Source organism: Mirounga angustirostris, unplaced genomic scaffold, assembly GCF_029215605.1.
Source record: "Mirounga angustirostris isolate CCGP_5_RB_7025 unplaced genomic scaffold, mMirAng1.0.hap1 SCAF_6, whole genome shotgun sequence".
Taxonomy (NCBI): Eukaryota; Metazoa; Chordata; class Mammalia; order Carnivora; family Phocidae; genus Mirounga; species Mirounga angustirostris.
Window position 1 is genome coordinate 2,707,937 of NW_026991714.1, and position 51,471 is coordinate 2,759,407.

General features: G+C 52.3%; 1 protein-coding gene and 2 long non-coding RNA genes across 3 annotated transcripts; all 3 read right to left on the minus strand.

Moving 5' to 3' along the window:
- Positions 1-1,154: 1,154 nt before the first annotated feature.
- Positions 1,155-11,577, minus strand: LOC135364692 (uncharacterized). Its single transcript, XR_010412141.1, has 4 exons — positions 10,999-11,577; positions 10,196-10,334; positions 9,244-9,453; positions 1,155-6,458 (listed from the first exon to the last, which is right to left on the minus strand). It is a non-coding gene; the product is annotated as an uncharacterized LOC135364692 (long non-coding RNA).
- A 321-nt stretch (positions 11,578-11,898) lies between these two features.
- Positions 11,899-15,415, minus strand: LOC135364693 (uncharacterized). Its single transcript, XR_010412142.1, has 2 exons — positions 15,324-15,415; positions 11,899-15,064 (listed from the first exon to the last, which is right to left on the minus strand). It is a non-coding gene; the product is annotated as an uncharacterized LOC135364693 (long non-coding RNA).
- A 96-nt stretch (positions 15,416-15,511) lies between these two features.
- LOC135364676 (carcinoembryonic antigen-related cell adhesion molecule 21-like) lies at positions 15,512-25,950 on the minus strand. Its single transcript, XM_064593563.1, has 5 exons — positions 25,753-25,950; positions 19,275-19,667; positions 17,387-17,683; positions 15,592-15,714; positions 15,512-15,531 (listed from the first exon to the last, which is right to left on the minus strand). The coding sequence occupies exons 1-5, from the start codon at positions 25,823-25,825 to the stop codon at positions 15,512-15,514; spliced, it is 906 nt and encodes a 301-aa protein (XP_064449633.1). The 5' UTR covers positions 25,826-25,950.
- Positions 25,951-51,471: the final 25,521 nt, after the last annotated feature.

The following is a 51,471-nucleotide window of genomic DNA, read 5'->3' on the forward strand; positions in this document are numbered from 1 at the left end:
AAGCAGAACGAGACACCCAGTGGGTCTGACTGCAGAGTTCAGCCCCTCTCCGCACCATGAGGAGCTCTGGGGACAAGGGCGGGTCCAGGCCACCAAGTGGGAGCCTGGTTCACATGGGGCCACCTGCAGGGGACCCCCTTCCCCCACCAGAGCCTGGAAACAGCAGGAACCACACGGAAAGGTCACAGGCAGATAAGAAGGGAAGGTCCCCTTCCCCAGCCCCACCCCCTCCGCCGATGGTGCCACGGCTCAGCTGTCCCTCCTGCGGGGGCCACGGGAGGCTGTCCTGGCCCCTCACTCACTCACGCCCTCCTCAGCCTGGGAGCTGGGGACACAAGCAGCCTGGGGGGTGTGGAGGGGGTGCACACAGGGTCTGAGATTGTAGACACAGCTCCGGGGACAGAGCAGGACTCTGGAAAGTGAGACTCTGAGCTACTGATGATCTCAGCCTCGGCCCCCAGAGCAGGGCAAAGAACTGCCTTTCCTAAGAGAGGGTTGAGGGTGGTTTCCCCGTCCTGGGGAATTTGAGGGCATCCCCAACAGGGCCTAGTACCCTTTCTCTCCCTCAACCCTTCACAACTCTGGAGACATCAGGATGTTGGTACCAGCAAGCCCCTTGCTGCCCACCTGCCTCCTTCACACCTGCCTCCAGGGCCCCCAGCCACACCCACACCGGAGTGCCCCCCACCCAGGAGGAGGCGGACCTGGTGCATCAGGGTCTGGGAGGGGAACCAGCTACACCACAGGGAGTCCATAACTGTGGGACCCAGAACACAATGTCCCTCATGCTCCGCCCCTCCCCAGCCCTGTGCCAGAGTCTCTCCCTCTGTCCTCACCTCCTCACCCCTCCAGCCCTCTCCCCCCACCCGCCACCCCTGCCACAGGCCCTCCCTCAGCCCCACTGCACCCCTTTTCCCCCTTGGGTCCTCCATCCACTTTGCATCCCCCACCCCGCCCCTCCTCCCATTGAATCCTGGCCACGTGTACCGGTCTCTCCCAGCCTGAGCAGCTACAGGCATGCAGAATTGAAAAAGAAGGTTTTTTTCTGATAAGAATAATCCATGTTGATTATATAAAATTCATTAAACGTAGAAAATGAAAAGTCACTGTTATGACGCATCACAAAGCTAATCACCACCAGCTTTACTGAGGTCTCATTGACATGGGGCATAGGTAATTTAAGGGGTACAGCAGGTTGGTTTGATGTACGTGTCCCTGCTTGCATGATCCCCGCAGGAGCCCAGATAACAGCCCCAGCCCTCCGTGCTGGTCCTCACTTCTGGTGCGAGGACATCTGGCATCCACCCACAGATTCCGTCTAGAACACGGTCACGTGAGCTGTAGTCGGCAAGCCGAGCCTCTGCCCCGGACTTACCCCCTCGGAGCCCTGCAAGCGTGTGTCTTTGGCAGGCTCTCCCCACTCCCCGTCACCCCCAGCGCTGACAACCCCGCTCTACGCTGTTTCTAGGAGTCCAGCTTTTTTCGTTATTTGAATTCCAGTGAGTTAACATGCAGGGTGACACTGTTTCAGGCGTTCGATGCCGTGATTCCGCATGGCCAGGCAGCACCCGGTGCCCATCACGAGTGGCTCCAGCTTTTCTAGATTGCTCACCTAAGTGAGAACATGGAGGATTCGTTTTTCTCTGTCTGACTTCGTTCACCCAGCGTATGGCCCTCAGAGTCCAGCCATGTTGTCCCAAGGGGGCAGTTTCCTTCCTTCTATGGCCGGATAGTGCTCCAGGGGATGCATACGCCACATCTAGGTCTGCTGGCCCCTCGTGGACACCGAGGCGTTCCCACGTCTTGGCTCTTGTCACTCCTGCGGCAGTGAGCACGGGGAGGGGCAGACTCGCCCACGTCGTGATTCCAGTGCCCGCATCAACGCCCAGGCGCCGAATGTGGGGTCATGCGGTGGTTGTGTTTTCAGTGCCCGGAGGAAGCGCCGCACTGTTTTCCACGCTGGCTGCACCAGTTTGCGTTCCCGCCAACACTCTGTCCCTTGCCCTTTGGTAGCAGCCAGCCCGACAGACGCTGGTTTGGACTTGCGTTTCCCTGGTGATCAGCCATGTTGACATCTTCCATGTACCTGCCCACCGTCGGGTGTCTTCTTTTAAAAACCGTCTACTCGGGTCCTCTGCCCAAGCTTTAGGCAGTCCTGAGCATCCACGTTTAGCTCCTCTGTGTAGGTCCTTCTGACCATTTTAAAATAACGACGAGAAAAGGTACCTTTTTAGATAAAGTACTGGTCTCCAGTGTGTCGGTATGAGATGGTCCACTGCGGTATACAAAGAAAATACAAGAGTGTCTATTCGTATTTTCATCTTGATCAGGAAAAAACCCCGCTTTGAACATGCAATAGAATGTCCCTGGCTCTCGGGCTTGGTGTGTTTGTCAGACGGCCACGTGTGGGCGAACTGAGCCTCGAGGGCCCTGCCCCTCACTGGGTCAAGTCCAGACTCTTGCTGTTTGGGAGCATGGATGTCACTGAGCTGAGCGGGCCGAGTTGTTGAAAAGATCTCCTCCCAGCGTTCACAGACCGCAGACGGCACACACAAGACAAAGAACAAGAAAACCCTGAGCTGGCCCCTGTCCCGCGCCTGGCAGACTTCTGCATCTGCACAGGATGAGGCCTCACAGATGACCCGATTAAATCAGACAAGAAGCTGACCCCAGATTCCCGCGTGTTTAGGTCACCAGGGTGAGATCTCTCTGACTAGCCCCCCTCTGTGTTTCTAACAGACATGGAGGTTTGTTGTAAACTTTAAAGTAGAGGAATAACGTAAACCGTCTTAATTTCCCTAGCTTCTAGATGTCCCCGCCCTGAATTTTTTAAGTCAAACGTGCAAAGTAGTCAAGAAGGCCGTATGCACTCTGGCTTGGCCATACTGCTGGGTTAGGGCTCTCACTCTAAATGCCTTTGCAGCCTTGAGGGATGAGCTAATGTATGAAGTCGTCTCCAGCTGCAAGGTGTTACAATAGGGTTTCTTTCATGGACGTGGATATCTCGTAATTGCATAGGTTTTTTTATTTTATTTTATTTTATTTTTAAAGATTTTATTTATTTATTTGACAGAGAGAGACACAGCGAGAGCAGGAACACAAGCAGGGGGAGTGGGAGAGGGAGAAGCAGGCTTCCCGCTGAGCAGGGAGCCCGATGCGGGACTTGATCCCGGGGCTCCAGGATCATGACCTGAGCCGAAGGCAGACGCTTAACGACTGAGCCACCCAGGCGCCCCTCGTAATTGCATAGGTTTTAATGTTTGGCATCTGCTTTAAAATGTATGGGTCACAAATTAATAAATACTCTGTTGTGAGATTGCCTGCTTAAGGTCTTTTAACTTATTTTTTGTATCCGGCCATACAACCGATGGACCACTAACATAGACTTTCTTTGCCTCTCTACCTCCCAATGATTCTGAAGGTAAACATCCTGTTTTCAATTTTACTAGCACTTTCCTGTAAATAATAAAGAAGACTTTAAACCTACTTTGTCCCTAGTCAAGCCAGGAGCAGACAGCTATTTCCATTCCTAGTTCAGTGAGAATGGAGCACATTTGCTCTCTCTCCTACTTCTCAGTTTTTGTTTATATAATTTGGGGTTTTAAACACAACTTAAAAGTCTTGACTCTCAGTGACTCCATGTCTCCTTTTCCAGGAATTTAGAAATATTTGAATTACGTGCTGCTCCTCTGGCAGCGTAGGAGGAATGTGCTCAAGCAGAGCCCAGCTCAAGTTCTGCTATGAGAAAGAGGTTGAGGGTCAGGGTCTTGCCGACGGAGATGGGGCTCGGATCAGGAAAACCTCAGGAAAGGGGAAGCTAGGGACCTTTAGACCGCCTACATTATTCCTCTATTTTAAGACAAGGTTCCCACCAATATCTGTGTCCGTGAGGAATACAGAAGTCCCCCTTTCTCCCCAGGAGACACGCTCCTAGACCCCCAGTGACGCCTGAAAGCACAGAGAGTACCGAACCCTATAGACACTATGTGTTTTCCTGTACACACAGACCTGTGATAACGATTAATTTACAGATTAGGCACAGTTCAAGATTAACAATAGTACTAATAAAAATAGAACAGTCCTAACAATGTGCTGTATAAAAGCTATGTGGATGTGGTCTCTCTCTCAAAATATCTTCCTGTTCTGCACCCACCCTCCTCCTTCATATGAGGATGTGAGGTGATAAAATGTCCGTGTGATGAGGGATGCGAGGGCAGGGCTGTCGGCACTGAGACGTAGCATTAGGCTACTCCTGACCCTCTGAGCGTGCGTCAGGAGGAGGATCATCTACTTCCTGACTGTGGTTGACCACGGAACATGAAACCACGAACAGCAGTGGCTCCTGTATACTGGCTGCCGGTGACAGATGCAATCATGGTGACCTAGACAAACCATGGGCTTGTTTTTCTCTTGTGTTCAGGACAAATCTGCAGGCAAACAGTTCAGGGTAGGAATGATAACTCTATGAGGCATTGAGGCCCCGGGCTTCTTGTATTTTTCTGTTCCTTAGTGTGTGGCGTCCATCCTCAAGGTCACAAAGTGGCTGCTGTGACTCTAGCCATCAGGTCCAGACGCCACAAAGGAGAAAAGAGGGGAAGGGTGAGAGGGCTTTCCTCAAGTTCCATCCGATGAATTCTTGCTTGTATTTCAGTAGCCCTCCTTGTCCTACAAAGGTCTGGGACATGTCACTTTCATAACTGACATAATTACCACCAAATACGTAGTTAGAAATGGAAAGACTAGACAGCAGAAAGGCCATTAGCAGTTCCAGCCATAGCATCCGCAAACATGTCTCTTAGAGCATCGATGAGGCTTTGCTCCTGCTGCAATATATTCCAGCAGGTAGAATTTCAAGCTCAAAGGGCACAGTACGTTTACGACATCATACACTGTCCCTCGTTCCGACACTGTCACACCCACCAACGGTGTAGGCGAGTCCCCATTTTCCACAGCCTCGCCGGGGCTGGACCTCATTCTCCTGATTGTCAGGTTGAGAGATGAAGATGGCATTGGTTTCACTTCTTATTTTCCCGATCACTGCTAAGGAAAATCTGTGTCCTGAGATGGCCGACCGAGCCAGCGAGCGAGTCCAGCCCCTGCCCCGGGGCTCTTCCGGGTTCTTCTCCCTGCCCCGCTTCGCGCACGTGCCTAAAGTGCCAAGTAGGCAGAAGTAGAAGTGTATAAATTGCCCCCTTTGTGCTCGGGGCTCAGACCTTTGGAGACCACTCTCCTCTGAGCCCGCCGGCGTTCAATACACCTCCTGTCCTCCAAGAGCTCCGGGTGCCGCTTCGTTCTTCCGTCGGGCGATCCAGCCCAGGTTCCATAACATCACTAGTGAACTCGAGCATCTTCTTACAGGTCAGCTTGTTGGCTTTGAGGAAAAGGAATTTGTCCAGGGAAAAGACTCTTCCATTCTCTCCGATCCCTGCCGTCCCTCACCCCCATCCGAACGGTCCACACTGGACTTGGCTTGCGGAGAGTATTCAGAACCGGAGACGAGTGAGACGCTGAGTGAGCCGAAGCAGACAGCTCCTGTGACATGGAGTCTGAGGGACAAATCGAGTTTTCTTCCGGACAGAGTACAATTCAAACCAAGAAAGTCCAAGGGGGTTGCTTGCTAGTCACGAGGGCTGCGGGAGGAGAGAGACAGAGAAGCGGTTGTTCAGAATGTTCTGGGAAGTCGCCACTTCAATTTCCGTACAGCGTTCTCGGTGAGGGGCCCTGTCTGGGCTCGTGTCGCAGGGGGAGGGGTGGCCATGGCTCAGAGGAGGAGGACCATCAGCGCAGTCCCCGCTGAAGGCGAGGCTGATTCCTGCTGCGGCTGACTCACCCAGCCTGAACGGGGAGACGCCTTCTGGGCGCCCACCCGACATAAAACCCCATGCACCACCGATGGATGACACACTTGTCACTGAAAACCCAGCGACCCGGAGTTCATCTGCTCCAGCAGCTCTTGGAATGCAATCCGTATGGAACCAGATGGGAACGTCATTAAACGCGGCCTGAATCTCACTTTCACAGCCCCGTGATGAACACGCCAACCTCAGGCTTCAGTAACACCTGAGGTCTGCGTCCTCCTAGTTCCCTCCTTGCCTTCTCCATTAGGAACCCCGACAGGGTTTCAGATCTGGCCCCTTGGCATCCCTCCAGAATGCTCCACTTGAGTGAATCGCCTGGCTAGCCGGTGACTCCATCCGGCATCTGGAGGCTTCCCTAAGGGGGCTGCCCGCGCAGCCTGACCACCTGTTCGGCACCCCTCACTGTGCACCTCCTAACCAAGACATTCTCTCCCAACGAGTGACCTCCCTCAAAGGGGAGTCCAGGCTCTCCGCTCCGAATGCTCGTCCCGTATCCTCCTCTGGCCGGTCTGCCTCCTCAACCTCTGGAATCTTGGTGAATAACATCTTCTGTGTCTCATCACATCTTCTTGGAGGAGTCCTTGTAGCTCCCTGCACAATCTGTCCCCCGAGGTGGGAAAGGAGAAGACAAACCACAACAGTCAGTTGTGATACAGGCTGCCCTGTCCTGTGGGATCTCACACTCTGTCCTTTTTCTAATAGTGGGGGTACAACTCTTCTCTGGGGCACTTGCAACCGTCCCGTCCCTGTAGCTTTGTGGTCCCTTAAGGCTCTGGCCCTCTCCTCACGGGCACCAGTTCACCAAACACGGGTTTACCTGTCCCGCCCAGCAGGCACGTGCAGTGACCCACTGGACCCTCTGGAAAGAGGCTCCTGCCTCCCTCTCATCCTCCTACCCGGCTCCTCCCTGCCTGGTCCCTCTCCCGCCTGCCCCAGGGGCTGCTGGCTGCTCCCAGGGCTGGAGAGTTGACCCAGACATCCTGTTCATGGCTCTCCTTCCTGGAATGCCGCACCCACCCCGAATATCGGGGAATCTCCTACTCCTCCCTCGAGACAAGGTTTCCCCATTAGTATGCCAATACTAAGAATATTCTTAGTAAATACTGCATTGCCTAGAAAGGGTTACAGAGGCATCGAAGCCAGAATGCGCAGCCGGAGGTGCTGGGGTTCGAGCGGGGACGTGTGTTGCTCTTGTTGGATCAAATCTGGCCACATTTGGGCTTTAGAGCTGGTCTGCTCACACGGCCTGCCTGCCGCAGGTCAGAGCCCACCCTGGTATCACTCCCTGCCCACTGGAAGAGAGCATCCTTTTCTAGGCGTCCTTCCTCTTTCAAGGGAGCAGAAAAGTTTATCTACTAAGGTCTTTTACCTCTCCGTCTAAAACTACTCATCACTCTGACACCCCCTCATGTCCTGGCTTTCATTCCTGGATTCCCTAGGGTGGGGTTTGCTGATGGAGCCGGTTCTAACAATACCCTTTCTTGCCTTACCTTGAAACAAGCCAGTAGGACTTTCTGCTTCCCAGGATCCAGGCAGCACTTTGGTTTGCCTGAATCTATACCACATATAGCAGGACGGCTAGGTACTAAGGGCAGGTGCTCATAACTGTGACAATTCCTTGTCCCATCCCACATGCATGAGGATTAATTAGTGGCCATTGCATGTGACAGTGCTCCCTACACATCTAGGCTGAGGCCCCTTCCATGGTGGAGGTGGACGCTCTTTGCCCCCAACCCGGAGGGCGGCTTTGCACAAATCTAGCTTTAGGGGCTCAACATCCCTGCTTTGCCTCCCAGTCCTTGATCCTGACTGATGTCCCCCACCCAACACAGTCGCTGGTGAATTGCCACCATCCCTGCTTCCTCCTCAAACGTGCTGCATGGAGAACAGTAATTTGGAGGCCCATCTGGTGAAGCCGAGGCCTCCCCTGTGAGACTTCCTTGAGGATTCTCCCACACTGCTATGCAACTTTCTGTCACTCTCTAGTAAATACATCTCTCCAATCCCAACACGTCTGCGGAGCCCTCTCCCTCCCTGTGGCTGATGTGTGCTCAGAAGCCTCACATGCAGGTCTCAGCGAACCAAACAGCTGTGGGAATCCCACCAGGCATGGACTTCACAGAGAAAGAGGCATCGGCAGCTTTAAACCCAGACCTGGTCTCTAATAGCGGACTTTGCAGACCTTCTCTACCTGTCCCTTGTCTGCCTCCAAACCACACTGTGGCCTGCTTTTGGGTGTTGGTCCTGCACTTCTGCAAAGTCTGCTGCTCCCGGGAGCCCGTGTCCTCCAGCAGGAAGCGGGGCCAGACCCGGCCTGGTGGCGGGTCCCCTGGCAGCAGCAGGCAGGCTTCAGGAGACTCTGTGCATCGAGTGGAGCAGGGAGGAGGCCACCCTCAGCCTGGGTTGGCCACAGGCCTCCTTTCTCTCCCAGGAAGGTTTCTGATTTCTCAAGGACCTGTGGCTCCATCGGATTAACACCAATGTCCAGCTCACAGCTTCATGAGTGGCTTTTTGGAATGTACTTGTTCAAGTATGCTCACAGGACAAGATTTCCAGGTAGGAGAGTTGAACCTGTTTTACTTAGCACTTAACCACATGTAGACATATGCTGTGTGGATCTCCGTTTGTCTTCTCCGCCTGTCTCCATCAGGGTTAGAGGTGGTCTTGGTAGCAGGACCAGGTGCATCGGGATGGTAAGGGGCCTGCTCATGCAACTTAGTTGTGTCCCCAGGTCCTGCTGGAGCCTATGTTTGTATATAACTTCCACCTGATAATGGAAGGTAACTAGACATGACTGATGGTATGATTTCATGGACCAGAAAATGCATGGCTGAAGACAGTCGGCAGGGGAACATGGTCATTCGGTATGTCCCATGCTCTGCTACTAAGTGTCTACTAGAGTCCAGTGTCAAGTCTATTCTATATGGGATAAGAGTTACTTTCCAAAGAAGATGTGCTTAGTATCAGAGGCTCTATCAGGCCCCTATGAGCAATTAAATACCACTTCAACACCTGTGGGGCTCCAGGACCATAAGAATCAAGAGCAGAGCTACTTACATTGTAACCTGCACCAGCTAGGAGTCTTCTTTGGCTCTTCCAAGCTGGTTGTTGAGTGGATTACTGGTAAATATAGTGATATAGCACACCCAGTGGTCATAAATCTGGCTCCAGAAACACAAACATGCTTAGGAAGCATGGTGTCTCTTTCCTCATGACCGAGCATACAGGAGAGACTAAATTGTTTTTAAATTTGAAGGAATATGTTGTTGTTTCCCCAAATGATTGGACTCCCTATGAACTAGACTATGATGTCAGGACCCTTGATTTTCTTGGGATTTATAATCCATTTCTGGTGCTTCTCTGTGTGCGGGGACATCTGGTGTACCTGCTACTTCCTTCTCACTTGGTCCCATTGACGTGATGGAATCCCTGATGGGAGATCAGCATGAGGGCAGACGGAGTGAGACATGATCCTAGCAGCTATGACCACAGCACAGCTGAGTTCCCATGGCTGGATGCACACTGAGCGAGTCTGACACAGGAGACCCTGGAGCTTCTCTTGGCAGAACCACGTGGGCAGCTCTGAGTAGGTCATCTGCAGGGACAAAGACATTACTTCACATGGTCTGATGTGGGGGCTTGGGTGGGTTCGGCTAGCAGCCTAGATGTGGGACAGATAATTTCTGAGCAAATGTTTCTCATCTCCCACCAACAATTACTGAACAGCTACCGAGAAGCAGCTCTGTCCGAGTCACAGGTGATGGGGCAGAGAACAAGGTGAAGCTTCTGCCCTCAGGCTGCCTGCAGACTAGTGAGGGAGAAAATACACTGAAACTAAGGACGCCCGTGAGCACGAACTGCATTTGTGAGCAGCACAGGGAGCAGCTGAGAACGGGAAGCAAGAAGAGGAGAGACCGTTCCTTTCACAAGCTCTATCTGCTCACTTTTGCCAAAGAAATCAGGAAAGCAGGAACTCTACAGTCTTGGAGAGTCTCCCCTGGAAGACAGTCGACCAGGACCCAGGGTCTGGTCTATCCCACTAATGGCCCCGAATGTGGAAATTTGGATGGCAGCGAGATGGCAGAGAGACTAGAGGGGCTAGACACACCTGGGTCCCTCTCCACTCCAGCTGGATGGGGATGCAGTAGAAGGAACGAGATCCACTCAGAGATTTATGGACATCTCCGGTCCCATCCACCTGGATTTTGTCTTCTGCATCATGGAGCCACTCAGTTTCCCTTCCCACAACCCTCTAACGTGGACAGTTGGGGCTGGATCACTCGGAGACCACGTGTCCAGTGCCTTCTCAGGGACTTGGCAACTCCAGTGTCCCCTACCTCTGGCTGTGCGGCAAATGAAGAGCCATGCTGCAGCTGGACCACGGCCACTGGGCACATGCGTGTCAGTGTCTATCAACCTTTCTCTCCTTTCCAGCCGGCCTTTTACTGTTGTAAACAGCATTTTCTTCAGAAACTTCTACAAGGAAAATCTGCTCTGATGAGCAGCACTGATTTCATGTGTTACCTTCTTGTCCCGAGAACCTCAGCAGGGGCTGGAAGGACAAGACCTGTCCAGGCATCACTGCTCAGTTCCTTCCCCACATTTGTCCACCCTCTTTATCCAGGTCTGGGTGTGATGTTCATGCACCTGCTGAGGTCCCCTTGGGACAGAAGGTCCCCTGTGAGTTCCCTCAGGCTGGTGGACCCCTGTGACAACAAGGGAAGTATGACACTCACTGGGACTGTCAGTGAGACTGGGAGAATATGTAGGAAGAAAAGAGGGTGAGTGAGAAGACCTCAGGAAAATTAGCTGATGGCAAAACCAAAGCCCAGTGTAGAGAGCAGAGTGATGGGATTTGTGTGGGGTCGTTCAGTGTGTGTGCTCGGATGGGGTAGGAACAGGAAGAGGCAGAGGAAGGTCAATGAGCACCTCAGATGGGAGAGCAGATAGGCAAGTGGACACAGGACTGAAGGGCCCAGGTCACTCTGGAACCACAGTTCCCAGTCTGGCCTGATAGAGCTGGGTTAGCAGGAAAAAGATAGGAAAAGATGTGCTGTGGATAGTACTCAGGATTCTCCAGGAAAGCAGAATTATAGGATGCTTATAAATCCAGAGAGATGTACTGTAAAGAATGGCTCACATTATTATAGAGCCTGGTGAGTCTAGAGCCTGCAGGGCGGGTGAGCCAGGCTGAGAAGCAGGGAAGATCTGCTGCTGGGTTTCAAGTCCAGGGTCGTCAGGAGGAGACACAAGGAAGAGTCAGTGCTATAGTTCTAGTCCAATGGCCATCTGCTGTAGAATTCTTTCTTGCTCAGGGGAGGTCAGTCGTTGCTCCTGCTCAGCCTTCAACTGATTGGAGGGGCCCACCCACATTGTGGAGGGCAGTCTGCTTTACTCAAAGTTCATCCATTTAAGTGTATCTCATCCAAAGTCTCCTCCTAGAAACATCCAGAATAATACTTGACCACAACTCTTGGCACTGCGGCCCAGCCAAATTGATTCATGAAATGAATGATGACACCACACAAACACTAATTCAAAGACAGCTCGAAGGTTCAGTTAACATGAGAGAGAGCAGACTTCAGAGCAAGGAGAATTTCCAGGGATGAAAAATAGTACAGAATAACGAAAGGTCAACTCAGCAGGAAACGAGAAGTATCTTAGGTTTGTGTGCACCTAACAGCAGAGCACCAAACACATGAAGCAGAAACTGACAGGATAGAAATATGAATAATAATAATGAATCCAGTGTCCCAGTCAGAGAGCAGAGCGGAGCTAGCGGATGGAAAATCAGCAAGAATACAGACAATAAACACCACCATGAGCCCATTCCACCTCATTGATATTTAGAGAACATTCAACCCCAACAGCAGACTACACATTCCTTTCAAGTGCACATGGGAACCTCCCCAAGATTACATCCTGTCCTGGGTCATAACACAAAGCTTGACAATGTTAAAGATTTAAAATAATGTATTTCTCTGACCATAGTAGAATTAGAGTAGCATTTTAAAAAATATTTTATTTATTTATTAGAGAGAGAGAGAGAGAGAGAGCATGAGCATTGGGGAGGGGGAAGCAGAGAACTGCTGAGCAGGGAGTCTGACCCAAAGCTCGATCCCAGGACCCTGGGATCACGACCTCAGCCGAAGGCCAATGTTGAACCCACTGAGCCACCCAGATGCCCCTGGAGTAGAATTTATAAACAGAAAAATAACAGGAAAATTTGCAAACATGCAGAAATTAAACATCCACTCCTTAATAACCCATGAGTTAAAGAGGAAATCTTGAGGGAAATTTTAAATATTTGAAGTGAATGGTAATGAAAAACACAAGATATCAAAATGTGTGACAAGAAGCTAACCCAGGGCTTATATGGTAATATATATAATGAGAAGCAGATATTACAAAAGAAGAAATGCTCAAATTAATAATTTAAGCATTTACCTCATGAATCTAGAAAAGTAAGAGCAAAATAAACCCAGAGCAAGTGGAAAAAGGATATAGGAAAGACAAGAGCAGAGATAATGAAACTGATAAATCTAATAAAGCATATTTAAAAAATTCCCTACCGTTAATAGCACACTTCGTGGTGAAAAACTAGCTTTTCCCTTAATATTGGGAAGGAGGCAAGGCTGTTTGTTCTCAGCACTGCTATTCCACATTCTCCTGGAAGTCTGGTCAGTGCAATAAGACAAGAAAAGGAAATAATATATAGATTGAAAAGGAGAAAGAAATCATCTGTGTTTGTTATAGACATTGTTTATATGTTTGTGTGCACAGAAAATCTCAAGGAATCCACACAAAATTCCTAGGACTAGTGAGTTCACCAAGACTGCAGGATATAAGGCCAACAGGGAGGGAAGGCCCCCGTCATTACACTCGTTAGGACTTGAACACAGATTTAGAAGTTTGTGCTGCGGGTCGTGGGGAGAACCCTGAGGCTCTTGAGTGGTCTGCAGACATGGAGAGGCATCTAGTCCAGCTCCACAGAAAGGGTGAGAGGGTGGGACAGGGCATGGGAGCCAGGGAGCCCCGTGAGGCTCTGTGGGGGGTACCGTGGGCTCGTGTTCTCACCTCCAGCCCTCACCCCCCACTGTCCGGTCTAGACTGAGAATAGGAATCATGTCAAACATCTGTCACCGACCGTGTGCAGTGTGACTAATGCCAACAACACCCACCACCTGCTGGAGTTACCGCATCCCAGTGTCCGGGAAATGGTTTTTCCCTGCTGCCCACCCACCAGCAAGGGTGAGCTGTAGGGACCCTGGAGGGAAAGGAGCTGAGCTCGGAAATGGACTGCACGATTCAGAGACACGGCCCTGCTCTGCCAGCTGTCCAGACGATGACAGTGTTCTCAGACACTTAGAGTCCTCCTTCATATTGTGATCTGCATGTTTGTGGGACAGACCTAGTTCTGACCCGCACATAGCTGCCTGGCTGGAGGCTGGTGCGTGTGTGTGTGTGTGCGTGTGCGTGTGTGTTACCGTGCAGACGCTGAGGTTTTAGGGATGATAAGCTTCTCTGCTTTCCTCTGATCTCAGGGGATCGACCCGTTTCCACTGGAGCTGGAGAGGAAGGGACAATTGAGACCCACTTTTGTCTTGCTTGAATTACTAATTAGGGCAAACCGCAGGCTGCTTCGTCACCTGGGGGAATGGCGGTAGAGCATGGAAGGAGAGAAAATGTGTCCCATACCGAGAGGTGACCCTATAGTATTTTTCTTGGGCTCAGGTGAACTGCTCCCACCTCTCCTACAAACAACATGTGCACATTTATTGTCTGATTACAGGAAATTGCTTCTGTTTTCCTTCCTGTGGGAGAGGAGTTCCTGCTCTTTCTCACCAGGTCCTGGTATTACAGAAAGGGAAGTAGGGTCTGTGACCGCAGGAGGAGAGGGTGGAGGAGGGCACAGGGGCAGGGATGTGGCCGATGGGGCTGGAGGGCAGGGGTGGGGCTGAGCAGAGGGCGTGGGGCGGGGAGGCAGCCCTGGGCATCAGCGGTGTGAGTGGTCACTGAATTCCTGGAGCAGGGGCCCCAGAGAGAGAAAGACACTAGGAGATGGGAAGGGTCCTGCCCAGACCCTCGGAAGTGCCACCGTGTGAATGAAGAGAAGCCCTGGAGGGACGGCTGAGGAGTCTGGGAGGGTGGCAGGTGGGCCAGGGGGTCCAGGAGAGTGGCCGTCAGGGACCCGAGGGCAGAGGGCGTTGGCGAAGGAAAGGGGCATCAATGGTGTCACGTGGGGGCCACCTCCTGGCTCTCTAGGGGTCCCCATAAGGTGAGGTCAAGGTGGGGGCTCAGGTATGGAGCAGGGGCAGCACGGAGACAAGCTGAGGGCTGCAGGGAAGGAGCCAGCAGGGTCACGGGGACGAGCCAGAGACAGGAATGCAGGAGAGGACAGGTCCCCAGGGAAGGGCCTTGAAGTGCAGGGAAAAGTCCTCACTGAGCCCAGAGGAGCTCAGCGTCCTCCATGGGGACAGGAGAGAGGGACACAGGTGTCTACCAATGCAGTCAGTTAACACTAACTGTCAGGAACTAGAACTTCTGCTTTTTCCTGAGCAACAGGAGGCTGGGCCATTGGCCAACAGGACAGGACAGAAGGAGGTTTGCCACTACAGGGGACAGCCGAGGGCTGGAGAGACGGGCCCTGGAGCACGTTCCCTGGGCTGAGTCCTGACTCCGGGGCTCCCGGCTGTGCAGCCTGGAGAGTCAGCCTTTCTGGCTCCTTCTACTGATCTGTAAAGTGGGCACAACGATCCCCACCTCACAGACAGTCCACGAGGACCCGGTGCGTTAGGAGCGGGCAGAATGGTCAGAGAGTGCGTGTCACCGGGCCAGCACTCAGCCAGCGCTGACGATTACGGATTCACGTCGTCTGTGAACAGCTCTCAGCACATGACTGATGCTGGCTGGTGTCCAAGATTGGTTGAGGCAGGATATTGGGTCTCACGGGGAACTTGTGCAGAACAATTTAGCATAGAAATAGCTGATAGTTGGATCCACGCAGTCCCTGCTCAGAGCAGTGAGAGGGGGAAAAGGCAGGACCAGAGCTTCGGGCATCAGGTTCACAAGACAGATGTCCCCGGAGGGCGGGATTCTCCTGCTTCCTCTGGTTAAATCATGCTCATGGCCTGGCCTTGCCTGCGGACCTCACTGTAGACGGTAGTGAGAGAGGTCTCCTCTTCTAGATGTGGTGCACCCCTACCCTGGAATGCAGACAGAGGGTTCCTGAGGGACACAGACAGCCCAGAGGGACCCACACAGACCCAGTGCTGCTGACAAGACCTGCCCCAGCGCCCAGCACTGCATGGATCCCAGGAGAATTTTCTTAGTTAATACTGCCTTGTCTGGAAAGGGTTACGGAGGCATCGAGGCCAGAACGTGTAGATGACTGGGATTGACAGGCACACACCCAGGCACAGAGGGACTTGGGAGAACCCAGGCTGCCTCATCTCCCAGCCTCACCTTGTCCCTGTTGTCTCCAGCCTCCTGCTGGCTCAGCTCTGCATAGTGGATGCCACCATCCGGGTCCCCGTGCTCCTTCTGCGATCCTGCACCTGAGTCATACACAGATGGAGCTTGAGTCTGAGCCTGGCCACCTGGACCCTCCCCGACTCTATGACCCCCACGGCCAAGGCCACACCAGCCGCCACCTACAGGGACATGCCCTGAGCTGCAAAATGCAGGAGAAAGGGTGTCCAGGGTCCAGTGGGGGAGGGAAAGTGCAACCTGCCTCTCCCAGGCTTCAAGTTCTTCTTCCCACGTCTCTTCCAAAGATATAGTCCAGCTCCGAGGATCAGCAGCACGGCCACAATGGCCCCCAGGATGCCTCCCAGGAGGGCAGTGCCAGCCTGTCCTGGTTGAAGAAGGACAGAGTGAAGAAGGTTAAGACACAGAGAACTGAAGTGGGGACAGGAGAGAGAGGGACACAGGTGTCTACCAATGCAGTCAGTTAATGCTGTCAGGAACTAGAACTTCTGCTTGAAGTGAAGAGTGAAGAAGGTTAAGACACAGAGAACTGAGGACGCCCATTGCCAGGCACATGGAGACGTCTGAAGGGACCTGGTCAGAAGCCGCAGAGGGAGGAGCATGGCAGGTGCTTTCACTCAGCCAGTTCCTGAGCTCCTGCCTGGGACCGAGGTGCTGAGAGGAACAGGACATGGTGCCCACCCTTGAGGAGCTCCTCAGCGGGGGAAGGGCTGAGAACATGCCAGAGGCAGCCAGCCAGAGCCATGCCAGGGCACGAGAGCTTTACAGCTTGTACCCAGGTCCTCAGGGAGGGCCTCCTGGAGGAGGTGATGGGGAAACCTTGTCTCGAGGGAGGAGTAGGAGTTCCCCGATATTCAGGGTGGGTGCGGCATTCCAGGAAGGAGAGCCATGAACAGGATGTCTGGGTCAACTCTCCAGCCCTGGGAGCAGCCAGCAGCCCCTGGGGCAGGTGGGAGAGGGACCAGGCAGGGAGGAGTCCGGTAGGAGGATGAGACGGAGGCAGGAGCCTCTTTCCAGAGGGTCCAGTGGGTCACTGAGCCATGAGCTTCCTCTGGCATCAGGGATGCTGAGGTAGCAGGTCCAGCTGCCTCCTCTCCCAGCCTCACCTTGTCCCCCAGCAGCTGGAGGAGGGGGTGGAGGGGTGAGGGGGCACAGGGGGAACCAGGTCATTCATTCATTCATACATTCAGGGACACAGTGACTGTGAGCAAACTGCCCGAGGCCGAGGGTGGGACAGACATTCAAAGTAGAAGCAGACATGACCCCTGCCCTCCAGAGGTTCAGGCTACAGAGGAGACTGATTCTGGGCCAGAGCATCAGCTCTCAGTGTGGGGTCACTGACTGCTCCTTAGAGGAGACGAGGTGTGAGGGCAGGACAGCAGCAGCTCCTGCAGGGCCCTGAGCCATCCAGGCTGAGGAGCCCCTGTGCAAACTCTCTTCATGCTGGAACTGCACCCAGCACGTGGCCCTGTGGGACTGCTTGGATCACAGGGTCCCCGAGCCAGCTACAGGGAAGGGGTCCCTGGACAGGAAGAAGTGGGGGAGTGGAGGACTCCTGATTTGGAAGGGCCGAGGGCAGAGGGAGGGGCCTGAGCCGAGGCTGGAAGCTGAGGACAGCAGGACCCAGCCAGGAATGCAGGCAAGCAGGTGGGTGTGAAGTGTGTCCGTGAGACCAGAAACGGGCAGAGGAACCCCGAGCCCTGAATCCTGATTCACTGGCTCAGACCCCTCAGATGGCACAGACCACTGACACCCCCAACTCGCTTCTCCTGAAAACCACCCTGGACACACAGGGAATGATGGATGAGGGTGGGGAAAGGTACCTGCTGGGTGCTGCCTGGACCAGCAGGGGTGAGAGGTAGGGAGGAAGGGGAGGGACACTGAGAAAGGCAGGAGCATGTTGGATGTGCCTGCCAGAGTCCTGGAGTGTGACCAGGTAGCAGGTGGTGACATAAACGTGGAAGACAGAGGCCGGGAACCCTCACCCAGGGCTGCCTGAGCTCCCGGAGAGCCCCTCCCCTCTGGCAGGATGCACTCACCGTGGACACAAATGTTCCCAAGGCCCCGGGTGGCAGTTTTCTGGTCCACCTGGTTGCTGACCACACAGGTGAGGCTGGAGCTGGGCTGGCTCAGGGACAGGTTCACAGCCAGGGTCCAGGGGTTGGGGGCTGGTCCTGGGGAAGGTCTCTGCTCCAGCTCCTTGGGGAGACCCTCGCTCTCCCAGGACACGATCAGGTCCTCCCTGGTTCCCGTGGTGTCACACTCCACAGTGACGTTGCACCAGCCTGGTGTGAGGGACAGAACCGTGGCCCGGATCTGGGGAAGAGGCGCGGGCTCTGGGGTGGGAGGGACAAGAGGACAGAGCTGCACGTGAGTGGAGAACATCCCAGCTCATGCTTTCTCCTGCGGTATCTCCCTGAAGCTCTGGCTTCCTCCCCCTAAGGATGGTGATTGCATTTTACAGATAACACAACACTGACCCAAAAACATAGCAAGTGCCAATAAGGAAGGGAGCCACTGAGTTCAGCTCTATGTGATTTCACTAGACTAAACAGGTCTTAAAAATCTCCCTTGATAAAATAAATGCTAGATCCACCTACCGAAACCCATTAATTCTAAGACAGTGCAGTGTCACCTAGAAGAAGGGAAAGTTGTAAAAGATTTTCCTGGTCCAGACCCTGGCCCTGCTTCTCCTGCTCGAATGGTGCCCAGGACTGCACAGTCCCTGGTGCATTAGGCCACTGGACAGCTCTGGGAGCCCAGAAACAGCCCCAGACTCCCACCAGGAGAGACCGTGGTGGGGGACACAGTGGTGGTTCCTAGAAATGGCCTCCTTGAGTGTGGTCACATCATGCCCTGAACTTGGGTCCACCCAGAAAGACAAGGGACAGGGTGACTTCAGTCTTGGGAATCTCCCGGACCTGAGGCTGCAAAGGCCACTCTCTCGCGAGCAGGACGTCTCCCTGTGCAGAGGAGGGGGTGGGTGCAGGGAGAGAGAGCTGCTCACTGAGTGTCTGAGGAAGGGTTGTGTGTGACCTTCTCCTACATCTGTGGAGGTTCAGAGCTGGACCTGTGGAGTCTGAGAGTGAGCTGGCCTCGGGCTGGAGCTGAGAAGGACAAGGGGACGGGGCGGTGAGAACCACACGCGGGATTCCAGATCCTGCTAGGATGTCCTAGCAGTGTCCCCCAACCATGGCCACGTGCCGACCCTCAGAACCTGCAGGTGTCTTAGGTTCCATGGCAAAGGGAAAATGAGGCTGCGAACCAGCTGACCCTAAACGAGAGCTGGTCTGGAATCCCGGACAGGCCCTATGTAATCACAGGGTCCTCTCAAGTGGAAGGAGGCAGGAGAGGAGGTGGGAGGATGCAGCATCAGAGGGGCTCATCCCACCAGTGCCGGCTGTGAAGGGGGAGGAAGGGGCCACGAGCCAGGGGATGCGGGCGCCACTAGAAGGGGGGACGGGAACAGAAATGGATTCTCCCCGGGCCTCCAGAGAGGAGCACAGCCCTGCCGACACCTGGACCTCATGGCAGAGGCTCTGGGGTCTGACTCCTGCTCCACAGCCCAGGAGGACGCGCAGGTGGTGGTGTGGTCAGCCATGAGGGTCAGTCACCAGCCACAGCAGCACTGGACAGCTAATAGTCACACTGAGTGCCCTGAGTCCCGTGGGCACAGTGAGTGTTATGGCAAAATCCCCATCTCCCCCCATTCCCTGTTCCACTCCTGAAGCACCAAAGTGACTTATCCCTCGTGTGAGTCTCCGCTCTGCCTGCATTTGTGATGGACACACGGCATCCAATTTGAGCGGAGAAGATCATGTCTGAAGGCTGGGGTTGGGAAGGAATCCTGCAAGCGGGGTGCGTGGACACTCCCAGGGACAGAGGAAGGAGGTCAGCTATGGGACTGGGGGAGGGGCCGCCACGTACCGTAGACCCTCAGGTGGAAATCCTGGTCATGCTGTCTTCCTCTCCTGTAGGACTCTCGAGCTCGGTACCGCCCACTGTCCTCAAGGGTCAGGTTATCAATCCTCAGGGTCGTTACGTTGAGCACATGGACCCTCTTCTCGAACTTGTCCTGCAAGTTGACCCATTCTGGAACATCTGTCCCAGGAAACACGTGCAGCATGGCTATGTAGTTTGACCCGGATACAATGCCCCATGAAATCTTCTCCAGCTCGACCTCTGGAAGTAATTCTGGACTTCTGATCACATGAAACCACACAGAAGCTCCTTGAGTCCCCTTCACAGAAACAGGGATTCCAGAATCCTCAACTCCAGAAACATGGGCTCCAGAACTCTGGGTCACAGCACTGCAGACGCCTAGGACATAAGACAGAAAATGTGAGTGGTTTTTGCCAAGAATAAAGGAGAAAACCCTAGAACCCATCTTCTTCATGAAATCCATCCTATGTGCTCTCCTTGAGTCTTGGAAGGCAGGACGGTGCCATGAACCTGAGGCGAGGCTGGAATCCCTCCTGGTCCCCGGGGAGCATCCCTTGAACAGGTCACGTGAACTTGCTCCCCTGCACTGTCCTGAGCCCTAACAGCGAGAGCATGAATGTCAGGAGATCTGGGATCCGAAGCACGAGCACATTTTCCGTCCACACCGAGTGCATCTCTGCAGGAGGCAGTTTCTCACAGGGCTACAGAGACCCCTCCTGCCCATAGGCCGTGCAAGCTCTGTCCCTGGACTGGGGGCCGCCCCCAGGGACTCGCCTCTAAGGAGCCGTGTGCCTCCAACATGATGGAATGCCCTCAGGGACAGCAGGTCCTACAAGGGTGTGACAGGGTCTTGCGCTCACTCTGTCTCCTGCTCGCTCTGATGAAGCCCGCCGCCGTGTTGTGGGCAGCCCCGTGGAAAGACCCCCATGAGGAGGGACGGAGGGCAGCCTCGGCCAACAGCCAGGGAGGGGTGAGGCCTCCGTCCAGCAGACACAGGAAGACTACCCGCGGGAGCCTGGACGCACATCTCCCGGGTGACCCTTGAGCTCCCTGCAGCCCCAGCCAGACCTTAGTGTCCGTCCCAGACACCCCGGGCCTGAGACCCAGCCAAGCCCCCCTGGGTCCTGACCCACTCGAGCTGGGAGCCCACACCTGGTGTGTGTCCAGGCGCCGAGGGGGCGGCTGGTTACCCCAGCAGGTGACAGCCAGGGAGAGGTGAGGCCCCAATCTGGCCCCCACAAGGTCCACTGAGTTGGGTCACTGACACGGCTAGGCTACCCCATCCCTCCTAGCATGTCGGGACACTAATGTCATGAGTCCCACAGCACAGCGTTCAGTCCCTCTCCGTATTGGCCCAAACCTTGATTTTGTACTCTCATCCTCCAGAACTGTGTGAATAAAAGATTCTGTTGTTTAAGCTGCCGGGTCTATGCTGTCTTCTTTTGACAGCCCCAGGTAACTGAGGCAGGAGCCCAGCTAGCATGGCCCCCACGCCATGTGGACCGGGTGAGGGCTCCTGGGGATCCAGGCCTGGGCTCTTGGCCAGCAGGTCCCTGAGGCGTGAGCTCTGGGGTGAGACAGACCTGTGTTCAGGTTCCAGATCTGCCCTTTACCAGCTGAGAGGCCTTGGGCGATTTCCTCAACTGTCTAAGCCTCGAGGTCCCGCATGGGAAGCACGGGGACGAGAGCTGAGCGTGTCCACGGGGCTCCTGCAAGGATTAAATGTGACGACACAGGAAAATCACCCACAGTAAGTGTTTCCTTGTCGCCGTCCTCACTGTATTAGGGCCTGGGGGGGAACTGACAGGTAGCGGGATCCACCTGCCGCTTGCTCACCCGAGACCAGGGTTCCCCATGAACGTGATTCCCATTCCCTACATTTCAGCGGCTCCGTCAGATGCTGAGCGTCTAAGGATCCCAGGACAACCCACTGAAGGTGGCGGGTTGCAGAGTGTTGTCCCCGTTCCAAGGATGGGAAGGTTGTATTTCAGCCACACTCAGCAGCTTTTAAATTGTGTTAAATGTTAAGCAGATTCTGCATTCCAGTAAAGGAGGGGCGCTGGAGATGGAAATGCATCCTCTCTCCGACCTCTGAGCCCCGCTGCCCAGTTGCCCTTCCCACAGGCCTGTGCTCTTCCAGGTTAGAGTGTGTCCCTCCGGAGGGGGTCTCTGCACTGACAGGCACCTACGTGTGTCTCCACGTGCCCGACCCCACGCCGCCCGCTGCTCTGCTCCCCCCTCTTCTCTGCACGGCTCGGGCAGGGCTGCACCTGCGTCTGCACGCGGGCAAGAGTCTTGTGATCAGCTGCCCACGGCCCCACGTGGGCTCTAGTTCCTTCCACGTGTGCCGGGCAGTCAGGGTGCTCTTGTCCCTGCAAACACGGTCCCACTGAGCAGCCTGGGATTGGAGGCTCTGCACACACGGATGTCCGCACGTCACACGCGGGGGCACATCCGTCACACTCGGTGCACAGAATTCGACAGGTGCACATGCCTCACCCATGGGGGTGTACCTGTTGTAGGCGGGGCATGCGTGTCACTCACAGGGCATGTCTATCTCGTGCTGATGGACACACAGCACGTGGGAGCGTATTCTGCCTCACACACGGGGGCACATCCATCACACTCGGGTGTTCATACGTCACACACACGGGCATATACATCACACGCTGGTTCATCCACACCACACTTAGTGTATATAGGTCACACACGGTGTGTAGACACTGGGATAACCCCTGGGTGGGTCTAATGGACCAAAGGCAGGTCCATCTCAGCCTCTGACAGACCTTGCTCATCGTCCTCCCGAGAGCGACCCCCACTGCTCTCCTCCCAGTAATGCTTAGGTTTCCCACCAACACACGGTGACCGAACTTTCTGCCCTTTGCAACATTGATAAGGGAAAATAATATCACTTCGTATTGGAATGAGCATTCCTCCTGTACATGAACCCGGTCACCATGTCCCATGACTATTGATCTCCTTTTCTGGCCGCTGTGAGCTGTCGGCTCATGTCCTCTGCCCGTGATTCTGTTTTTCTTATTAGCATGTAGAGCTAGACTTGTATTAGTAAGATTAGTAAGATTAGTAAGTTTTCCAACAAAATAATATAAACAGTTTCCGGCTTGCCTTTCATCATTATCTCTGGACTATTCGCCCTGCCATTGTCCTCATGAAGTTAAACAGATGGATCATTTAAGGCTTACTGGTTTACCTCTGGCATCAAAAGATCACCCCCCACCTCAAAGTATGCTCCTAATTCTCTCTTGTTTCCTTCCAGAGCCTTCTTATTTCAGTGTTCGTGTGTGAGTCTGACACACAGGGAGTGTGCTGGGGTCAGACCGGGAGGTCAGGTGCAGCAGGGCGGTCGGTAGCCTGGACGGGAGGGTCCGGGAGGCGTGAGACCAGGTCCTCCGACCCGTGAGCGTGTGGACAGGAGCAGTCCCGTGACCTCCCTGCCTTCAGCCTTCCCTCTGGGACAGGGACATAATAGCCGTGCTGCCCTCCCAGAATGAGTGCTAGGGTTTCAGGAGAGGGAGGCCTTCCCATCCCAGTGAGCAGCTCTCACGACCACGACGGTTATTCTTGACCAAGCACACCTGGGATCAGCCCGGCCTTCCCGGACCCAGGATGGAGCCCATGTCTCTGCCCGAGCTGCCCCTCTCGGGGGCTCCTCCTGGGGTCACGGATGGGCCCCCGGGACACAGACATCCATGGTGTGACCCTATCGGTGTCCACGGGGAGCCAAAGTCCGGCCAGGGCCTTCCTGACCGAGAGGACTCTCCTGACTCTGTCCACAGCAGCTGGCTTCCGTGGCCCCTGTCCCGTCCCCCGTCACCAGGTAGCCGAGACCCCCGAGCTGCTGGGCAGAGTGGTGGAGATGGAGGGAGGACCAGCTACGCGTTCTCCCACGCACGGCTGAGAACAATGTCTACTGTGCCCTCGACTTGGTGTGGGCACGTCCCCTCTGCTCAATGGGTCGTCTTGTGATTGGAAAGTATTCTGTGCTCATCCAAAGTGATCCTACGGATCCTGGGGTTGATTCAAGTAGAAGTTCCAGGGGTGCCTCCTCCCAAAAGTCAGCACCATCAAGGATGTGCGTCCTCTCTCTATGCGGCCACAAACACGATAAACCCGTGCACACACAGGACATCTGGGTAAATCGATCGGGGTTCCTGGTGGCCCGTAAAGGGCTGGACTTTGACTCTTCCTGTGACCGGGCTTCCTCATGAATTCATGCACAGAACAACAGTGTCCTGTCACACCCGGGTCCCCACCCCAGTCCAGGCGGCCAGGGCTCATCTCCTGTGGAAATGTGCAGAGTCTGGTGCACACAGGATCCTAACCCCGAGTCAGAGAAGCAGGCTTGTTCCAACAGGGGGGCTGTGCCTAGGGCTCCCCGAGGGATAGCGGTTCCGTCCACAGGGCGGCACCTGCCCGCCGGCTGCTCCCCAGGAATTCTGAGCCCACCCCGTCCCTCTCAGTGCCGCCCCCCGTGGGTCAGAGGGGTCCGCCCCAGGGGGACAGGGAGACAGAAGCTGGCGGTGCTGGTGACCACAGGCAGCACCTGCGCGGCTCCTGCCAGGCGGTTCGTGCCCAGCTTCTCAGCGGCTCCTGCTGCACCTCGCTGTCCTGAGCGGGCCGTGCCGACCGGGGTCCACACACTGGGGCGGGAGCCAGGGTCCTGCAGCCGGTGCTCTGCAGACCCCGCTCAGGGGCAGAGACAGAGACGGCAGAGGCCAGAGGATTGCCGGGGGCCTCGAAGAGAGCATCCCCTCCCTCCTTGGAGGGCTGAGGCTGGGACCACAGAAAGGCCTGGGCTCTGGGTTCTGAAGGGGCCCCAAGCAGGCTCCCAGCTGTCAGTCCCTGTCAGGACGCAGGACGAGCACAGGACGGGAGGAAGACACAGAGCAGAGGTCTTGGGGAAGCGACAGGCCAGTCCCGTCTGGGGGGAGACTCCCAGTCCCAGAATGTCACAGCTGGAGGGTCTTCGAGGGGACCTTTCACAGAGGATGGGCTCCCTCGGGGGGGAACTTGTCCCGGGTCACACTGGGCAGAGCCGGACCTGGAGCCGGCTTCCCTCTCCCCCAGCCCAGTGCCTCCCCTGCAGGGAGCTGCCCTACAGCCCTCCCCTGCCCTCCCCCTGCCCAGGGCTCCTCCCTCCCAGCACTGCTGTCTGGTCATTGGGGTCTGAGCAGTTCTGGGTCTCACCCCCCAGCTTTTGTGCCGGGAGAGGGGACTGCAGTACTCAGTGGGCTTTGGCAGGGCAGGGACGTGGGGTAGCTGCGGGTTAACCAGCACCTGCTGGAAAGGGGGGAACCCGGGAGAGAGGAGGCTCAGCCCTCAGGCTGCCGGGGAGGAACTGCCCAGAAGCTGGACGAGAGCATGAGCTTGAGGAAGCTGGACGCCCACGCAGGACGGGAGGAAGGCCCGAGAGCTCTCAGATCTGCAGAAGGTGCTGATCCCAAAGAGGGTCAGAGGGTCAGGGGCGGGGCGGCAGTGAGCAAGAGAATCAGAGAATATTTAAATAAGATGAAATTCAGGATTGAACCACCAACATAACATTTTTTCCATTTCTCTCTTTTCCTTCCTTCCTTCTGTACCTCCCTTCCTTCCTTGGTTGCTTTCTTTCTCAATCTTCCAACCTAGATGTTCATGGAGGAAACTCTGTAATATCTCATATGTTTCCAGTTCAATAAAATTGAAAAGTAGAGAAAGCCCACATCAGACAGGAAGTTACCTTGTTAAAGGGATCTCAACTCCATGCAAATCTCATTTTCTAATGAGGAAAGACCCTGTTTACAGATGTCCTGTGATTCCAGAAATGTCCTAGAATCCCTGCAGCTCAGGGAGGGGTGTTTCACTCAAACCAACGTTACAGACAATAAAAGCTTTCCACACTCTCCTCAGAATTCACAGTTGTGGAGATCTTAGTGTTTTCTCTTTTGTTCTTATTTAATTTGTTAAACAGAAGCAGATGGCCTCGGATGAAGGAATAACTGGAATTTTGGGCTTCCATTAGGACCAGCTTTCTTTGAGTTCCCTTTTTGTGTTCCTTCTGCTTCCCTCCCATTCCCCACTCCCCGTCAACCCCACCGGGAGCCCCATCATCAGTCTCCTGTTCCGGGCTCACCCTTACACACGCAGGTGGGCGCAGACGTTGAATTCTGGAGGCTCCTTTCCTTCTGTTGCAAACAGAATGTCACTGGATTCAGGCCCTCATCTTGCCCAAGGAGCCAGACTAGAGCAGCTTCCTCAGCTCAGATGGGGGGGCTCTGGGTCGGCCCTCCTGCACACAGCAGCTGCAGAGGCTGCCCAGTCCCCTGGGCATGGCAGGCGGGGGTGCCCATCCCCACCGCTGGGTCCCCCGCGGCCCCTCCTATCTCTCCTCCATTCCTCTCCCCAGGAGGCTCCTGCCTCCCTGCCCACCCAGCGGCCCCCCTCCCAGGGAGCCCGGGCCACTCACTGAGGAGGAGGCTGGTGAATCCCAGGAGCCAGGAGGCTCCGCAGAGGTGGGGGTCTTCTGAGCAGGTGCCCATGGCCGGCTGTCTCCCTGCTGGCTCGGCCTGGGCCAACAAGGGTATAGAGGAAACATCCAGAACTGAGAAGCAAGAAAGGAGGAAAACGTTCACTGAGAAGAGCCCTTAGCTCCTCCCCACCCCAAGGGCGGGGCTAACTGTTAGTTCGGGGACCTCACTGTCCAGTGTAGAGTAAGCCATTCCCATCTCTCTTGTTATCTCAGCACCTGCAGTGGGGCCTCAGGAGATAACTGCAGAATAAATGGAGGAACAGCTCCCCACCCAAGGAGGCCTGGTGCTGGAGAGGTCCCGTCCCTGTGCTCACAACCAGCTTGGTGGTCTCCCCTCCCCAGCCTGCACCCCTAGGGCCCCCGACCTGTGTCTCTGGGTTCCCACTCAGCCCAGGACACCCTGCTCACCAGGGTCAGCCAATGTCCAGGCACTGAGTCACAGCCTAGGGCCAAGGACGTGGGGTCTCTCCTGCTTTGGGCCTGTCCTCTGTCTTTACACCATTTCACGAGTCACATTTCCTTTCTGATTTTCTAGGAACTTCAGTGTCAGGTGTGTAAGTGAGAAGCTGGGAGCCCGAGAACAAAGCCCTCCCGGGAAGTGTGCACCCCCACACCCCAATGCCCACGTGGGCGTGTCCCTACTGCAGGTCCCCAGGGCTCTGTCTGCAGCCGAGGGCCGGCCCTGCCCCCCCCACAGGACGAGCCCCCCCCAGGAGCAGCACCTCAGCTCCCCTTCCCTGTGAGGCTCCGCCAGCCCTGGGCCCGCGCTCACACACAGGCAGGGGTGGAGAGGGACACGCGGCTCTGGCCACAGGCTCGGCGGCCTCAGACTCATGGCACCTACGGACGGCCAGGCTGGCCTCTTCTTCCAGATGGGTTCCCACAACCTCTGAGAACCGTGGCCTCCCGTGCACCCCAGGGGAGCAGCTCCATCACTAACCCTGGCTGGTGCCCCTTTCCCTGCCCCCTGGGCTCTCCCTCAGCTGCTCAGACCCTCAGATCCTGAGGCTGGATCCCAGGACTGGCCCGCGGCCCCGCACTCAAGGTGGTCAGCCTGTTGGCTGTTAAACCCACTTTATGGATGTGAGACCTGAGTCCTGAGGGTTTGGACCACCTGCCAGAGGTCACCCAGCAGAGCAGGAGTCAGGGTCTGGACCCCTAACAAGGAACTCTGAGAAATCCAGCATCGCCGCCACTGTCCCATCCCACTGTTGGCCTCCAGCAAGTCACCGCTTCCCGTCTGGGCTCCCCCAAACTGCTCAGTGTCCCTCAGACCAGAGAGCACTCAAGCTCCCCTTGTTCCCCTGCTCCCAGCCAGTGATGGGGGATCCCTTCCATGGGCCGTCCCTGAGCCTCTTGGGGAGAAACTCCTTGGACGGAGTTCTAATCTGGGCAGCCCATCCCCTGGTCCCTTCAGGGTGATGGGGACCAAGTCAGCTATGCCCCTGTCCCTGTCCCCACAGCCCTGGGCGAGCTCTCTGAGGGTGAGAATTGTTTGCTTGTGGAAACCACAGCTTGGGGTGGGGCGCAGGGCCCGGAAGGGAGCCCCCAGAAGCTGCAGGCCGGGGACCCTGGAGGGTCAGCCAGCCCACATGCCATGCTGGGGCAGCCCCTGGGACTTTTTACACCTGCAGATACTAATCTCTGTCCCTTCCCACCGTCCTGTGCAGCAAGAGAGCTAAGGTCACCAGTCCTCTGTGAGTCTAGGTCTCTGTGGTTCACAAGCTCGTTCCCCGTGAGGGGCAGCGGGGGCTCAGGATTACCATCCATTTTACAGATGAGGAAAGTCAGGACCATTTAGGTGATCTGGAGCCCACAGTCTGGACACCTGGATGGGACAGAGCCTGGCCCAGGTCTCAGGCCTCCTAGGCCACTGGTCTTTCTAGACCCAAGTCCCTGGCAGTCCTTGAGAAGCCACACTGAGGGGGAGGGAGGCCAGACCTGACCCAGGGTACCCTCTCTCCTGTCTCACACCCCCAGGCAGAGGAAACAAGCCTGTGTTGGCATCTCTGTAGCCTCTGGGGTCCACAGCGGCCGTTTGCCGACCACAGCCGCCCCCCTGCACCTCCCGCAAGGTGCTGACCTGAGAAGCCCAGGCTGGTCTCCCAGCAGGGATCGGGGACCCTCAGTGACTTGAGCCGGGAGAGGCTGGTGGAAACCACCCTCCTTCCCTGGGGCATGAATGCTGTCCTCCTGCGGGGCCTGAGGGTCTGGCGTCACGGGGACCTTCCCCTTGCTCTTAACCTCCCCATCAGTCATTCCAACGCCATCACCTCAGAACCTGGGGAAGCCCACGAGTGCAGAGAAGCCTCCTGCCCTGACTGGGTCCAGTGCCCCTGCAGGGTTCCTGCCAGCCCAGCTTCCTGGGGACCCCACCCAACTGACCAGCCTGTCTCTCCTGCGGGGGGTCTGGGCTGGATAGTTCTCAGCATCTTCAGTGGGGCAGGAAGGACTGACCACCTGCACCAGCTTCTGCCGACCCCAGGGGCTCAGACCCCCCACTTGCCCTACAGGGAAGAGGGTGGGTTCTACGGATCCCCACTCGCAGCCCCCAAGAATGTGCCGGGGAACTTTGAGCCCCTCCATGGTGATACAGAGGGGAGGGGAGCCCCAGCAGGAGAGTTAATTGGGAAATAGCTCCCCATTCAGAGCAGTCCAGCCCCGACCCTCAGGACCTGAGAGTGGAAGCCCCACAGCCCCAGCCTGCCCACCTGTGCCCGCTCCCTGGGGTAAGACCCTTCCCTCCCGTCATCCCCATCACCTTTCTGCTGACCCTTCCAGGGGTAGCTCACAGGGCCCCAGCAGCCTGCCCTGTCCTGCCCCAGACTGGCTCCTGCCCTCCCCCTTCTGATGGAGGCCTGGGGTCCTGAGCTCAGGGGAGGCAGTCGGCCCGGCTCTCAGGCTGGTGCAGGTGCAGGTGCAGCTGAGGGGGGGTGTTGTTGTCTCCCCCTGTCCCAACCCTGCCCGTGAGGACAGTGTGGACTCACATACATGCTGGGTAAGACCAGCAGCTGTCTGCTAAACTGGGTGTGGCAACCATCAGTGGTGTCTGTTCAGCAGTGTTTACTAAGCACAGGTGTCCCTCAGGTGGCCTCAGTAACCATCTGCTGCCGTCCCTGAGCCCGCGGTGGCTTCCCAGGCAACTGGATCTGCCCATCACCTGCCCTGGGACAGACACTCCGCCTGAGGGCCCCACCCAGCTTCTGGGGAAGTGAGGGAGAGCTGCCCTCTGCGGGTTCCCCAGTGGCCCTGGGCAGTCAGGTACGCTGTCACCAGGTGAGTGCACAGCCTATCCTGTCCTGGGTGGTGCCCCATATCTTCAGGACCAAGCACAGCCCATCAGGGTTGGGGCCAAATACACATCCGTGCCAGCCGTCTTGCTGTCTAGCGGAAACACAGCACAGACATACTGTACGACTCAGATTCAGGTATTTGCCCTTAGCCACAAGAAGAGAGTGAAACAAGCACTTGAACCTGAGCACATCTGTGCTCCCTTCAAAGACTTGGCCCTGGAGTGAGCTGGAGGTGGACGCTGTGAGCTGTGGGTTCCCGCAGGGCCCTGAGCTATTGCCCTGCTCCGCCCACCCCCCCGGGCCAGCAGGATGCTGCTAAGTCCTCCCGGGTGGCTCTTCAGCAACAGGAGCCCTGACTCTAGCGTCTCTGGTCCCCACAGGGCGGACGCACCCATCTGTGGCTCAGTTCAGAGGACCCCCTGCGCCCCGGAGCTGGGAAGGAGTCGTAAGACCAGTGCCCAGCAGCCAGGGCCACCTCCAGCTTGCCCCCGTCTGCGGGAAGCCTGGTGTGTCCTTGGGTAGGACACGGTTTTCACATAGCCTGGCCCCCAGCACCGCCCGCCGCCTCATCAGCCAGGAAAGGAGGCTCCCCGGAAGCAGCAGGAAAGCTCGCTGCGGGTGGCGAGTCCGGCTGCAGTGTGGCCGCATCCGCAGGGCTCCCAAGAGCAGCTGAGACTACCTCTTTCCCACCTTGAATCTGAAGTCTCCCCTTCAGGAAGCAGACGGGGGCTCCTTGCTCCTCACCGGCCCTCCCCCTTGACCAGTCTGCGGGGCTCAGGTTGGGCGTCTCCCCTGTCTCCCTCCAGCAGCCTGGCCGTGCTGAGGGCGCACAGTGGGTCTGTCTCCGGGAGGCAGTGTGCTGGCGGCCGGGCTCTGGGGACAGACAGACAGAGATGCTCCTCCAGCTTCCACGGTAACGCTGAGCACTTGTGGGCGGGTCCACCGTGGCCTCATCTGCACACAGGATAGGCCAGCACTGGGAGGAGGGACTAAATGTGGTGCCAAAGCCCCCCCAGGCAGCACCCGCAGACTCCGCCCTGCTCTCCCTGCACCCTCGGGGAGAGGGCTGAGCCAGAGCCCGACAACGTGGCTGTGGGGGGCTGCGCTCAGCACTGCCCCCCAGGGCTGCAGGGGTCCTGGTTTGAGGGGAGCGAGACTTTGGGAGAAGAGGAGGGAGCCCCTGTCTGTGAGAATCCAGGCCACGAGCTGTCAGCTCCGAGCCTGGGGGCAGGCGCGGGGGTCAGGATGAGCTGTGTGACCTTGGGCGAGTCACTAATCCTGAGGAAGTGCCCTCCACGGGATGTGATGAGCACTGGGTATTACATGTAACTGATGAATCGGTGAACTCTACCTCTGAAACTAATAATACAGTATATGTTAATTAATTGAATTTAAATAAAAATATAAAAAAACCCATTTTGCCCAATGCAAGAGTTTCCCAACTGGATTTCCTACTACAAGGAATCCTGTCTGCAATCCTTCCTATCAATCACTATCAGAATAGTTTTTAGATACAGGTCTGTGCCATTTACGTATTAGGAAAAAATAATCTGAGGCTGCCTAAAATAAATAATATAATATAATATAATATAATATAATATAATATAATATAATATAATATAATATAATAATATAAAAATAAAACATATACTTAGCATTCCTACGTAATCCTACAAGAGAAATGAAAATATCCACCTGTAATATTATTTGTATGATGATGTTTAGACTAGCCTTGTTCATAATATACCAAAAATTGAAAATATCCAAATTTCATCAAGAACTGGAATATATATTGTGACATATTCATATAATGGAGTACTGCTGAATAATAAAAAGGAATAAACTACTGATGTATACAAGAAAAAAAAAAAGGAGCCCAGCGCCCTCCTCTGTAACCCGGCGATTGTGATTCCTGTGCCTTCAGATTGACCCTCCGTAAGTGCTGGTTGTTCTCCTCCTGTCTCTTGACCCAATTCCTGCCCCCATTCCCACACCCTGATAATCACCCCACCTCCTGCCTGGCGTAACCTGTGGGTCCTCCGTGGGCTCACCTTCTCCCCCTGAGTTCAGGGATGTCGCCCAACTCCGCGCAGGGCCCTGCAGCCCCGAGGGGAGACTCTCAAAGTCCTGTGTTGTGCTCAGGACTCCTCGTCCCCATGCTGGAAATTACTACAATATTCACTAACTGCAGACACGTGGTGACGCTCTCGCTGACACAATGATGTCAGGAACGTCACACAAAGTAAAATGCCCAGTTATTCGTCTGCAATAAAGGCTGACCTGTCTGGAGTTGGGTGTCAACCCAGGAGCCCAAGACCCCCCTTGCCATTGACAGGATCTCCCCCCACAAAGGGGGCTTGCTGGATGGATCCCGGGAGTTCAGTGTGGGGGTTGCTTCTCCCACACCCTGCAGCTTCCGGAAACTTCCAACCCATTGGACACAGCTCCCTGGTGGGCAGAGAGCTCATGACCCTGAGCCCGAGGACATGTGCTGGGCAGCGTGGCTTCTGTGCTGACATTGGGCTTCGGGCTGGACACCCTCCTGGAGATGCAGGGACTCCATCCATGGCCAGGGGAGTGCGGGCTCTCGGACCAGACACAGTGAGGCTGAGTCCCCTCTTCCCACCTTCCCTGCGTGTCCCTGGACACAGGGCTGGACGGCCCCGAGCCCCCGAGCTCTCAGCACAGTGGGGATGGGCAGGTGCTGCAGGAGTCGCTGGGCGAGTCCCCGGGTCTGTGCGGGGCCAGTGAGCTCACCCAGGCTGCAGGGGACTCCTGTTTGCTCCAGAATGCCCTTGCAGGAGACATCTCGTGCATCAGGACCATGCTGGCTTTCTAGGGAACCCTAGACCAGGTTCCCAGGAGCAGCTCTCCTGCCTCTCCTTTCCCCTCATTTCCTTTCAGAGAAACAGGACTGACTTGGGGACAGGCAGCCCCTGAGGGTAGAAACTCCCTCCCTCAGCCAGCGCTTGTCTGCATTTCCACACAGGAGCCTGAAGCCCCCGTGCAGTGAGGATGCGTCGGTGTGAATCAGAACGTCCTTCTGGACATGGAAGCTGGATTCTTCCCACACCAAAGAGCAACACCTGAAACCCGGGGAATCGTGATCTCGGTGTGGCTGTCGGATGGGAAGGGACGGGTGAGGAACAGGATGTGCACGACTTCCCGCGGGCGCTGGAACAAATATGGGACAACTGCAGGACGTGTGTCCCGAGCTTGCAGCCGCTGGGGGTGGGGGCTGAGCGCCCTTGGTCTCCCCACGGGCCTGGCAGCGGACACAGCAAGCCGAGAACAGCAGGCCCAGGAAGGAGGCGGCCCACCTGGGCTTGGCGTGGGAGCAGAGCCCTGCCCTTGCCACCATCACCCTTCGGACACCAGCTCCGTCCCGGCCCCTCGGCCTCCTCCCTGTGACCCTCAGAGCCACGGGACCCCACGCGGGATGCTGCCATCTGTGGCTTCCTTCTTTTTTACTTGGGTCATATTTTATTTCTTTAAATGTATTTTTAACAACTTCCAAGGGGGTAAAGAAGGAGTGTGAATGAACCACTCTATATTAGTATATTACTATCAAGTGTCAAGTTTATACAGAGAAATATTTAAAAATGCATAGGAAAGCTTATTCATTATACAATGTTTGGATAATTTTTAGTCCACTTAGTAATATCCCAATATCTTTGGGTTATTTTTTAATTATATTTTTAATATGTTCAGTTAGCCACCTTACAGTACATCGTTTGTTTTTATATAATGTTTAATGAATCATTAATTGCATATAACACCCAGTGCTCATCCCAGCACGTGCCCTCCTTAATACCCATCACCCAGCTATCCCATCCCCTCACCCACTGCCCTTCTGTAACCCTCAGACTGTTTCCCAGAGTCCAGAGTCTCTCACGGTTTGTCTTTCTCTCTGATTTCCTCCCATTTAGTTTTCCCTCCATTCCCCTGTGGTCCTCCACCTATTCCTTATGTTTCACATAGGAGTGAAACCGTATGGTAACTGTTTTTCTCTGATTGACTTATTTCACTTAGCATAATCCCCTCTAGTTCCATCCATGTCAATGCAAATGGTGGGTATTCATCCTTTCTGATGGCTGAGTAATAGTCCATTGTATTTATGGACCACATCTTCTTTATCCATTCATCTGTTGAAGGGCATCTTGGCTCCTTCCACAGTTTGGCTACTGTGGACATTGCTGCTATGAACTTTGGGGTTCATGTACCCCTTCTTTTCACTACCTCTGTATCTTTGGGGTAAATACCCAGTAGTGCAATTGCGGGGTTGTAGGGTAGCTCTATTTTTTCTATTTCATTGTGGGTTTGATTTGTATTTCCCTGATGCCTAGTGATGTTGAACAGTTTTTCATGTGTCCGTTAGCCATTTGTATGTCTTCTATGGAGAAGTGTCTGTTCATGTCTTCTGCCCATTTTTTGACTTGATTATTTGTTTTTTGGGTGTTGAGTTTGAGAAGTTCTTTATATATCTTGGATACTAGCCCTTTTTCTGAAATGTCATTTGCAAATATCTTCTCCCATTCTGTGGGTTGCCTCTTATTTTTGTTGACTGTTTCCTTTGTTGTTCAGAAGCTTTTTATCTTGATGAAATCCCAAAAGTTCATTTTTGCTTTTGTTTCCCTTGCCTTTGGAGACGTGTCTTGAAAGAAGTTGCTGTGGGCGATGTCAAAGAGGTTACTGCCTATGTTCTCCTCTAGGATTTTGATGGATTCCTGTCTCACATTTAGGTCTTTCATCCATTTTGAGTTTATCTTTGTGTATGGTGTAAGAGAATGGCCCAGCTTCATTCTTCTGCTTGTGGCTGTCCAATTTTCCCAGCACCATTTACTGAAGAGACTGTCTTTTTTCCATTGGATATTCTTTCCTGCTTTGTCAAATATTTCTTGACCATAGAGTTGAGGGTCCATTTCTGGGTTCTCTATTCTGTTCCATTGATCTTTGTGTCTGTTTTTGTGCCAGTACCATACTGTCTTGATGATGACAGCTTTGTAATAGAGCTTGAAGTCCGGAATTGTGATACCACCAGCTTTGATTTTCTTTTTCAACATTCCCCTGGTGACTCAGGGTCTTTTGTGGTTCCATACCAATTAAAGATTGTTTGTTCCAGTTCTCTGAAAAATGTCCATGGTATTTTGATAGGGATTGCATTGAAAGTGTAGATTGCTCTGGGCAGCATAGACATTTTAACAATGTTTATTCTTCTAATCCATGAGCATGGAATGTTTTTCCATCTCTTTGTGTCTTCTTCAATTTCTTTTATAAGTGTTCTGTAGTTTCTAGAGTATAGGTCCTTTACATCTTTGGTTAGGTTTATTCCTAGGTGTCTTATGATTTTTGGTGCTATTGTAAATGGAATTGATTCCTTAATTTCTCTTTCTTCAGTTACATTGTTAGTGTATAGAAATGCAATTGATTTCTGTGCATTGATTTTGTATCCCACCATGTTGCTGAACTGCTTTATGAATTCTAGTAATTTGGGGGTGGAGTCTTTTGGGTTTTCCACATAAAGTATTATTTCATCTGTGAAGAGAGAGAGTTTGACTTCTTCTTTGCCAATTTGAATGCCTTTTATTTCTTTTTGTTGTCTGATTGCTGAGGCTAGGACTTCTAGTACTGGTTGAACAATAGTGGTGAGAGTGGGCATCCCTGTCGTGTTCCTGACCTTAGGGGAAAAGCTCTCAGTTTTTCCCCATTGAGAATGATATTCACCTTGGGCTTTTCATAGATGGCTTTTATGATATTGAGGTATGTTTCCTCTATCCCTATACTTTGAAGAGTTTTAATTAGGAAAGGATGTTATATTTTGTCAAATGCTATTTCTGCATTGATTGAGAGGGTCATATGGTTCTTGTCCTTTCTTTTATTAATGTGCTCTATCACACTGATTGACTTCCAAATGTGGAACCAACCTTGCATCCCAGGAATAAATCCCACCTGGTCATGGTGAATAATCTTTTTAATGTACTGTTGGATACCATTGGCTAGAATCTTGGTGAGTATTTTGACATCCATGTTCATCGGGGATATTGGTCTATAATTCTCCTTTTTGATGGGGTCTTTGTCTGGTTTTTGGGTTCAGTGTAGTGCTGGCCTCATAGAACGAGTTTGGAAGTTTTCCTTCTATTTCTATTTATTGAAACAGCTTCAGTAGAATAGGTATTATTTTTTCTTTAAGTGTTCGGTAAAATTCCCTTGGGAAGCATCTGGCTCTGGACTCTTTTTTTTTTTTTGGGAGGTTTTTGATTACTGCTTCAATTTCCTTACTGGTTATTGGTCTATTCAGATTGTCTATTTCTTCCTGTTTCAGTTTTGGTAGTTTATAAGTTTCCAGGAATGCATACACTTCTTCCAGACTGCTTAATTTGTTGGCATATAGTTGCTGGTAATAATTTCTGATTATTGTTTCTATTTCCTTGGCGTTAGTCATGATCTCTCCCCTTTCATTCATGATTTTATTGATTTGGGTCCTTTCCCTTTTCTTTTGGATAAATCTGGCCAGTGGTTTATCGATCTTATTAATTCTTTCAAATAACCAGCTTCTAGTTTCGTTGGTCTGTTCTACTGTTTTTCTGGTTTCCATTTCATTGATTTCTGCTTTAATCTTTATTATTTCTCTTCTCCTGCTTGGTTTAGGCTTTATTTGCTGTTCTTTCTCCAGGTCCTTTAGGTATAAGGTTAGCTTGTGCATTTGGGATTTTTAAAAATTTTTTGAGAGAGGCTTGGATGGCTATGTATTTCCCTCTTAGGACCGCCTTTGCAGTATCCCATAGGTTTTGAACCAATGTGTTTTCATTCTCATTAGTTTCCATAAATTGTTTAAGTTCTTCTTTAATTTCCTGGTTGACCCAATCATTCTTTAGCAGGATGCTCTTTAACTTCCAAGTGTTTGAGTTCCTTCCAAATTTCTCTTGTGGTTGAGTTCCAGTTTCACAGCATTTTGGTCCGAAAATATGCAGGGGATAATCTCAATCTTTTGGTATTGGTTGAGACCTGATTTGTGACCCAGTATGTAGTCTATTCTGGAGACAATTCTGTGTGCACTCGAGAAGAATGAGTATTCTGTTGTTTTAGGAAGGAATGTTATATATATATCTACAAAGTCCATCTGGTCCAGTGTGTCATTCAAAGCTCTTGTTCCTTTGTTGATCTCTGCTTAGATGATCTGTCCAGGGCTGTGAGTGGAGTGTTGAGGTCTCCTACTGTTAATGTATTATTATCAATATGTTTCTTTATTTTGGTTATTAATTGGTTTATATAATTTGCTGCTCCCATGTTGGGGGCATAGATATTTACAATTGTTAGATCTTCTTGTTGGATAGACCCTTTAAGTATGACATAGTGTCCCTCTACATCTGTTATTATGGTCTTTGGTTTGAAATCTAATTTGTCTAATATGAGGATTGCTACCCCAGCTTTCTTTTTAGGTCCTTTAGCATGGTAAATTGTTCTCCATCCCCTCACTTTCAATCTGGAGGTCTCTTTAGATTCAAAATGAGTCTCTTATAGACAGCATATGGATAGGTCCTGCTTTTTTTATTCAGTCTGAAACCCTGTGTCTTTTCACGAGAGCATTCAGCCCACTTACATTCAGAATAACTATTGAAAGATATGAATTTAGTGCCATTGTATTGCCTATAATGTTCCTGCTTCTATAGATTTTCTTGGGTTCTTTCTGATCTATGTGACTCTTGGGGGTCTCTCTTCGCTTACAGAATTCCCCTTAATATTTCTTGCAGGGCAGTCCTGGTGGTTGCATATTCTTTCAGTTTCTGCCTATCCTGAAAGCTCTTTATCTCTCCATCCATTCTGAATAACAGCCTTGTTGGATAAAATATTCTTGGCTGCATGTTCTTTTCATTTAGCACCCTGAATATGTCTTGCCAGCCCTTTTCTGGCTTGCCAGGTTTCTGTGGACAGGTCTGATGTTATTCTGATGTTCCTCCCTCCATGGAACCAGGAACCTCCTCTCCCTGGAAATTCTCAGGATACTTTCTTTGGTTGTAAAATTTGCAAGCTTCACTATTATATGTCAAGGTGTTGATCTATTTTTATTAATTTTGGGAGGGGTCCTCTCTGCCTCTTGGACTCAAATGCTTGTTTCCTTCCCCAGATTAGGGAAGTTTTGAGCTATGATCTGCTAAAATATACCTTCTAGCCCTCTCTCTCCTGCCCCTCGGGATCCCAATAATTCTGATGTTGGAACGTTTCATGGTATCATTAATCTCTCCAATCCTTTTCTCATGTGCTACTAGCAGGATTTCTCTGTTTTCCTCGACTTCTTTCCTTTCCATCAGATTATCTTTTAGATCACTAATTCTCTCTTCTGCCTCATTTACCCTGGCTGTTAGAGTATCCAGTTTAGACTGCATCTCATTCATAGCATTTTTTAGTTCGGCCTGATTAGATCTAATTTCTGCCCTTAGAGATTCTATATTGTCATTAATATTTTTTTCATGCCTAGCTATTGACTTTATGATTGCTATCCTGAATTCTATCTCTGACATCTTGCTTATATTCATATCCATTAGTTTTGTGGCAGAGGACATTGTCTCTGTTTCTTTTCTTTGTGGAGAGTTCCTCCTCCTAGTCATTCTGTCGAGGGATGGTTGAATAAATAAACAGAGTCCAAAATATCAACCACAACCCAAGCAAGATGTGCCCTAGCAAAATCCGGAGGGGTCAGAAGCCACCACCAAAAAAACAAAGCCAAAATGAAACACAGGTATAAAATTTAAAAAATTAAAAAAGGAGGGGAGTAAAAAGGGGGCTATAATCTCTCAGTGTGGACAAAGCAGGGTGTTTCAGTTGTTCCTGGGTGTATTTTGGTCTCTGTGTTAGAGGACACTATGTCCCAAAATTACAAGGAAAGTAAAACTTGTATATATATAAAGGTATAATTGAATAGTAAGAAAAAGACTACAATAACGCATATATCTATAAAAAATATAGGTGTGAAAAGATACAAGCTAAAAAGCTACTATGGAATGTAAGTTGATATAATAAACATCTAGTTGAAATAAGAAGGTAAAAAGGAAAAAAAATGGAGAAAAAGCATAAGAAGAAAAAAAAATAGAAAAAAGAAAAAGAAAATTTTATCCAGAAAATAAACAAGTTGTGAGGCCACACCTGGGGCTCAATATATAATTTTCCCCTGGCATTGAGATTTTACAGTCTTATGGGATCCATAATATCCCGCTGTTCTTCCCCCCTGTCTTCGGGGGGGAGGGGCCTGTTGCACAGTTTCTCAGGTAACCCTGCCTGTGCGGAGTTGCCCTGCTCCCTGTGAGGGGGATGGGCTCAGTGGGAGCTGGTCCTCTGTGTGGCTTTTGTTCCCTGGGGGTTTTCTGCTCCTTTTCACAGGATCAGAGCAAAAATGGCCATTGCCAAACCTTTGGCCCAGAGAGAAAATTCACAGCCTGCCTTTTAATAAACCCTCCAGGACAAACAGTCTCCACGTCTGCATGCACCACTGACAAGCGCAGCCTCCCGCGGTGAGCCCCCGCAGCAACTCCGATCTCAGATGTCCCCATCATGGGGCCCAGGAGTGCCGCTGCCCTTTCTGATTCTAAAGCCTGGAGCAGCCGCTGACTCGCATGCACCCGAAGCTCCTGGATCAGGTCTGGGGGCCGCTCTAAAGCCCTTTCTGGTCTGCGACCCCTAGGCAAGTTTTTGCCTGGTCGTAGGCACAGGTTCCAGGTTTTTTCAGGCTGTTCAAGGAAAGAGCAGTTATCGACCGGCCCTGCTCGTGGTTTATGGCGATCTGAGTGGAGAGTGCTTTCCTGGGCTCACTGACCATAACCTGCTTCCTGGCTCCACTGCTCGGGCTCTCTACTGGTTCAGGAATCTCCTTTTGCTCTGTGGTGCCTCCTGACCTGAGACCACAGTGCTCTACCTAGAATTCTGCCTTTTCATTTCCAGAGCCCCTTTCAGAAAGGGATGTCTCTCACTACAGCAGATTTCTGAGGGTTCTCATTCTGTGCTCCTGTGTCATACCTCTCTCTAGGAGCCAGCTTATGGAGGCTCCCTCCCCCTTCTGTTTATCTTCCAATATCTCCCTGCAGATTCACAACTCCGCACATCCTACCTTGCAAAAAGTGGTCATTTTTCTGCTTGTAGAGATCCAGATATATATTCTTACATCTCAGGCTGATTTCATGGGTGTTCAAAATGGTTTGGTAGATATCCAGCTAAATTCAGGGGACCAGATGAAATGGGGTCTGGCTGCCAGGTACCCTCCTCTCCTGCCCCTAATTCCTGGGTCACTCAGGATGAGACCCGAGTGGAGGATGCTCACCTACCCGCTCTGCTCTAGGGACACACTGGGGTTCCCATGAGGGTGGGGGAGGGTGCACACACCTGAACACTCTGGGCTCAGGCCACACCTGCTTGTTGCCTAGAGCCTGCTGGGAGGGTAAAGGCAGCTCACAGAGCACACCCCACTGCTGGACAGCCCAGGGCAGGGACAGACAGGACAGGGTGATGGGGCGGGGGTCAGCATGGGGTCCCATGCCCTCCGATGCTTCCTTCTCTCTCCTGCCCCAAACCTGACCTTGCTCTCTGGGCCTCTGAGGCATCACCACCCATATCTGAAGAGTAGAGGTCAGTGGGACTCCCCAGCTGACCAGGCCAACAGGCTTCTGGCCTGACCTTTGGTCTGGTTTCATAGCTGGCCTGATGTCAAGAATAAGGTTTCCCTCTCCATGCAGACTTCCGGCTGGTGCAGGCTGGGGAAATCCCAGAAGCAGAACTGCCCCAGTCCCCCAGGGACTCATAGCTGGCCCAGACCAGGGCAGGGAACTGCTGTGCTCCCCTGACGGCAGAGCAGAGGGGTCGGGGGCGGAGGGTGCCCCTGACGGAAGAACAGATGGGTTCTTGGCAGAAGGTGCCCCCTGATGGCAGAGCAGAGGGGTTGGGGGCAGAGGGTGTCCCCTGACAGCACAGCAGAGGGGCTGGGGGCAGAGGGTGTCCCTGATGGCAGAGCAGAGGGGTTGGGGACAGAGGGTGTCCCCTGATGACAGAGCAGAGGGTTTGGGGGCAGAGGGTGCCCATGATGGCAGAGCAGAGGGGTTCCGGGCAGAGGGTGTCGTGATGGCAGAGCAGAGGGGCTGGGGACAGAGGGTGTCCCCTGACGGCAGAGCAGAGGGGCTGGGGACAGAGGGTGTCCCCTGATGACAGAGCAGAGGGCTTGGGGGCAGAGGGTGCCCATGAGGGCAGAGCAGAGGGGTTCCGGGCAGGGGGTGTCATGATGGCAGAGCAGAGGGGCTGGGGGCAGAGGGTGTCTCCTGACGGCAGAGCAGAGGGGCTGGGGGCAGAGGGTAGAGCTGAGGTGTACTGAGGAAGAGGGTGGGGTGGGAGGCTGGAGAATGTCCTGGGAGATAGATACCTGGGGACAGGCCAGGGCCAGCAACCCAAGAGGGAGAGAGAGGCGGCCTCATCCAGGCCTTCACTCCATGGACATCAGGGTGATATGGCTCTCAGCCAGCTGAGGGCAGAGGGTCAGAGCTGGGGGTGGGGGGGGTGGGGGACACAGGCAGGGATGCGCAACTGGTCTGTCAGGATCAGAGCTGGTGCTGCCAGCCCAGCGGAGAGAGAGGAGGGAGGGATCGTGATGGGCCAAGGTGAGGGCGCAGACAGCTGGCAAGGCCGGCCGGCCCCCCTCGCTGGGAGGTGGTGGTCCCTCCTCCCCGCAGTCTGCCCAGGGGGAGAGTTGGGGAACGGAGGATGGAGGCCGTGGCTGGCAGGGTGTCCTCAAGGCAGAAAGCAAAGCCCCCGCGGGGAGGGGAGGCCGCTGAGCTGGAAGTGTGCATGACGGTGGTTATCCTCGTCCTGTTTCCCTGGAGATCTTGTTCTGGGCCCCCTCAAGACACCTGTGATGGTCTCTTCCTCCAGCAACTCCCATGGATGGGCTAGGGGACCATGCCCAGCATCCCAGCCACAGGCAGGAAGCCTCATCTTCCCTCAAAGACTGTCACCCCCTGATTCTCTCCTCCTCCTTTGCAGCTAGCTGCCCCCTCCTGGCCAAAGCTGAGCCTCCTCCTCTCCCTCCCCACCCCCCTCCTGCCCCTCCTTCTCCAGGAAGCTCTCCTAGACGGACCCCTCCCCACCCACCATCCAGAGCTTCTCATCCTCACAGTGACCGGACTCCCTTTCCTTCTCTGGGAGTTGACAGGTGGCTGTGCACGTGTTCGAAGTCCTGTGGTTTCCTGGGTGTGTCTCAGGTCTCTCCTGTAGGAGCAAGTCCCTGGCAGGGACCGTGAGGCCAGGTCACGAGCCAGTCCTGGGGTTCGGGGTAGGGAGCCATCAGTGGCTTTTCAGAGCCCAGAATCCTAAGTGAATGGCCCTTGTCTCTCCATCACTACCTGCCCTTCGCGTGTCCCTTTCCCCCACTTTGCTCTCTGACCCAAGCCAGCAGCTTCTCCCAACTTCCCTTCTGTGCCATCAGCCCCGCCCTCCTCCTCCTGGTCCAGACTTGGTCCCGGGAGAGGAGTCATCTTTGCCCTGGGATGCAGGCTCACAGGAAGCTCTCCCTGCTCTGGGGCTCCAACCTGGGGCACCTCATTTCATTTCAGGTCAACGGCACTTCCAGGGGCTGGCTGATGTCAGGTGCTGGTTCACGCAGGAGGAATGAGACTGGGCCAGTCGCCCCAGGGAGTCACTGCAGGGCAGGTTCGACTGTGCGAAGTATTACCCTGGAAGCACAGAGAGCTGTGGAATCCGACAGCTGGGGGTCCACCTGCGGCCCGAGGAAGGCAGTCTGGACTGGTGTGTTTGCTCTTCATGGAAGGGACGAAGTCCTGGCTCACCAGTGAGTGTCTGGGTGGCCTTGGACAAGAGTCTCAATTTTTAGACCTTTGTTTCCTCAGCAACTATATGGATGATAAAGCCTTGCAGAGTTTTGGGAGGACTAGCCTTAAGAATAGGTAACATTTATTAGGTCTCGTTATGTACCAAATCCTGTTTTAAGTGTTTTATATGTATTGTGTCATTTTATCCTTGCACCTTCTATGAGGTAGGTGACATCATTCTTATTTTCAGAAAAATTGAAGTTGTGGCAGGTTATGTATATTGACCAAGCTAGCCTCGCCAACCTGGATGACGCCTGGGTTTGATGTAAGACAGTGCTTCATCGTCCAATGCATTCAACTTTATCTTCAACAGAACTGTAGTAGTAGATCATATTTTTTGCCAGACTCTATGCTGATTGCTTTTCTTCCATTTAATCTTTAACACTGTTCTAAATAGGCAGTTGCTATCATAAGATATTATGAGAAAATTGAAGGTCAGAAGATTAAATAATGCCCAAGGTCTGATAGCTAGTTCCCTACAGATCCAAACTTAAACATGAGTCTATTAAAAAAGGGGCCCATCTGGCCCAGAACTTAATTTTCTAGAAGGCTCAAGTTTGGGAGAAAAGACAGGTTACTCAGTAGTCACAGGTACCAGAAGCTCCTCTCCTGCCCCTACCTCAGCTCAGCTTCGAGAACAGGGCACACAGAGGACTCCAAACTGGGGTGAGGAGAGGAGGTCACCACTTCACAGGGTCACTCACAGAGGGAAAGGGCATCAGGTGCAGCAGCAGGAGGAAAAGCAGGGGAGTTTCCTCTTGTGTACTGGCAGCAGATTTACCTGGATTCCCTGTGTTTCTCCCTCTTCAGAGCCCAGACCAGAATCTTTGGCTGGGCTGGTGGATTAGAAGTTATGAAAGATTGGAAGGGAAGTCTCTAGCCAATGGCGCCGTCAGGCCCTCCCCCTTGCCACCTCTTCCTCAGCTCTGGCTGTGGAGCAAAACATCGAGAGAAAACACAGTCTTGTCAGCCAAAGGTACCAGAGACCAGAGTTCACGTTTCCAAGTTCAAAGGAAAAATCTGGATGTGTAAGAATCTAGAGGGATTGAGATCCAAATTCAGAAAGTAAAGTCTCTAAAATCCCTGGTTGTCAGCTCAAGGATACACATGAGAGGGAGACCCTAGGGACCTGGGGGGAAAAGCAGGTACTCAGTCGAGAGAGACCAATTACGGACAGACAGAGCCATGCAGAACCAGACCTGAGAGGTGTTGTGTTTGTTTGTTTACTGAATTTATTCCCTAATGGTGTGTAGCTTGATGGCAAAAAGCTGAAGCCAGTCAGGCTTGAAATGTTAAAGAACAGAGTCCAAATCTGACAGAGCCCTGGCAAAAATAGGGAGATACCTAGAAGCAAGGAGACCATTGAGAGGGCGAAGCCGTCTCTGTTCAAATCCTGACTGGCTGCCAATTTTGCAGACTCAGGTAAGTCCTATAGGCTAAAAAAGCAACAGTGAAAAGTCATAAGAACAGATATTGGACAGCTGCATACTGCATGGGAAACACTTCCAGTCGCAATTTAAGCAAATAAACTGCCTATTAGAAGAGGAATTATCTTCAGAAGAACAGGACAGAATCCAGAAATGCTATGATATATTATTTACAATGACTGGATTTTTCCCCCCAAAAATACAACACATGAAAAGAAACAGGAAAGTGTGATACACATTCAGTAAAGGAGGCAATCTATAAAAACCGTTTTCAAAAGGGCTCAGATGTTGGATGTAGCAGACAAAAATTTTAAATGAGGTATTATAAATATATTCGAAGAATGGAAGGAAAATATGCTCTCAATGAATGAACACACAGAGTGTCTCAATGGAAAAATAGAAATTGTAAAAAAAAAGGATTACGGTGGAAATTCTCAATTCAAAAGTACAATAACTGAAATTAAAATATTTGTTTGATTTGTTTATAAGCATATTAGGTACAGGAGAGAGAATTCATTAACTAAAAGATAGATCAATAGAGATTGCTCATCTTAAATGAAAGTGAGAATGAACATTGAATAAAACTGAACAGAACTTCAAAGACCTATGGCACAGTATGAATAAATTCAACATAGTGTAATTGGAATACCAGAAGAAGAGGGACAAAAAGGCAGCAAATATATTTGAAGAAATAAAGAAAAGACTCAAAACTTGTCCAAAATTTGATGGAAAACATTAATTTTCAAATCCAGGCAGCTCCAAGAAGATGGCCCCTAGTTAAATTATAGTCAAACTGCTGAAAACCAGAGTAAAGAGAAAATGTGGCTAGCAGCCACAGGAATATAACATGGTACCTACAAGGGATCAGTGATAATGGCTGACTTTTCATCAGAAATTATACACACATAAAGACATTGGAATGATTATTTGAAGTACTGAAGGGAAAAAACTGTCAATTGAAATCTAATAAATTTGCTATCTAATGAAGAACTCCTTCAAAAACAAAGAGCTAAAGACATTTTCAGATAAACAAGAACAGAGAAATATATCTTCACAAGTAATTCCAGAGACCCCGTCAGTCTGAGGGGAAATGACTCAAGAGGACAACTCAGATCAGCAGGAAGAAACAAAGACACTGGAAATGGTAAAAATGTAAATAAATACAAAAGACTAAACATAATTTTGGTTTTCTTCTCTTGGATTTTTTAAAAAGGCACGATTGTTTAAAGCAAAAATCGTAACATTATCTTGGAGACTCTGATACATCTTTCCCAGAAATGAATAGAACAATTAGACACTAAAAAATCAGTAAGAATATAGGTAATCTGATTGGCATAGCTAACTTCTTTAACCTAACTGACATTTATAGAACATGACATCCAACTGCAACACGACCTTCCAAGGGCACATGTAAAATGCTTATCAAGATAGATCATATTCTTGGGCGCCTGGGTGGCTCAGTTGGTTAAGCGACTGCCTTCGGCTCAGGTCATGATCCCGGAGTCCCAGGATCGAGTCCCGCATCGGGCTCCCTGCTCGGCGGGGAGTCTGCTTCTCCCTCTGACCCTCCTCCCTCTCATGCTCTCTGTCTCTCATTCTCTCTGTCTCAAATAAATAAATAAAATCTTAAAAAAAAAAGATAGATCATATTCTCGGCCATAAAACAAACTGCAATAGTTTCTGAAATACTGAAACATTACATAAATGTTTTTGACTGCAACAAAATTGTTAGAAGTAAAAAAATACAAAACATCTTTTTAAAAGCTCCCGAATATCTGGAGATTAAACAACACACTTTAAGATGACCTATGGGTCAAAGAAGAAATCACCGAGAAAGTTAAAAAATATTTTTGAAGTAAGTAACAATAAAAATACAGCATATTAAATTTTACCTTTAATATTAAAAATTTGGGGATATAGCTAAAACAGTAGAGCATTACATGCTCTTAAAATATTTGCAAAACATATATCTGATGCATGACTTCTATTGAGAACCTACAATAGAACTCTTAGAATAAGATGCAATAGGGGGACCCCTGGGTGGCTCAGTGGGTTAAGCGTCTGCCTTCGGCTCAGGTTATGGTCCCAGGGTTCTAGAATCGAGCCCCACGATGGGATCCCTGCTCAGTGGGGAGCCTGCTTCTCCCTCTCCCTCTGCCGCTCCCCCTGCTTGTGCTCTGTTTCTGACAAATAAATAAAATCTTAAACAACAACAACAACTATTTAAAAAGAAAGATGCAGTAGGATGAAGAGCCTCTCAAAAATGAGCAAATGATGTGAACAGACACTTCACCAGAGGAGGTAGACAAATTACATGAAATGTGGAAAAGTGCTTAGCATCATGAGTCATTAGGGAAACGTGAATTAAAGTCACAGCGAGACACTACTGCACAAACCTATCCAAGGGCCAGCATGGGAAGATGGAAAAGCCCCAGGTGTGGTGGAGCAGGGGCAACAACCAGAACTCCCATGCAGTGCAGAAGGCTCTGGAAGTGGTGAGTCCACTCTGGGGACTGGTCTGGCAGTTTCTTATAATTTTAAATGAACATTGACTGTATGACGCAGCATCCCACTCTTGGTTGTGGATGTCACAGTACCAGTCCCGAAGAAATGAAAACCAAGGGTGAGACTATATGAGACAAGACAGGTGCCCAGGGGGGAAATTCACGCCCCTGGGCTGCTCTTGCAGCACCCCGAGTGAGCGCCTCCTTAAACTTTGTACCCAGTGCTCTCCTTGCCTCACCCTCATCCCAGCCCTGAGCAAACATGTCCACCCGAGGACCTGTGTGTTCCTAGTGTCTGTATTTGTAATAGCCCCAGTCTGGAAACAACCCGAAGGTCTATCCGTTGGTGAGTGGATAATCTCGCCCTGGTGCATCCACAGGATGCAGTGCCACTGAGCTGCAAGAATCCAAGAGCTACACAGAGAAGCAGGGGGGCTCTCCCAGGCACCGTGCTCAGTGAAAGGAGTCAGACCAACTGACTCCATTTACATAAATGTCTAGGAAAGACAAAATTATAGTGTCAAAAAGCAGATCCGTGTTGCCCGAATCCAGGCGGATCCCGAGGGAAGGGGATTGATTGGAAAAGGTGCTCTTTTTGAAGTGATGGAAATGTCCTCCATCTTGACTGTGATGGTGACCGCCTCACTGTATATGTTTGAATAACTGTGTGAACATACACATCCTTCAAGGCAAACAGAACTTTGTGGGTCCTTGAGACAGGCTTAAAAGCCCCGAGGCTCCAGCACCATCCAGATGCCAGCCATCCTCTGCTAAGCGGTAGCACCGGGCCTCATCTGGTGATGAGCTGACAGCCTCTCACGGAGCCTTTGCCTAAAGAGAGACCCACACATTAAAGAAACAGAAGCACCCGTCCTTCATTACAAAGAGCAAATGCTCCCGAAACAAAGCAGAGGACTCCGGAATGGCATGGGAAGGGCGCTGAGGCAGGGGAAAGCAGGGTTCATTTCTCATTGGTGATTTTTTTATCGAGATATAAAATACATACAGTAGAAGTCACCAATTTTAAGTGTAAACAAGATTTCCTTGTGTTTCCCAGAGAAAAAAGTTAACTTTCCTACAACTCTGTATTAGAGTCATTTAGGTTTTTAACTTCTTGGGTTGGAGTGGGAACGGTTTGGTCTGCCGTTTGCCTCTGGATATTATGAGTGAAGCTGTGCCTCCCCTTTCTGTTCGGATCTTCCTTTTAGAATCACAGAGTAGGGTCAGATGTGGATGTCTGTGTGGCCACTCAGTTGTTGCAACAGGTGGGTTTAGATGGGAAACAATGCGAGCTTGTCTCTGTGGATTTGCTCTAAATTTGCTGGGAACACCCACCCCTCAGGGCCAGTGGCCTGGGCTTCTGAGCTGGCTCTGTCCCATGGTGACAGCAGTGCCCCCTTGGATTTGTGTGTGCACTTTCATTTTTGCGTGGCACTGGGTATCAGCACCATTGGTATTATCTCTAGGAGCTGAGCCTGGAGAAAACAGCATGCTGGCAAACATGGCTTTTTGCAAACCCTTCTGGGAGACATTGTTGGGTGAGGATGAAGAGCTTTGCAGAAGTTGCAAAGTTCACTTATTTACTTTTTACTGGAACAAAATCATAGCAGGGCATCTAGGCTGCCATAGGGCTAAGAGTTGTGTTCATTTAGAACCAAGAATTCCCCGCACTTGAGATGCTTGTTGGTGTCTGGGGGAGAGCAGCAACCACTGCAGAACAGTGGCGGGAATGTTGGAATCACAGCGGGATATTTGGGGATTGTTCTCAGCAGACGCTTAGCCACATCCTCACAAGTCTTGTCACATACACTGGCGCCACGGGAAGGAACTGGTTGCTCAGGTGAGCTGATGGGGCGCCTCTCCTTCTACCTTAACTTCAGAGGCTAGGGGATGGGTGGCGCCCACATGAACCCCCAGCTTCCCAGTTGTTGTCCGGCGTTCGATGGTCTTCTGCGAAGGCCCCTTTCAGACCCTGCATCAGCGGGTCCAGAGCTGAGGCTGCAGAGCTGAGCTGAGCCCAGCTGGGAGCGGAGCTCAGATGCTTGCCCTCACAGGTGGCACCCGCTGCAGTGCCTCATGGTTGTGGGGTCAGTGGTTTCTGCAGCAAAAGCTGGTGGAGGTGGCTGTGGTGGGGCCCTGAGGTGGCTGTGGTGGGGCCCTGAGACCAGGGGGAAAGCAGCTGCACGTCTGGGCCCAGGTCACACCTCAAGGGGGTGCAGGAAGGATGGAGGGGACCTGGCGGTTCCTGCTTGCCAAGGTCTGACCAGATCTCACTGGCTGCAGAGTACAAAGAAGGTATTAATAGTATTTATGTAACTCTCTTTGGAGAATACCTCAAAGCTAATCAGCATTATAACGAGTCTGTACTGCATGCGAGGGTGTGTAAAGTGGGAGAGGAATGAACTGTTACTGAGCTTGCATTCCTCGATTTAGTGGGTCATCAAAGAACGGGTAGATGGTTTAAAATGAGTCAACTTATAAATTAAAAAAATGACTTAACTTATAGTTGATCATGTTTATAGTAAATGGACTCAAGACCATAACCAGTGGACCAAAAAACGTGGATGCACATTAGTCCCATTAAATTCCAAATCAACAATTTAGTTCCAGCAGAGCAACATCACCCACCACGTTAAATTAACATTAACTTGAATTGTACTGCTCTGTTTCCAGTTTTATACTTTAAATTTTTGTTGTTATTCGAGAAGCATAAGCTGTACGGATTTTGTATTTGCACACCTTTGAGTAATGTGGTAATAAAGTTATTATAAATAATATTTATTAATATTAATTATTACTTAATTAATAATTAATTAATTAATTAATAATACACGGGGAGTTTCGAGAGCAGCTGAGAGCCTGGCGGGGCGGTCCGTGCCCCTCCCGCCAGCGACACCCAGTGGCGCGAGGTGGAACTGCAGCCCCACGGAGCGGTCCCTTGAAACCTTGGTCTCCTCCTGGATACCATCAGCCCTCTTGGGATGGAGTCAGCATTGCTGCGTCTCCCCTGTCCCCCTGTTCCGTCCGTGCCACACTGTGGCTCTCCAGCTACTGCCTGCAATTATGAGAGCAGTAGGCATCATGTGCCTTTCAGGGGACGTTTCCAGGAAGGCACTGCTAAGGATTATAGTGGTCCCGCAATGTAGACAGCTCGGCCAGATACCCTCTGGTCTGATGTTTTGGGTAATAAGCGCCCTGCCACCAGAAGTGTTTAACCAGCATCCGAGCAGACTCTCAGGTGCCAGTGAGGCAGGGACGGGCCCCGGCTCCCAGCCACCATCAGAAGTTGGCCCTAGGGTGAACGGGGCTTGGGGTCTCCCAGGGGATGGCAATGTCCAGTGATGTCAGGGGGTGAGAGCATGTGGTGACACATCTGGAACTTGTACTCACACTCTGGCGACCTTTCTTATAAGGAGATCTTCAGCCTGGGTGCCGGCACTCTGACCAAAATGAGGTAAAGAAATGAATGTGTGCCTCTGCTTTAAGGGAGCTCAGACCTGTTCCAGCCACATCCCCTTTCCACCATCATGGCTGACAAAACAGGTGTCTTCATGAAGGGATGTTGTCTCCTGAACTCCTGAACCCCTGGCTGGAAGGAAACAACGCATCTCCTCCTGGAGGGCTCTGGACCCAGCTTCTCCATGGGGGGCACAGACGGGGAAAGGCTGTCACCATCTGGATGGTTGTCCTGAAGACCAGGGGGGAGGCCAAGGTGAGGAGCACAGAGCCTTCCTGCCTCCACCCTACCCAGTGGCTTTCTTTCTGGATGCTTCTGGGCTTTGACAGTGAGTCCTTGCTGCTCAGTCCTGTTACACCCCTCCTTTCCTGCTAACACGGGCATGCTCCCTGCTGAGTGCTCACAGACAGATTGGAAACAGCCCCAGGGGGTAGATCATCCACCTGCTGGGGTGACAGCATCCTCTCTGTGTGCCGAGGTGAGCTGATGCTCCTACAGACGCTGACACATGATATTCTGTCCCAGTCCAGCATCTTCCCGTCTTTCGTCCGCGTCCCCAAGGGCTCTTTTGCAATCACATGTAGCTGGCCGGACTGGAGCGGCAGTCTGGCTGTGGGGGACCGAAGGAATCCATTCTCCATGGACTGAGGCTCCCCCAAATTCATTTGTCAGGCTGAGGCCACTCCCTATCATTTGTCTGGAGGGTTGTTTGAGAGAACTCAGCAGTCCTGTGAAAACAGCTTTTCACAAAGAATAAAATGTAGAATTACTCTAGAAATACGTTGTGAAAGTCTTCTGCCTCCAAATGGGGAGATTGTGAGGCTTCAGACACTGTGACATAAAGTATCAAAAGGTCGACATTGCCTTCGGGAAAATCCTCCCTCTGTCACGTAGGCAGCTCCCCCCTCTCCTGTTATTACCCCCACATGAGAGAAGCAGGCCCACCCACGATGGGCCCTGGAGGGTGCGGAGGGCTGTGGCCCTGGCGGTCTCCAAGTCCGCGTGGCAGGATTTGATGATTAGGTCTTAGTGCTTCGGTTTGGGTTTTTGGTTTATCTTTTGCAAGTAGGCTGTCTCCAGAACAGGCAGAGGCGGGCGGGGTGGCGAGGGCCCGGGCCGGCAGGTGCTTGTGAGAGAGACACTGTCCACGTCTGTCAGGGGCTCAGTGACCCAGAGCCAGGCTTTGAAATGGGCACTTTCAACTGTTATGCATTTGTTTGGCCTGCATCTTTCTCAAGCTGCATCTCTTTCATTTGGCACTTGTGAGGAGATTCTTGGGCTGGTGCTCCATCGTGGGCTTATTATTGTCGGCCCTTCTAGAAAACCTTGTTGGCGACGGAGCCTGCCTCTGGGGCCCTGACGGCCTGCCTCAAATACTGGCCACGTGGCCGCCATGCGTTCTGCTGTTGGTCACATGAGCCTTGCACATGTTGTGTTTCTCCGTCCTGGTGTTGGTGGCCGGCGCAATCCGTCCCCACCACACAGGGTTACTAGCTCTCAAGAGCCTTGTGTGAAGGACAGAAACTGGAGAGCCCTTTCCTTTTGAAGCTGGTGACCTCATGAGTGTGGACCCCAGCCCCAGGGTGGACCAAGCGTCTGAGGAGTGTCTGGTGGTCCCACCAACCTTCCCGTGAACCATCTCCGGTCCTCCCTTCCCTCCCACAGAGTCCAGCTAACTCTCTTTTCCCTAAAGGAAGCTTTCACCAGCCACTTAAACCTGGGGTTCCTCCTCCTTTGACCCTGACTTCGGACCTAGCTCCCCTGGGCTTGCCTATTTCGGGCCTCTTTCGAGATTTTACTGGGTTTTGATCTGGGGATACAGATTGGGGCGCAAAACAGGCAAATGACAAAATTCAAGAACTGCAAGTGTAACTTGAGGTTACAAGCAGCTCAGGGTTTTTGTGAAAACCTCACAGGCAGCCAGCCCTGGGGGAGCTGCCTACGTGACAGAGGGAGGATGGGGTGGGGGGGTTGCGGCCAGTCCCTGGCTGTACTTTTCCACTGCTGGTGAGAGCTGGGGATGGCGCAGCGCCTGTTCACATGTGAAAGACAGGAATTACCGCAACAAAAGCACTATGTGGGTTTAGGTTTTCATAAAAAATTCAGAAATCCTCT

What these genes read in the sequence shown, in the direction of transcription:
- LOC135364676 (XM_064593563.1), bottom strand. Translation starts at nt 25,825, where the DNA reads ATGGGCACCTGCTCAGAAGACCCCCACCTCTGCGGAGCCTCCTGGCTC. An exon ending in ATTCACCAGCCTCCTCCTCA is followed by an intron (nt 19,668 to 25,752) that starts GTGAGTGGCCCG and finishes CTTATGTCCTAG; the next exon opens with GCGTCTGCAGTGCTGTGACC. An exon ending in TTTCCACCTGAGGGTCTACG is followed by an intron (nt 17,684 to 19,274) that starts GTACGTGGCGGC and finishes CTCCCACCCCAG; the next exon opens with AGCCCGCGCCTCTTCCCCAG.